The sequence below is a fragment of the Eulemur rufifrons genome, chromosome 8 (genome assembly GCF_041146395.1).
Source record: "Eulemur rufifrons isolate Redbay chromosome 8, OSU_ERuf_1, whole genome shotgun sequence".
NCBI classification, from domain to species: domain Eukaryota; kingdom Metazoa; phylum Chordata; class Mammalia; order Primates; family Lemuridae; genus Eulemur; species Eulemur rufifrons.
Window position 1 is genome coordinate 101652510 of NC_090990.1, and position 60410 is coordinate 101712919.

Here is a 60410-nt window from a genome sequence, read left to right on the forward strand (position 1 = left end):
AGCACTAGCTCTAGCAAAAATTTGCTAAACGATGGAACCATCTTCGTCTTTGAGTATGTGAGACTGACCAATGTCGCTGAAGTCATTGTACTCTCACCCACAATCCAGTGTAGAACGTTCTAAAGTGTTGTGAACGCATTGTACCCTTGAATGCCTGTGAGTGCATTTCTACTTACTGGTTATTCATCTGTGCATCTCAATAGCATTTACCGTTTTTTCAGGAGTACTGAACGATTCTCTTATACAGATCCAAAGACAGATAATATTTCACTATTTTTAATACCTGTCTAAAAAAGAGTTATTACCCAGGCATGGTGGCACGCGCCTGTAGTCCCAACTATTCGGGAGGCTGAGGGAGGAAGGAAGATCACTTGAGCCCAGGAATTTGAGGTTGCTGTGAGCTATGCTAAGGCCAGTGCTTTCTAGCCTGGGCAATAGAGTGAGACCTGGTCTCAAAAAAAAAAAAAAAATACCCCTGTTTGTTTTACTTTCTGTAAAACGGACACAAGGGGACCTACCTGTCAGCTTTGAGAGGATTATGTGAACTAATGGGTATGAAATCACTATAGAGATACTATATAGAGTTACTCTACAGCTACAACCAGTCCTATTTATTTTTATACTTGTAATGACTTTTAACATTTTAACTATATATGCTTTTATTGAAATGCTGTGGATGCTCATTTAAGTTGGCTCACTCATTGATTTCTTTTCTTTTTTTTTTTTTTTTTTGAGACAGAGTCTCACTCTGTTGCCCGGGCTAGAGTGAGTGCCGTGGCGTCAGTCTAGCTCACAGCAACCTCAAACTCCTGGGCTTAAGCGATCCTACTGCCTCAGCCTCCCGAGTAGCTGGGACTACAGGCATGTGCCACCATGCCCGGCTAATTTTTTTTTTTTTTGTATATATATATTTTAGTTGTCCATATACTTTCTTTCTATTTTTAGTAGAGACGGGGTCTCGCTCTTGCTCAGGCTGGTCTCGAACTCCTGAGCTCCAGCGATCCACCCGCCTTGGCCTCCCAGAGTGCTAGGATTACAGGTGTGAGCCATCGAGCCCGGCCTGATTTCTTTATAATCTATATTAGCTGTAATACCTAGGCAAGTAATTTTTGACTTTCTGTATGTTAATTATCGATAAAATAAGAGGTGGACTGGCTGATCTCTAAATAACATTCCAGCACTGGCAGTCTGTAGTTCTATTGAGTATCCTTTGGATTCCTTCTAAGTGAAAAGTACTACATTAGCCACTGAAGAATACAAACTTAAGTCACCATTCCTGCGTCAGTGGAAGCAGGCATATAGCTTGGAAAAAAGAAAAGTAAGGTGTAGAACACTGTGTCTACATTATGCTTCCATTTGTGTATGGGTTTTTAAAAGTGGGAGCTGGGAAATGTGTATAAATGTATTTGTATCCAGAGATACATAGTCTATCTCTGGAAGCATACAAAAAACCCCTGTAATACTGGTTGTCTCTGGGTAGGAGACTGGATGGCTGGGACATGGGGTGGAAGAGAGACTTACATTTTACTGTGTGTGTTTTGACGATTTTTAAATTAAGCACCATGTAAATGTAGTGCTTATTTTTTAAAAATCTGACACAAAAATATTTTGATAGGAAAACTTATTTACCCTTCTCTAGTAGCTTACCTGTTGGTCAGGGTATATACTACAGTTCTTACATACATATTAATAAAGCGACAGCTTACATCTATCAAAGGCTTGCTACATGCCAGGCAACAGTCCAAATACTTTACATGCTGTAATTCATTTATACCTTGAGTTAAGTATTATCATCTTTCCCACTTTCCAGATGAAGAAACTGAGGCACAGGGAAGTTCAATAATTTGTTCAGGTCATATGGCTTAGGAAATGTCAGAGCCAGGATCTGAACCCAAAGGGCCTGGCCTCAGACCATGCACACTTTGCCCCCTTCGTTGTACTGCCTTTTTGTTAATACAAAGTACAAAATGGAGTGGTGATTTGGGAATTTTTTTTTTCTTTTTTCTTTTTTTTTTCAGACAGAGTCTCACTCTGTTGCCCAGGCTAGAGTGCCGTGGCGTCAGCCTAGCTCACAGCAACCTCAAACTCCTGATTCAGCCTCCCGAGTAGCTGGGACCACAAGCATGCACCACCATGCCCGGCTAATTTTTTTCTCTATATATTTTTAGCTGTCCAGATCATTTCTTTCTATTTTTAGTAGAGACTGGGTCTCGAACTCCTAAGCTCAAACAATCCGCCCGCCTTGGCCTCCCAGAGTGCTAGGATTACAGGCGTGAGCCACCGCGCCTGGCCGGGAAATTTTAACTTTTCAAAAATAAAAGCATTTTTGCTGTAATTAACTCCAAAAAGCTGATAACACCTTTCTCTAACTCAGAGCACCTAGCCCTGTAACGTAATATGTGCTAAATCTTAAATAATCTAAGAAATGATAAAGTGAATATGCATTTGGGAGTGGTCGATTCACTGATTCGTTATGAGAAAAGCTTCTGGAAGCTCTGCATTGTCCTCCCATTGCTTCATCTGTGTCAGTGTCAGCATTTGCCCCCAACAACGTAAGAGCAGAAGCTAGGGGTTTTTTTTGTTGTTGTTGTTGTTTTTTGAGACAGAATCTCACTCTGTTGCCTGAGTAGAGTGCCATGGCGTCAGCCTAGCTCACAGCAACCTCAAACTCCTGGGCTCAAGCGATCCTACTGCCTCAGCCTCCCAAGTAGCTGGGACTACAGGCATGCACCACCATGCCCAGCTAATTTTTTCTATGTATATTTTTAGCTGTGCATATAATTTCTTTCTATTTTTAGTAGAGACGGGGTCTTGCTCTTGCTCAGGCTGGTCTCAAACTCCTGAGCTCAAACAGTCTGCCTGCCTCAGCCTCCTAGAGTGCTAGGATTACAGGCGTGAGCCACCGCACCCGGCCAGAAGCTTGTTTTTCACATTCATCCTTTTTTCTCCCAGATTCAATCAGTCAGTAAAGACCTTTTGACTTTTTTGTTAGAAACGTCTCTGGAATTTGTTCCTTCCTTCTGGCCAATGCTATGTATTATATATACACACATGTATATATATATATCTCCTTAGGGAATACATGGATTCCAATCCATTCAAAATCCTGCTACTTGTCTAATTTTCTTGAACTACCCTCTCAGAAACTTTCTGAATTCTCTCTTATCTGATCCACACCTACCTAATCAACATAATCTCCCATGACTTATTTCTTTTAACTTTTGGATTATTCTGTATTTTATTTTATTTTATTTTATTTATTTTTTTTTTTTGGAGACAGAGTCTCACTCTGTTGCCCAGACTAGAGTGAGTGCCGTGGCGTCAGCCTAGCTCACAGCAACCTCAAACTCCTGAGCTCAAGCGATCCTCCTGTCTCAGCCTCCCGAGTAGCTGGGACTACAGGCATGCACCACCATGCCCGGCTAATTTTTTCTATATATATTTTTAGCTGTCCATATAATTTCTTTCTATTTTTAGTAGAGATGGGGTCTCGCTCTTGCTCAGGCTGGTCTCGAACTCCTGAGCTCAAACGATTCGCCCACCTCGGCCTCCCAGAGTGCTAGGATTACAGGCGTGAGCCACCGCGCCCGGCCTATTCTGTATTTTAAAACAAATGGTTTAGGTAATAAAAATTCATTATTACAATTCCAACATTAATGTAGAAATGAACCCTCTTCCCCCACATCCTCCCCATCCAATCTCACTTCTCTTGAGTTATCAGTATTACCAATTTGTTGTATCTCCTTCTCTACTTTTTCAAATATTTATGAATACATATCCACAGTTTTTTGCTTTGGTTCCTTGTTTTGTTTAGTTTTTTTTTTTTTTTAACAAAAATAAGATTATGTCCTACATATTCTGCTTCTTGCTTTTTTTTTTTTTTTTTTTTTTGAGACAGAGTCTCGCTCTGTTGCCCAGGCTAGAGTGCCGTGGCATCAGCCTAGCTCACCGCAACCTCGAGCTCCTAGGCTCAAGCAGTCCTTCTGCCTCAGCCTCCCGAGTAGCTGGGCACTACAGGCATGTGCCACCATGCCCGGCTAATTTTTTCTATATATTTTTAGCTGTCCAGATCATTTCTATTTTTAGTAGAGATGGGGTCTCGCTCTTGCTCAGGCTGGTCCCGAACTCCTGACCTCGAGTGATTCTCCCGCCTCGGCCTCCCAGAGGGCTAGGATTACAGGCGTGAGCCACTGCGCTCGGCCTGCTTCTTGCTTTTTAAAATAAACATATCCTGGCCAAATTTTTTTAAAATTAAAACATGGAGATCTGCTTCATTCTATTTAATAATCTCCTCCTCTCCTCTGGAGAACTTTGGGTCTTCCCTGATCCTGTCCCCATCTAGCTGATCTCCAGAACAAAGGACCTTCTACCTTGCATAGAACTCAATTGGGGTTATAAATTGCAACCCACCCTGCCTAGAAAGCAATTGGGGTTACAAATAGCAAGGTTGGAGGGCATTACAGTTATTAATAAGAATCATAACAATAAGGCCCTAGAATCAAGAAAAACAAAAGGATTCACAATGCTGCAGAAAGTTTCTCCATCAAAGAAAGAACAACCCAATACTGAATGATCCTTAATGGGTTTTGGGTTGTGACAATGAAGGAATTTCCTACTTCAGATAGAACGATGGATTAGTGAAAAGGATTGGGGTGAAGACTAGAAAGGCATGCTTATCATATCTATAGGAAACATAGGCTAAGGCTGCCAGTTAATAGACTGGATTACCAGATTACATCGGAAAAGTTCTTGACAGAATAAAAGAATGAACTAAATATAATAAGAAGATATTTAATAATGATAAATGTGCTCATTTATATACCTAGGCCTTATTCTAGAATGTATTTAAGGCAAATAAGATAAGAAAGGTTCTTGTAATTAATTTTTAAAAATTAGTGAAAGGACTAGGCAAAGATTTCTTTTCTTTTTCTTTTTTTGGAGATGGGATCTCGCCCAGGCTAGAGTACAGTGGTACCACGATAGCTCACCGTACCCTCAAACTTCTGGGCCTCAAGTGATCTGCCTGTCTAAGCCTCTTGAGTAGCTAGGAATACAGGGGTGTACCACCACACCTGGCTAATTTTTAAATAAAATTTTTGTAGCAGTGGGTCTCGCTATGTTGCTCAGTTTGGTCTTCAACTCCTGGCCTCAAGCAATCCTCCTGCATTGGCCTCCCAAAGTGCTGGCATTATTAAAAAATTACTCGGCTATGGTGGTGCACACCTGTAGTCCTAGCCACTCAGGAGGCTGAGGCAGGAGTATTGTTTGAGCCCAGGAGTTCAAGGTTGCAGTGAGCTATGATTGTGCCACTGCACTCCAGCTTGGGTGACAGAGCAAGACCCTGTTTCTAAAAAAAAAAAAAAAAGCAATTCCATTTACAATATCATCGACAAAGCAAAATATCTAGGAATAAATTTTAACGTGGAGGTGAAAGACTTGCATGTATACTGAAAACTACAAAATGTTGCTGAAAGAAATTAAAGAAGTCCTAAATAAATGAAGATATCCTATGTTCATAGGTTGAAGACTTAATATTGTTAATATGTCAGTACTACCGAAAGCAATATACAGATTCAATACAATCTCTATCAAAATTCCAGCAGCCTTTTTTTGCAGAAATGGAAAAGCCAATCCTGAAATTCATATGGAATTGTGAGGGTTCCTAAACATCATAACAATATTGAAAAAGAATAAGGTCAGAGGACTCACACATCCTGATTTCAAAATTTATTATTACAAAGCTACAGTATTGAAAACAGTACAGAAACTCGGGTGTGTTAGGGAAATAAAGAAGAAAATTAAAAAAAAAACAAAACAGTATGGTACTGGCATAAAAATGGACACATGAATCAATGGCATAGAACTGAGAGTCCAGTATTAAACTCATACATCTGTGGTCAGTTGATATTTGACAAGGGTGCCTAGTCACTTCAAGGGGGAAAAGAACAGTCTCTTCAACAAATAGTGCTGGAACGACTGGATTTCCACATGTGAATGAATGCAGTTGAACCCCTCCTACCTCATACCACATACAAAAATCAACTCAAAATGAATCAACAACCTAAATATAAGAACTAAAATCATAAAACTCTTAGAAGAAAACACAAGGGTAAATCTTCATGACCTGGGAATCTGGGAGTTAGCAATAGATTCTTAGAACATAAAAAGCATTAGCAACAAAGTAAAAATCACATTATTTAGACTATCAAAATCAAAAACATTGTGTATCAAAGGACATCGTTAAGAAAATAAAAAGACAAGCCACAGAATGGGAGAAAATATTTGCAACTCATATATCTTTTTTTTTTTTTTTTTTTTTTGAGACAGAGTCTTGCTCTGTTGCCCAGGCTAGAGGGCAGTGGTGTCATCATAGCTCACTGCAACCTCAAACTCCTGGGCTCAAGCGATCCTCCTGCCTCAGCCTTCCAGGTAGCTGGGACTACAGACATGTGCCACCACACCCAGCTAATTTTTCTGTTTGGTAGAGATGGGGTCTTGCTGTTGCTCAGACTGGTCTCAAACTCCTAACCTCAAGAATCCTCCCGGCCGGGCGCGGTGGCTCACGCCTGTAATCCTAGCACTCTGGGAGGCCGAGGCGGGTGGATCGCTCAAGGTCAGGAGTTCGAGACCAGCCTGAGCAAGAGCGAGACCCCGTCTCTACTAAAAATAGAATGAAATTATACGGACAACTAAAAATATATATAGAAAAATTAGCCGGGCATAGTGGCGCATGCCTGTAGTCCCAGCTACTTGGGAGGCTGAGGCAGTAGGATCGCTTAAGCCGAGGAGTCTGAGGTTGCTGTGAGCTAAGCTGACGCCACGGCACTCACTCTAGCCTGGGCAACAAAGTGAGACTCTGTCTCAAAAAAAAAAAAAAAAAAAGAATCCTCCCATCCTGCTTCCCAGAGTACTAGGATTACAGGTGTGAGCCACCGCACCTGGCCACAAATCGTATATCTGATGAGAGTTAATATCCATAATATAGTACTTGATACTAACCAAGCTGTCTATTTCCTAGCCTGTGTCAAAGGCTTGTGATGTGTTGTAATAGCTGGGTTTAAAGAGTGCAATATTAGAACAAAAGCCATGAGTCTTTTAAGGCCAGTGTGTAAAGATACACTCTGACTCTGAGTTATAGCTCAAAGGTTCAACTGGATAGCAAAAAAAAAAAAAAAAAAAAGGAAAGGAAAGAAAAAGACGGAAAACAAAAAAATCCAGAATTTATAAAAAAAATTCCTAAAATTCAACAACATGAAAAATAAACAACCCAATTAAAAAATGGGCAAATGACTTGGAACAGACATTTCTCAAAAACACAAATGGCCAATAAGCACATGAAAACATGCTCACTATTATTACTCATTAAGGAAATGCAAACCAAGTATATGCTACAACATGCATGAACCTTGAAAACATTGTGCTAAATGAAATAAGCCAGGCACAAAGGGACAAATATTGTATGATTCCAATTATGTGAAACCTCTGGAATGGTCAACTTCATAGAAACAGAAAGTAAATTAGACGTTAGCAGGGGTTGGAAGGGAAGTTGTAAGCATAATACGTTCCTTTGCCCAATGCACATGACAAGGTAATACACCAACACACCAGGTTGCAGCAGAGAAAGAGGTGTATATCCACAGGGCAGGTGAATGAGGAAATAGGAGCAAACTTTAAATCCACTTCCCAGAGAATTTGGGGCTAGAATTTAAGGGTTTTCGAGTGGAGATCCTTGATTGGTTGAAGTGTGCAGGGTGAAGTCATGGGATAAGGAGATGAAGAAACTGCATTCTCACACTAATTTGGTTCCTCCATGGTGGCCTTCAAACTATTGGAAACAAAAGCCTTACGATTCCAACTTCAAGAAATTTTAGTCCAGGCATGATGGCTCATGCCTGTAATCCTAGCACTCTGGAAGGCCAAGGCGGGAGGATTGCTTGAGGTCAGGAGTTCAAGACCAGCCTGAGCAAGAGCGAGACTCTGTCTCTACTAAAAATAGAAATAAGTTAGCTGGACAACTAAAAAATATATATATATAGAAAAAATTAGCCGGGGATGGTGGCACATGTCTGTAGTCCCAACTACTCGGGAGGCTGGGCCAGGAGGATTGCTTGACCCCAGGAGTTTGAGGTTGCTGTGAGCTAGGCTGATGCCACAGCACTCTAGTCTGGGCAACAGAGTGAGACTCTGTCTCAAAAAAAATAATAAATAAAAGAAAGAAAAGAAAAGAAATTTTAGGTTGTAATGCAATGGCTCACTTCTATAATCTTAGCACTTTGGGAGGCTAAGGTGGGAGGATCACTTGAGACCAGCAGTTCGAGACCAACCTGAGTAACATAGCCAGACCCCATTTCTAGAAAACAATTAAAAAGTAAATAAGATTCCTTCTCTCTATCTGTCTTTGAGCTAGGATGTTGATCTTCTCTTACATTCTGACTCAGGAGGAACAATAACTATTGTCCCGAGCTTAAGGTTCCTGGGGGAGAGAGCAGTTGCAGAGCAGAACACAAAATAGCAGGACATTGGCAGAGACCAACCCCCAAGAGACTTAGAATCCAGTGAGAAGGGTAGGTAGAGCAGTTTATTTCTCCCATCTCCCAACATCTCTGGCAGGCAGTGGGCTCCCAAGCTACTGGAGTGCTCTTCTACCCTCATAAGCCCCAAAGCTGCTACCACCAGTGAACTGGGAGCTTCCTGAGGATGAAGTACCAGGCTGCCGGCACCCTTGGGGTGACTTCCCCACACTACAGACCCGAGCTGAGACCACAGTTACCATATTGCTTCTCCACCTATTATGCACCTTTGTCCTCCCCAGGGCGCTTCATCTCCCTCAGTTTTTGTCTCCCTCATTCCCACACAAACATTTCCCAACTTCGGCCCAGACCGCAGGAGCCACAGGAAGCCAGTGGGTCCCAGGGGATCTGCGTGATCCCAGAGTCTGGACATTCTGGGTGGGCTGTCTTCTAGAGAGGGGAATAGAGATAACCAGAGTGCTAGCTTTCTTCCATTCAGACCCTTTTCCTCCCCTCCTCCTGCCCCGCCCTTGGCTGCTGAGAGACGGTTGAGCCAGGGCTCACAGGAACTGCTTTTCCTCTCAGTTGGTGCATCCACTATACCAGGGCTCCCACAGAGTGTGGGGCTCAAGCCTTTCCGGACTCTCTTTCTCCCCTTGCCTTCCCCCACCTGCAGCTGCCGAGACAGACAATTGAGCCACCCTGCCGAGGCTTCCACAGAGAGTGGGGTTCAAGCCTTTCCCCTGGGAGGTGTGCAGTGGACTGAGGGGTGCACAGACTGTGAGCTCCCTGCCTGCTGGCCTTCCCTGGTCCGCTTGCCTGGTGACTCCATCAGGACGGGGCATGCCCCGAGGTAGAGGCACATCGAACCTGTGTGGGCACCCCACGGGCAACTCAGGACCAGCATGTTTCTCTCTGGTATGGTGAGGGATTGATCTTGGGGACCCAGAGATAGGCCCAAAGGTCAGAACCTGTACCCCCAGGTCTCAGTCACATTGCTTGGGGGCAAGGAGGGAAGATTTGTGATTGGGTAAGGCCACTATGGCCCCTCCCTGGTGGCTTTGCCGGGAAGCTGGGAGCAGACCTTTGACCCCTGCTGAAACAGATACCTTGACAGCTTTAGTGGAGACTGAGGGCAAGCTGACCCAGCTCAGTCCTGCCAAGTCCCCCCCAACACCCACTGTTGCTATGGCAAAGAATAAGGACTCACCTGAAGTTCCAGGGCCCCACGCAACCCCTGGGGCAATCAAGTGCTTCTCCTGAGGGACTAGGGCTGGTCATAGGACCCAAAAGTAACATTGCAGCTTGTTATTTTTGGCAAGTACCACCTACTGACGGGGGAGCCGGTCAATTCACACACCCTTTACAGCATTTACTGATGCAATCATACATGATGTAGTTGAATTTCACCCACAAGCACCACCCACTGTCCCAGAGATTAAACTGGGAATTCCATTAGCTAAAGAAAATCCAAAAATAAGAAGCAAAAGTTGCTCCAGATGAGAAGAAATCAGCATAAGATCTCTGGATACAAGAAATCAGAGTAAAAGACACCCCCCGAAAAGAAAACAATAATTCCATATCAATGGAAACCAACCTAAATGAGAATATTGAAATGACTGATAAAGCACTTTTTTTTTTTTTTTTTGAGACAGAGTCTCACTCTGGTGCCCGGGCTAGAGTGCCATGGCATCAGCCTAGCTCACAGCAACCTCAAACTCCTGGGCTCAAGCAATCCTACTGCCTCAGCCTCCCGAGTAGCTGGGACTACAGGCATGCGCCACCATGCCCGGCTAATTTTTCTATATATATTTTTAGCTGTCCATATAATTTCTTTCTATTTTTAATAGAGATGGGGTCTCGCTTCTGCTCAGGCTGGTCTCGAACTCCTGAGCTCAAACAATCCACTCGCCTCGGCCTCCCAGAGTGCTAGGATTACAGGCGTGAGCCACCACACTTGGCCTGATAAAGCATTTCAATAAGAATTGTAAGGAAGCTCAATGAAATACAAGAGAAAATAGAAACCCAACAAAAAGAAACCACAAAAACAATGCAGGAAATGAATGAAAAATTCACTAAAGAAATTGAATTATTAAAAAATTGATTCAAGGAAATACAAAACACAGTGGAAACCCTTAAGAATAGGCTAGATCAGGCAGAAGAAAGAATCTCCGAGCTAGAAGACAACACCTTTGAATTAAGCAAGTCAGTCAAAATGAAAAAATAGAGAAATAAGAGGAATGAAAAAAAGCCTACAAGAAATATGGGATTGTGTAAAGAGGCCTCACATTAGAATCATAGGCATCCCTGAGGGTGACAAGAAAATACTAGAAAGGGCTGGAAAAGCTATTTGAGGGAATACCGAAGGAAGATTTTCCAGGTCTTGCTAGAAACCTGGACATCCAAGTACTAGAAGTGCAATGGACTCCTGGGAGATTCATCGCCAAGAGGAAATCACCACAACATATAGTTATCAGACTGGTCAAAGTTAACACAAAAAAGGACCTACTATGAGCCATAAGGCAAAAGCATCAGGTAACTTAAAAAGGAAAACCTGTCAGACTGACTGCAGAGACTTCTCAACTGAGACCTTATAAGCCAGAAGGGACTGAGGCCCTATTCTCAGTCTTCTTAAACAGAATAATGGTCAGCCTAGAATTTTGTATCCTGTAAAACAAAGTTTCTGTATGAGGGAGAAATAAAAGACTTTCTCCAATAAGCAAACACTGAAGGATTTTGTCAAGACCAGACCTGCCCTGCAGGAAGTACTCATATCTGCATTATACCCTGATCAGCACAAGAGACACCCACCAGTGTAAAACCACCCAAATGCTAAAGTTCAGAGCCCAATTACCACCACAATGGCTCAAGAGGTAAAATAAAGCAATAAAGTTCTACTCAACAGGATGAACAGAAATCCACTCTCCTTATCAATGCTTTCAATAAATGTGAATGGCTTAAACTTCCCACTGAACAGACACAGGCTGGCTCAATGGATAAAACAATACAAGCCAAGTATCTGCTGTCTCCAGGAAACACATCTAACCCAAGAGGACTCATTCAGACTTGAGGTGAAGGGATGGAAAACAATATTCCATGCAAATGGAAACCAAAAGAAATTTGGTGTAGCCATTCTCATATCAGATAACATAGACTTCAAATCACCAAAAGCAAAGAAAGACAAAGACAGTCATTATCTAATGGTGAAGGGAAGAACTCAACAAGAATATATAACAATCCCAAATATCTATGCCCCTAACATGGGTGTGCCCAGATTCATAAAGCAAATACTACTTGATCTAAACAAAATAATAAACAACAGCATTGTAATAAATAGCTGAGGACTTCAACACCCCACTGACAGATCCTCCAAGCAGAAAATAAACAAAGAAACAGTAGACTTAAACAGGACTCTAGAACAAATGGGCCTAACAGACATTTACAGAAAACCCAAAACTACTGAATATGTGTTCTTCTCATCAGCTCATGGACCATTCTCTAAGATTGATCACATCCTAGGACACAAAACATGTCTCAACAAATTTTCAAAAATAGAAATTATACCATGTATCTTCTCAGACCACAGTGTAATAAAATTAGAAATCCATTCCAACAGAAACACTCAACTCTACACAAAGTCATGGAAATTAAATAATCTACTATTGAATGATTATTGGGTCAAGGAGGAAATTATGATGGAAATCAAAAGATTCTTCAAACTAAATGACAAAGGGGACACAAATTTATGAAAATCTGTGGACTTCTGCAAAAGCAGTCCTAAGGGGAAAATTCATAGCCTTAAATGCCTATGTCCAAAAGACAGAAAGATCACAAATCAACAATCTTATGAATTGTCTCAAGGAATCGGAAAAGGAAGAGCAAACCAATCCCAAACCCAGCAGAAGAAAAGAAATAACTAAGGTCAGAGCAGAGCTAAATGAAACTGATTCCAAGCTGAGCATGGTGACTCATACCTGTAATCCTAGCACTCTGGGAGGCCAAGGCAGAAGGATCACTTGAGCTCAGGAGTTTTAGAGCAGCCTGAGCAAGAGTGAGACCCTGTCTCTACTAAAAATAGAAAAAGTTAGCTGGGTGTGGTGACACACACCTGTAGTCCCAGCTACTTGGGAGGATGAGGCAGGAGGATCACCTGAGCCCAGGAGTTTGAGGTTGCTGTGAGCTAGGCTGATGCCATGGCAGTCTAGCCTAGGCAACAGAGTGAGACTCTGCCTCAAAAAAAAAAAAAAAAAAAAAAAAAAAATTTGATTCCAAAAGAATTATACAGAAGATCAATGAAACAAAAAGTTGGTTCTTTGAAAAGATAAACAAAATCAATAGGCCTCTCACTAGATTAACCAGAAACAGCAGAAACAGAAAAGAAAGGACACTAATAAGCTCAATCAGAAATGAAAAAGGAGAGGCCGAGGCGGGAGGATTGCTCGAGGTCAGAAGTTTGAGACCAGCCTGAGCAAGAGCGAGACCCTGTCTCTACTAAAAATAGAAAGAAATTAGCCAGACAACTAAAAATACATAGAAAAAATTAGCCGGGCATGGTGGCACAGGCCTGTAGTTCCAGCTACTCAGGAAGCTGAGGCATAAGGATTGCGTGAGCCCAGGAGTTTGAGGTTTCTGTGAGCTAGGCTGACACCACAGTACTCTAGCCCAGGCAACAGAGCAAGACTCTGTCTCAAAAAAAAAAAAAAAAAGAAAAAGAAAAGAAAAAGGAAATATTACAAATGATACCACAGAAATACAAAATATCATCTCTGAATACTATAAAATCTCTATTCACATAAACTTGAAAACATTGAGGAAATGACAAATTATTGGAAACACACAACCTCCCTAGGATAAATCAGGAAGAAACAGAACTCCTGAGCAGACCAATATCAAATAACAAAATTGAAGCCACAATAAAAAGTCTTCCAACAACAAAAGTCCTGGACCAGATGGTTTCACAGCTGAATTTTACCAGACCTACAAGGAACTGGTACTTACACTGCAGAAATTATTTCATAACATTGAGAAGGGAGGAATCTTCCCCAACTTATTCTGCGAAGCCAATGTCACCTTCATACCAAAGCCAGGAAAGGACACAACAAAAAAAGACAACTACAGACCAATATTCCTTAAGAATATAGATGTGAAAATTCTCAGTAAAATCCTATCAAACCAAATTCAGCTGCACATCAAAGAAATAATCTTCCATGACCAGGTGGGCTTCATCCCAGGGATGCAAGGATGGTTCAACATAGACAGATCTATCAATGTGATTGGCCACATAAATAGAAGCAAAAATAAAGACCATATGATCCTCTCAATAGAAGTAGAAAAAGCATTTGACAAAATTCAGCACCCTTTTATGATAAGAACTCGTAACAAAATAGGCATAGGTGGAACATATCTCAAAAATATAAAAGTCATATATGACAGACTCACAGCCAACATCTTACTGAACAGGGAAAAACTGAGAGCATTCCTGCTTAGAACTGGAACCAGACAAGGTTGCCCACTGTCACCACTTCTATTCAATGTACTGCTGGAAGCCCTAGCCAGAGCAATCAGGCAAGAAAAGGAAATCAAGGTATCTAAATGGGTAAAGAAGAGATAAAACTATCACTCTTTGCTGATGATATGATCTTATTTCTAAAAAATCCCAAAGATTCTGCCAAGAGACACCTGGAATTGATAAATAAATTCAGCAAGTCTCAGGTTATAAAATCAATGTACACAAATCAGTAGCATTCCTATATACCAACAACAGTCAAGCTGAGAATCATATCAAAGGCTCAATACCTTTCACAATGGCAATAAAGAAATAAAATTTCTAGCAATATATTTAACCAAGGAGGTAAAAGACCTCTAAAAGGAGAACTATGAAAGACTGAGGAAAGAAATCGTAGAGGATATAAACAAATGGAAAAACATATCTTGCTCATGGATTGGCAGCATCGATATTGTTGAAATGTCTATATTACCTAAAGTGATTTACAGATTCAATGAAATGCTCATTAAAGTACCAACGTCATTTTCTGCAGATCTAGAAAAAATAATTCTATGCTTCATAGGGAACCAAAAAATGCCCCATATGGCCAAAACAACCTTAAGCAAAAAGAACGAATCAGGAGGTATCAATTAACAGACTTCAAGCTATACTACAAGGCTATAGTAACCCAAAACAGCACGGTACTGGCACAAGAAAAGAGACATAGACCAATGGATCAGAACAGAGAACCCAAATATAAAACCATCCTCATATTGCCATCTGATCTTTGACAAAGCAGACAAAAACATACACTGGGGAAAAGAATCCCTATACAATAAATAGTGCTGGGAAAATTGGATAGTCACACGTAGAAGATAGAAACAGTCACAAGAGGTGAAATTAATTCATGATAGATAACAGACTTAAGGCATGAAACTATAAGAATTCTAGAAGAAAATGTTGGAAAAACTCTTATAGACATTGGTCTGGGCAAATAATTTATTAAGAAGACCCCAAAAGCAATCACAGCAACAACAAAAATAAATAGATGGGACCTGATCAAATTAAAAAGGTTCCACACAGCCAAGGAAACAATCAATAGGTCAAACAGACAACCTACAGAATGGGAGAAAATATTTGCATGCTATACATCCGATAAAGTGCTGATAACCAGAATTGACAAAAAACTTAAGCAATTCAGCAAGAAAAAAAATCAAACAATCCCATTAAAAAGTGGGCAAAAGACATCAAAAGGAACTTTTCAAAAGAAGATAGACTAATGGCCAACAAATGTATGAAAAAGTGCTCAACATCTCTAATCATCAGGGAAATGCAAATCAAAACCACAATGAGATATCACCTAACTCCAGTGAGAATGGCTTTTATCAAAAAGTCCCAAAACAATGAATGCTGATGTGGATGTAGAGAGATAGGAACACTTACACACTTTTGGTGGGACTGCAAACTAGTACAACCTCTGTGGAAAGTAGTATGCAGATACCTCAAAGAACTAAAACTAGACCTACCATCTGATCCAGCAATCCCACTACTGGGTATTTATCCAAAGGAAAAAAAAGGCATTTTACAAAAAAGTCACCCACACCCAAATGTTTATAGCAGCACAATTCACAATTGCAAAGATGTGGAAACAACCCAAGTGCTCATCAATACATGAGTGGATTAATAAAATGTGGTATATGTATACCATGGAATACTATTCAGCCATAAAAAGTGGTGAACTAATACCTTTTGTATTAACCTGGATGGAACTGGAGACCACTCTCCTAAGTGAAGTATCACAAGAATGGAAAAACAAACACATTCTAAGTGAAGTATCACAAGAATGGAAAAATAAATGGAAAAAAAAACCACACATGTAGTCACCATTAAATTGGAACTACTAGATCAACACTTACGTGCACATACAGAAATAACACTCATCAGAAATCAAGCAGGTGGGGTGGGGGGGAAGAGGGAGTGGGTAAATTCACACCTAATGGGTACAATAACTTTGTTTGTTTTTTTCTTTTTTTGAGACAGAGTCTCACTCGGTTGCCCGGGCTAGAGTGCTGTGGTGTCAGCCTAGCTCACAGCATCCTCAGACTCCTGGGCTCAAGCGATCCTCCTGCCTCAGCCTCCCGAGTAGCTGAGACTACAGGCATGTGCCACCATGCCCGGATAATTTTTCTATATATATTTTAGCTGTCCGTATAATTTCTATTTTTAGTAGAGATGGGGTCTCGCTTTTGCTCAGGCTGGTCTCAAACTCCTGAGCTCAAACGATCCTCCTGCCTTGGCCTCCCAGAGTGCTAGGATTACAGGTGTGAGCCACTGCGCCCGGCCCATAAATTGCTTTTGTACAGTTTGAGTCAAAGTGCCTGGCCTGAGTACAATAACTTTGCACCTGGCCTGGGTACAATAACTTTGCGCCTGGCCTGGGTACAATAACTTTGACTCAAACTGTACAAAAGCAATTTATGGGCTGGGCGCAGTGGCTCACACCTGTAATCCTAGCACTCTGGGAGGCCGAGGCAGGAGGATCGTTTGAGCTCAGGAGTTTGAGACCAGCCTGAGCAAGAGCGAGACCCCATCTCTACTAAAAATACAAATTATACGGACAGCTAAAATATATATAGAAAAATTAGCCGGGCATGGTGGCACATGCCTGTAGTCTCAGCTACTCGGGAGGCTGAGGCAGGAGGATCGCTTGAGCCCAGGAGTCTGAGGATGCTGTGAGCTAGGCTGACACCATAGCACTCTAGCCCGGGCAACCGAGTGAGACTGCAATTTATGTAACCAAAATGTTTGTACCCCCATAATATTCTGAAATAAATAAATAAATAAATAAGAGGTAAATATAAGTAAGGTGTTTTCCTGAGTTCTGTGAGCCACTCTGGCAAATTAATTAAATTTGAAGAAAGGGTCCTAAGAGCCCCAATTTATAGCTGGGCAGTCAGAAGCACAGGCCACAATCTGGAGCTTGCCATTGGCATTTAAAGTGGGGGACAGTCTTGAACTGAGCCCTGAATCTTCAAAATCTCATGTTATTTCCAGGTTTGTAGTGTTAGAATCAAATTGAATTGAGAGTACACACAGCTGGTGTCCACTGGAGACTCTGCTGGAGAATTGCTTGGTTTGTAAGAAGTGTGTTGGTTGTGTCAGAGTAGAAAGTAGGAAAAACAATTTGATTTTTCCTGTATCTACAGCTCTTCTTGAAATATTTCTGTATGCTTGAAGTGACTTCAAACTTTTAAAATTTCAAAAACAAACCTATGAGATATCACTAAGCACTTTCTAGAGTAGCTGCAGTTTACAAGACTGGCAATATCAAGTGTAGGTGAAAATGTGCTCTCATGTATTGCTGGACACAAAGAAAATTAGGTAAAGTACTGTAGGGTCCAAGGGAAAACTTCCCTTTCACCCTCTGAAGGCTTGCTGAAAATCAACTGACAACAAGACGAATTAATAGGAGAAAAAGCATGCAGATTTTATCCATAGCATGGGGAATTGCAGGAGAATTACTACCCAATAACCCAATGACGTACAAAAGCTTATATACCCTTCTTCATAGGGGAGGGGAGAGATGGGCATGTAGATAATTCATTTGAGGGGCAGTAAATGATTATTAGGGAGAAGGAATGGACCTGAGAGATAGAAATTAATTTGTAAATTATTCTCTGTGAAAGTTGAATGGTCTCAGAGGCAGACGCTACCTTGTGGAAAAAGTCCCTCCAGGTGTAGTTGCATGCCTCATTCTTCAGTCTTCTTTTTTTGTTTTAAGGGACAGGTTCTTCTTCTGTCACCAAGGCTGGAGTGCAGTGTTCAGATCATATGCCACTGTAACCTTGACTTCCTGGGCTCAAAGGATCCTCCCACCTCAGCTTCCCAAGTAGCTGGGACTACAGGCACACGTGGCCACGCCTGGCTAATTTTTCTTTTTTTAGACATGGAGATCTTGCTATTTTGCCCAGGCTGCTCTTGAACTTCTGGCCCCAAGCTATCCTCCTGCCTCAGCCTCTGAAAGTGCTGGGATTACAGGCATGAGCCACTGTGCCTGGCCTCCTCAGCATTCTTTTCTGCAATAGATAATGAGATTTTTGGGGAGGACATAGGAAGGCAATTCTGTCTCTTTTGGAAAGAATCTGTCAGATAAGGAAATTCCAGAGATAATCCCTCCCTGAGTTTGGGGGGAAAGGAACAAGAGAGAGTTAGAGTGACCTTGATTCTGAGGCATCTTATAAGGCCTCAGTAAGTTACAGTGCCAGTCTTTAGGGTTTTGCTTTCTGAGTGTAGGGGCCGCCCCTGGGCAAAAACCAATTTCCTGCCCAGGGGCGGCCCCTAGAGACGCCTTGGCTTGCGTGCAAGACCACAGGCCCTTGACTATCAGTCACAGGGAACAGGTTATATGATCAGCAGGCCGCGTGCGGACCTATCGATCATCAATAGACCGTGTGCAAGACCTATTGATCTCTGGCCTCAAGAAGCACGTCCAGTTTCACTGACTCTGGGCAAAAACCAATTTCCTGCCCAGGGGCGGCCCCTACACTGAGCCCCAGCAGTACTTTGGTAAATCGTTGAGCAGTACCTACCAAAGATAAACAATTGTCTATCCAATGACACAGCAATTCCACTCTTAAGTGTATAGCCAAGAGAATAAGTACATATGTCCATTAAAAGGCTGGTATAAGATGTTCATAGCAGCATTATTTATTATAATCAACAACTAAATACAATCTAAAATACCATCAACAGTAGAAAGGATAAATAAATTGTAGCTCTATTCATATAATGGAATACTATATAGCAGTAAAAAATACAAACTCCATTACTCCCAGAACATTGGATTTATCTCGCAGACATAATGTTCATTGAAAGAATCCAGGCCGGGCGCGGTGGCTCACGCCTGTAATCCTAGCACTCTGGGAGGCCGAGGCGGGTGGATTGCTCAAGGTCAGGAGTTCGAGACCAGCCTGAGCGAGACCCCGTCTCTACTAAAAATAGAAAGACATTATATGGACAACTAAAAATCTATATAGAAAAAAAAAATTAGCCGGGCATAGTGGCGCATGCCTGTAGTCCCAGCTACTCGGGAGGCTGAGGCAGTAGGATCGCTTAACCCAAGGAGTCTGAGGTTGCTGTGAGCTAAGCTGACGCCACGGCACTCACTCTAGCCTGGGCAACAAAGTGAGACTCTGTCTCAACAAAAAAAAAAAAAAAAAAAAAAAAAGAAAGAATCCAGATACACTAAGTACATATTATGTGATTTTATGTATATGGATTTCAAGAATACTAAACCTTATCTATGCTGGCAAGTGCCTTGAGTTCTAAGGATTTCAGGGCCAGCCTGGGCAATATAGTGAGATCCCATCTCTTAAAAGAAAACTCAAAATTCATCTATGCCAATAAAAGAAAGAATAATGATTACTTCTGAGGGGTTGAGGGTTGGGGAGATAGTGACTGGGAAGGGATATGAAAAAGCCTCTGAGGTGCTGGGAACAATCCTATCTTTTTTTGGGTGATGGTTATATGAGTGTATACATATGCAGAACTTTATTAAGCTGTACACTTCATTATATGTATATTTTACCTTGATTTTTTAAAATGGAGTAAATAAAACTAAACTGAGATACTACTTTTCATTTGTAAGGTTTACAAAAATCCCAAAGTTTGAAAACACTGTTGTCGAAATTTAGGGGAATTAGTCACACTCATGCATTGCTGGTATGCAAGTTGTTAAACGCCATATGGGGGTAATTTGGAATAAATATAAAAAGTACAGATGCATATTATATCCTTTGACTCACAAATCCCACATCTAGGAGTTTATCTTGCAGATATACTGCATGGAACATGATACAGACATGAGATTACACATTAGGCATGAGATTAAACCTTATGGCTTTGTATATAATAGGGTAAGACTGAAAATATGTAAATGTCCATCAACTAGGTTAATAGATTATGGTATAGCCACAAAATTAATACTATGCATCTGCAAAAATAAAAAAATAAGGAAGTGAAGGAAATAAAAATATTTTACCCCAAAATATACTTCTTTGACATAATTTGAGATGGCTGTTTATAGGACCTACAAACAAGTAGTCCTGCAAAGTTCTTTTATGGGGGAGATTTGCATCTGTAGAGAAAATCTGCATTGATGCAGCCAGGTTTTCTCTGAAAACTGCCCTAGTACAGATCTAGGAAAGAGTAACTGAGAGTCTGACACCTTTAAAGGTCTGAAAGAAACATTTGCCATCTGTTTTCTCTGAGGGCTGCCACCTGTGAGATTTCATCTCTATCAACCACCTTTGCTAGCCAGGTTTCCTCTTCTCTCTGCTTCCCATAACCTGTTTTGCCATGATCCAAGCCCCATTCTTTCTGCAACCTCAAGATGGTATATAAGCTTCTGAACCCCATTGAGAGGTTGGGGTAATCACTCTGTTGTTCTCCCGACTTTTGCAAGTTAATAAGTTTGTATGCCTTTTCTCCCATTAATCTCTTTTTGTGAGTTGATTTTTCAGCTAACCTTCAGAGGACACATGAAAAGCTTTCCTTTGGTCCCTACAGAAGCTCTTTCCAAACTGATGAGAAAAGAAAATAACTTTTATCTGAGAAATGAAAGTCCTTTAAATTATCAAGTCAAGAGAGACATTAAAATGAGACCTCAATCATGTCCTACTCCCTCGCCCTTTGAGCTATGTATTCATCTCTTGAAACTGCTTGCCATTGCCACAAGTAGCTATAAATTAACCTAGTAATACCACACTGGACACTGTAGCCCATACCTTATAGCTTAACAATGTATAGCCAATCGCTAATCAGTTTTATTTCTGTAAACCAGTGGGAGTTCCTAACAAACAACTTTGTATCAGCCCACCCTCATCCCGCTATTTTGCCTTTAAAAATCCACTTGTGGCCAGGCGCGGTGGCTCACGCCTGTAATCCTAGCACTCTGGGAGGCCGAGGCAGGAGGATCGCTCGAGGTCAGGAGTTCGAGACCAGCCTGAGCAAGAGAGAGACCCTGTCTCTACTAAAAATAGAAAGAAATAATCTGGACAGCTAAAAATACATGGAAAAAAATTAGCCGGGCATGGTGGCACATACCTGTAGTCCCAGATACTCGGGAGGCTGAGGCAGAAGGATTGCTTGAGCCCAGGAGTTTGAGGTTGCTGTGAGCTAGGCTGATGCCACGGCACTCTAGCCTGGGCAACAGAGCGAGACTCTGTTTCAAAAAAAAAAAAAAAAAAAAAATCCACTTGTAACTGCTGCTAATAGAAGTGTACATTCAGGACAACTTGTATCTATGCTCCTGGGTTGCAATCCTCAAGCTTAGCCCAGACAAACTTTGCTTACAATAATCTTGCCTCAACTTCTTCCTTTTAGGTCAACACTAATATGGAAAAAGTTCCAAGATATATTATTAAATAAGCTAAGCAAGGTGCTACCTTTCATGAAAGAAAAGGGGAAACATAATATATATGTATGTTTCTTCTCACATAAAAAAAGTTATTAATAGGAAGAACCAAAAATAAGTTAATTAAAGGACTTCTATGTATGTGGATATAGATGAGAAAGGGGTAGATGTAAGAGAAACTTTTATTGTGTAGCTTTTTATACTTTTAAATTTTTATTTATTTTTAATTTTTTTCAGAGATGGGGTCTTGCTTTGTTGCCCAGGCTGGAGTACAGTGATCACTCACTGCAGCCTGGAACCCCTCCTGCCTCAGCCTCCCAAGTAGCTGGAATTGTAGGCTCACACTACTACACCAGGCTAATTTTTCTATTTTTTTGTAGAGACAGGGTCTTGCTCTTGCTCAGGCTGGTCTCGAACTCCTGGGCTCAAGGGATCCTCCGGCCTCAGGCTCCCAAAGTGCTAGGATTACAGGCATGAGCCACCACACCTGGCTCACAGCCACTTTTATATACAGCTATTGCTAGCCATTCCCATGTAGGAATAGGTTAAAGGAATGTTCTCCCACTGACTCAGCTGACTCATCCAGCATTGTGACAGGGACAGTTCAGTGTTTGTAACAATATGAACATATCCTACCTATATGCTGAGCACTGGAAGCACATGGTTAGTAGAGGAAAAACAAGGTTTGAAGTATACAGAGCCAGAGACTAGGAAAATTCTTCCATTTTCTAATCATTGGTGCCTAGTCAAAGCAGAAGTTCTCTTCTATCAGGAATACACTTGGTTATATAATGTATATCATTATAAACATATTTTTTCTTTTATGATTAAAATTGTGCAAAATGTAACTTATCAGAACTCTTATGTTTGTAGGGCATATACCTGTACCAGTATTACGAATGGCAAGTTTGTGCATGGAGTTGCATGCTGTATGCATCCCACTTATTGATAAAAAAATAAACTTCATTTAACTTGACTCAAGGAAAGACTGAATTATCTTTCTTTTCCCTCCATAGAAAATATTATAAAATCATTGTCCTATGAAATGGACAATGCAACAAGAAAAGTAGCAAGTAATATTATAGACATGTGTCAGACAGTTAATAAAGATACTGTTATTTTTTTCTAGATTTTGAGATGTTTGGTTATTTGTCAGTTTTTTGAAATTTGTAATTTGGACTGGTGTAGTGGTGTGTGCCTGTAGCCCCACCTATTTGGGAGGCTGAGGAGGGAGGATCCCAGGAGTTTGAGACCAGCCTGGGCAACATAGTGAAACCTCCCATCTCTAATTAAAAAAAAAAAGGAAGAAATTTGGGCCAGGTGCAGTGGCTCACGCCTGTAATCCTAGCACTCTGGAAGGTTGAGGCAGGAGGATTACTTGAGCTCAGGAGTTGGAGATCAGCCTGAGCAAGAGTGAGACCCTGTCTTTTCAAAAAATAAGAAAAAAAAGCCGGGCATCATGGGTGTGCCTGTAGTCCCAGCTGCTCGGGAGGCTGAGGCAGGAGGGTCGCTTGAGCCCAGCAGTTTGAGGTTGCTGTGAGCTACCATGACTCCACTGCACTCTACCCAGGGCAACAGAGTGAGAGTCTCAAAAAAGAAAAAAAAAAGAAGAGAAATTTGTAATTTCTTTTCACATTGTAATTAAATATTTCATAAGTAATTCCGTATTCTTTTTCCTAAAAAAGACACACCAAACTGTGTAAGCTCCAGGTCCCACAAAACCTGGATCCACCCTGGCTCAGAGCCAGCTGCAGAGGGACTTTGAGGAGACAGTAAACCTGCTTAGCGGAGTTTGTAGATAGAAATACCGTGTTCCATGTGATATAATCCTCCTCCTCCCCATATCCTGTATGGAATCTTTAGTAAAATCGGTATTTTTCACTTTAAAATTTAACAGAGAACAAGGTGGAAAAGGCTTGGATTAACAGCAGCAATGTGAGAAGAACTGTGTGGGTGCCATACACATGCTGCCATACACAGGTGTGGCAGCAAGTAGAGTAACAGCCAGTTGTGTGACAGGCGTGGGGAGGTGACAGTCCTGCTCTCTGCACTCCTCAGTCTGTGCCTGGAAGCTTCTGCTGCAGGTAGGGAGGCAAGTTGTCCAAGGGAGGCAGACAAACCTGCAGGCGCTCATCCAGAATGATAAAGAGAAATCAGATCTTGGAGAATCTCTAAAGATATTACTTACAGATGGTCTTTGAGTTATGATTTTTCAACTTTACGATAGTACTTACATAAGCCATTGTTTTTCAAACAGTATTCAGTAAATTATGTGAAATGTTTAACACTCTATTATAAAATAGGCTTTGTGTAAGATGATTTTGTCTGACTATAGGCTAATGTAAGTGTTCTGAGCACATTTCAGGTAGGTTAAGCTGAGCTATGACGTTTGGTAGGTTGGGTGTATTAAATGCATTTTTGACTTAAACAAATATTTTCAACTTACTTAGGATGGGTTTCTTGAGACGTAACTGCATTGTAGTTCAAGGAACATCGGTAGTGATGTTATAGTGCTGAGACTCCAATATAGGGGGTGGAGAGGCAGGCATCATTGTTGGAAGAGAGAGGAGACATCTGCACAGTTAGAAAGGCGGGTGCTAGGACCAGCCCAAGAGGTGGGAGGACCAATTGGCTTTTCTATAAATGTAAAGGGAATTTATATTAAATATCCAATGTCAAACAATTGATAATTCACATTAGAATGATGTTCATCAAATGTTAGCAATGACTATTTTGATATCAGAATTTTAGGAGATTTAAAATTTGATCTGTATACTTTTTTTGTCTAAGTGTGTGTTATTTCTAAGAAATGATAATGTCATTAGTCTTTTTTAAAAGCCTCTATTAGATATACTTGGTCTCCAAAGTCCTGATTCAGCTACTGAAATACCTCTACCCTTGCTTCTTCTCCCAACTATCACACGAGTGGATTTAGGTCATCCCAAGTTTCACAGTGTGTATAAAAACTCATCTCCAAGCTTAACAAAACAAAGGATCCAACAAGATGCACCTTCCAGCCAGGTATGCATCTGTAGTCCTGGCTCAGGAGGCTGAGGTGGGAGGATCATTTGAGCCCCGGGAGTTTGAGGCCAGCCTAGAAAACAGTGAGACCCCTGTCTCTAAAATAAAAACAAACAAAAAAGGATGCACCTTTCTTAGATGGCAGTTTTAGGGGCAAGCCCCCTTTTCCATAAATAAAATTATTCCCTCAAAAGGAATTCTGATGGTTGAAATATCTCCATCTTCTTATATTAGGAAGAATATTCTAATTACAGTAGTTTAAAAATAGAATGGTCTTAGTTCCAAGTCCCTAAAAGTTTTCCAATAGAAAATGGAAGATCCCAGATATTTTAAAAAGAATTTCAGCCCTGGTAGGCAGTTGGATGGCATAGCCTCTGCTCTTTCTCCCAACACAAAGATTTTTATTTACTTATTTCATTTTTATTGTTTTTGTTTGTTTTTTGAGACAGCATCTCGCTCTGTTGCCCCAGGTAGAGTGCAGTGGCATCACCATAGCTCACTGCAACCTCAAACTCCTGGGCTCAAGTGACATTCTTGCTTCAGCCTCCTGAGTAGCTGGAACTACAGGTGCCCACCATGATACCTGGCTAATTTTTCTGTTTTTAGTAGAGACGGGGTCTTGCTCTTGCTCAGGCTGGTCTTGAACTCCTGAGCTGAAACAATCTTCCCACCTTGGCCTTCCAGAGTGCTAGGATTACAGGTGTGAGCCACCATGCCCAGCCTCACAAAGATTTTTAGATCTTACTACTATCTCTCTTTGAAAGTTCCAATCATATGCTGCATTGCACGTCCAACTGTTCTCTGGACATCAGCACCTCCTTGTATCTAGCATTATGGTTTGTATAACTCATACTCTTAATAATACAAACACCTAGTTCTTACTACCTGCCAGTCAGTGTTCTAAGCATGTAACAGAAAGAATTAAGTCACGTAATCCTCAAAATGAGCCTATGAGGTAGGTCTTATTATGACCATTCTCAACTTACAGACAGACAACTGAGGGCAGAGAGAAGTTGAGTAGTTGCCCCAGGTTCCATGAATTATGAGTGGCAGAGCTGGCATTTGAATCCAGGAAGGCTGTCTCCACAGTCCAGCCTCTTAACCAACACTGCCTCTCACTTGATAGAGGTGTGTAATTGTGCCAGTTCTGAACACTGAGATCTACACGGTATTTTGGCCAAGTTTTTGCTTGCTGGGAGTTTGGTAGGCTGAGACAAAACAAGCTGACCTGATCATAGGACACATAACAGCCAAGGTATACTATATGCAGTCCATATTTGGAAACCAAAGGCAGTCAGTACTACTGGGGTAGTTGCATCAAGTCCAGAAGGGGTGCCACAGTGATTAACAGATGTGCTTGATTAAATATGGAATCGTTACTTTTGGAAACTTCTTAAAGGGCAACCAGCCCAACCACTTGCTCACTGGTGCCCGTGTATGTGGTATGGAAGTGGGTGGCTGGGGTCTTTTCCTATCTGGAACCGCTCACTGCTTCTCTAACCTTGGCTTTGACCTACAGTCAAGCAGGTTCTTCCCCACTCCCACCCCCAAATTTCCCCTTCTCCTGGTAGAATTTGGTCTGGGAGCAGGTATGGGGTGTGGTCTTACCTTCCTCGAGAGCCCCCTTGCCTCTGCTTTGTGCAACACCAAATTCGTCAGCATCCAGACCCTTTGCCCTGGTGGTAAACACCTCACATGGAATCTGACTTGTGTTCCAACCCAAAGAGATTAAATCTCCCTGGACAGCATTATTTTTCTATGGTTAATTTATTTATTTTTATAGCTCATGCAACTTAATTAAAAAATGACTTTCAGACTACTAAACTGGCTTCTGCTGCTAAATTAGATTCCATGCATCTGTCCTGAAAGGTATAAATCTTTCAAAAAAAATAATGATTACTAAATGTAGTGCTATGATAAATAAATTACCCAAGGCCTTTGACGCAGGGAAAAGAGCGGGTGGGGGAGGAGGTTATTTGTCTGTTTCAGCTCTGTTTTTTCCAGGCCCTGGCCTCGTGCTGGCTGGTTAGGCTGGGGAGCCCTCTGCACACCGGCCTCCCCTCGCCCAAGGTGCCTTCCTAGCCTGCCCCCTCCAGGGGTGTCACGTGGGCTGGTGAGATAATGTACGTGCAAGCGTTTATCAACTCCAAGGCACAACTGAGTGCCAATTATTGTGATTATTCTTATACTCCAGGGAAACCCTCTTGCCCCCACCCCTCCCAAACCTACCAGGCGGGACAGCCCGCGACACTCGGAGAGGCCAGACCGCCCCTCCCATATGGGCGGGGGTTCCTGGCACAGACCAGTCTCCCTGGCCTGGGGGGAGGGGCTTTATTGCCACCCTCCCGCCCCCAGTAATGGCTTTCCCAGTCCTTCCTGGCTTCTGGGGCCTTCCTCCGGAAGGAAATCTCCTCAGTTCCAGTGAAAGTTCTCGAGCTGCTGAAATCTGCTCCTTGGGCCTCTCCTCGCCCCCGCCCCCGGCCCCCTCCCCTGCTAGTGCCGGCGCTGGAGCCAGGCTGCCCCGGAAGGATCTGACCGGCAATTTCCTAGAATTGTCTTGCTGGGGCTCCTCGGTCGTCCCGCTCCCCACCTCATCTCAGTTTCCCCTCCCCAGAGCCCAAGTCCCTCTAGATGTCCCAGCCCCCACCCAGATCTACCTTCTTAAGTCCCCCAGTTCTCTTTGTCATAGCCAGTCTCTTCTGGGGCTGTCTGCTACCGGGGAGGAGGAGTTGGGGCATGGGCGTCAATGTGGACACCTGGGCCCACCAGGAAGTTGAGTAGCTGTGGTTGCCAGGGCAACCATCTTTGGTCAGGCCCTCCGGGTGCTATTCACCCCGGCTTGGCCGGTGAAAAGGACTTGACCACGTAAGCTCCCTCTCCCAATAAATCAAGTCTGCCTGGGGCCAAAAAGGGTGGGTAGGAAGCACAAAACAAGAGGAGTCACTGGACAGGAGGGGGAACAATTTATCCTTTCTTCATCCCCAACCGCCACTCGTGTACCAGGCAGCACTGTCACGTAGGCAGACCTCCAAGCTCCCCGTGCTCCTCTACCTCCAGGTCCCACAGGGCGGGCTCCAGGAAGGGCTCCGGGAGGTCGGGGGAGGGGCCTGTCTGCACTTGATGGATGGTCCTGAAGAAATGTCTGGCACTTTCCTTCCCCGTGGGGGAGGTGAAGCTGCAGCCACCTCTCCCCCGCATTCCTGCCTGCCTGCCTAGGGCGGGGTGTGAGGGGGTGGCTGGAGCAGGGAAAGGAGGGCCTTTAGCCCAGAGAAGAAGCATTTTGCAAACTATCACTCCCATTTGTCTACACTGACGTGGGGAATGGAGGAGCAGGTGGACAATCCCCAAATCTCAAAAAGGACTACACATGGCTGGGCATGGTGGCTGGGCACGGTGTGCCTGTAGTCCCAGTCACTTGGGAGGCTGAGTGGGCAGCATTGGTTGAGCCCAAGAGTTTGAGGCTGTAGTACACTATGATCACTCCTTTGAATGACCACTGAACTCCAGCCTGGGCAACACAGGACGACCTTGTCTCTAAAATTATAAATTTAAGTAAAGAAGAAAAAGGAATCCATATGTTCTCACCCCACTCCAACCCCCTTCCTAGCTCCCAGTCCTCTCCATTCAGTCCACACTAATTATATTATTCCTACTGTATGCCAACCATTGGGTAATATAGCAGTTCTCTGAGTGTGGTACACAGATCTTGGGAATCCCCAAGATTCTTTCAGGGGCTAGATGAGGTCAAACGATTGTCATAATAATACCAAAACATTATTTACCTTTTTGACTATTGACATTTGCATCAGAAGTGCAAAAGCAATGGGGATAGAACTGCTGTGGCCTGACCTATTAATAAATCAAGGCAAATTAGGCATCAAATTCGTCGTATTCTTCACTACCACACAACGAAAAGGTCAGTTTCTCTTAATAAAGCAGTAAAAAATTATCAACATAAAAGGGGTTTATTATCATTCTCTTAAATGAGTTAATAAATAAGAATTTGTTTTAATTTCTAATATGCAAAAATCGATAGATATAACCACATAAACAAAGCTCTTTGGGGCCCTCAATAATTTTCAAGGGTGTAAATGGGTCTTCGGACCAAAAGTGTCAGCACTGCTGGGTCATCCATAGGCTGTAACATGGTCTCCTCAAAGTTGAAGGTGAACTGCAGCCTTTTTCAGACCCTGCATTCCTAGCTTGAGAAGCAAGAGTCTTATTTGAAGTAGAGGGTGGAGAACATGACTGTTTTCTGGCAACCCTCTCTCCCTCAAGAAGAGACACTGTAACTGGAATAAAGATTTTAATGGTCTCTGCCCACAGTGGAAACAAGGCACGCAGGCCTGCGGCCCCTCTGTGCCAGCCGCTCCTCCCCTGTGTGCTGTGTCCACTGTTGGGTGGGTGTGGGGTGGGGTATTGTGGCCCACGTGGGTTAGGCTCAGACATGGACTCCCCACTCCTAGATTCGCCTAGTCTCTTTTCATATTCCCCCTCAGATGGTTCTTTCCCCTCCCAGTGGAAGTCACAGTGTAGCAAGGTTGAGGGAGGAGGACACAGGCCTGGGGAGGAGGATCAGGAATCCACAGTGCAGCTTGGCCTGAGTCGGGGTGGAGAGCGGGGCAGTGCCTATGTGCGTGTGCCTTGGTCCAGCGCTGTGAGCTCAGAGTTCTTGCCCATACCAGTCCTCTCTCAGAGGTTGTATCTGTTGTCTGCACTGGGGTCAGCACACCTGAGCTATTCAACCCACTTCTCCAATCCTTTGGCAATGATGGGGCTGCTGTGGGTGAGGCTGAGGCCTGGCACCTCTCTGTCACCTCTGGCACAGGGTAGGGAGGTGTGGCAGAAACACAGGGACACGAGGGAAGGCAGGTCAGCCTCGGGTGCCACTGCCCTGCTCTCCCAGGAGCCAGTAGGTCCGAACCTTGCCTTTGCCCTGGAGGGAAAAAGAAGAGGAGGTTGGGGTGGAGAGTGGCATACCCACTTTCCCAAATCAGATGAGAGGCCTAGGATGGGCGTGGGATTGGCTACTTGAGAAGGGTGACCCCTCTGGGACCCCAAGGGCTGGTGAGGGCAGAGGCTTCCCTCTCTACCTTCATCTCTACATCCCCTCGAAGCTCCAGCTCAAAACCACCAAACTCCTCCAGGACAGCCTTGGTCTCAGAAGACAAGTGGATCTTCAGGGCTGGGGAGGATAGGGGAGAAAGGAAGGTGAGGATTGCAAGAGATACAGGTTGGAAAGTGGAGGCAGAAGAGATCGGGGACCGTGAGCACAGACAGATGCTCTCCTTCCTTTTAGCCAGGAAGCCTAGTTCAGAGAGGTCCCAGCCCCTCCAAGTAGTGTGAGACCATATTAGCTTCTCCTTTAGAACTCTAGAGCTGTGTTGTCCAATATGGTAGCCACCAATCACATGTACCCTGTTTAAATATAAATTAATTAAAACTAAAAACAGTTAAAAATTCAGAGCCTCAGTTGCACTAGTCATATGTCAAGGAATCAATAGCCACATGTGCCTCTAGGGCTACCATATTGGACAGCGCAGATTATAGAATGTTTTTGTGACTGCAGAAAGTACCATTGGACAGCACTGCCCTGGAGTGTCACCAGGCTCTAGAGAGACAGGACAGCAGAGTGGTTAGGAGCTCACACTTTGGATCCTGCTCTGCTTCAGGATGAATCTCAGCTAGGACACTTGCTTGGGTAAGAAATATAAACTCTCTGTGCCTCATTTCTCTAATCTGTGAAATGTCGATAGTGACAGTACTCATTTCAAAGCCTTGTGGAGGTTAGGTTGGGCAAGGTGGCTCACGCCTATAATGTCAGGACTTTGGAAGGCCGAGTACAGGTGGATTGCTTGAGGCCAGGAGTTCAAGACCAGGGTGGAAAATATAGTGAGATCTCATCTCAAAAAAATAAAAATAAAAATAAAATTTTAAAAGGGAAAGCCTTGTTGTGAGGGTTAAATTTAACATTCATAAAGTATTTGAATAAAATGTGGCACATAGTAAGTACGATACAAGTTGTTGCGATCACTATTTGACTCTGTACCCTCATTTTATGGCTAAGGAAGTGAGGCCTAGGGTAGATCTGCCCAGGCTGCTGAGGAGGCCAGTGATGGAGTGGGGCCCAGTATTCCTGCACCCTTTAACTGCTCCCTGAATCATGTCCCTACTTCCTCTGGGGTCTGCTTCACAGCAAGCTAGTTTTATTGAATAATTTCTTTCTTTTTTTTTTTTTTTTTCTGAGACAAGAGTCTCACTCCGTTGCTCCAGCTAGAGTACCTTGGCATCAGCCTAGCTCACAGCAACCTCAAATTCCTGGGCTCAAGTGATCCTCCTGCCTCAGCCTCCCAAGTAGCTGGAGCTACAGGTGTATGCCACTGCGCCTGGCTAATTTTTTCTATTTTTAGTAGAGACAGGGTCTCACTCTTGCTGAGGCTGGTCTTGAACTCCTGACTTCAAGTGATCCTCCTGCCTCAGTCTCCCAGAGTGCTAGGATTACAGGTGTGAGCCACCGTGCCCTGCTAACAATTTCTGAGAATGTGCTCCTTGAGGACTAGACCTTAGCAAGGGGCTCTACCCTGACAGCCCCAAACACAGTACCCAGTAATATTTGCTGGACCAGATCCCTCTGGGCTGCCGGCACAGGCTCCCACGTGGCCTTTCTTGTACCATGAGGTGTGGAGGGGTCCACATGGACTCCCCAGCTAACTCTGGGTCTGAGTCACCTTTGTATCCCAGGGCCTGGCACTCAGTAGTTGCTCAGTAATGTTTACTGAATTGAATTGTGTTGAATACATCAGGAGGCTAGAAGATAAACAGGAAGTAAGACCAAGGGAAGGGTGGGAGCAAGCGTTTATTAAGTACCTACTGGGTGCCAGGTATTGTGCGAGGTTTTTTACACCCTGAGATAGGCATCATTTTACAGATAAACAGTTGAGGCTCAAAAAAGCTGAATGACAATTTTGTGCTAGGCATTTTATTTGGTTTTTCTCACATAACTCCTATGGGGTAGACATTTTATTCTTATTTTATAGATGAGGAAAACCAAGGCCCAGACAGGTACAGCAAACTAACACACAACTAGCTGTGAAGCTGAGATTCACGCCCAAGTGGGCTGGCTCTGAAGCCCTTTATACTACCCTGAAAAGGGAGCAGAGGGACTTAAAGGAGGACTCCTGCTGGGAACTGTTGAACATTGGCCTGGAAGTACTCGTACGTCACTTGGCAAGAGGGTGGTCACTTGGCAAGAGGGTGCAGCTGGAGTCCGGGTCTCTTGATTAGAGTCAAGGCGATGAGCCCAGACTGAACTAGTATGAGAAGGGGACTTGGGAGGAGAGAGGTCTAGGAGCTGAAACAGGGATGGTGTAGGCAGGAGCTGCCTACAGGGTGGCATTGTCCCTGGCCACCCTGCCCTCCCCACTCCCTACAGGAGGGCACTGTACCTTCCCCGTTGGACTCCATCCTTGAGGCCGTGTTGACTGTGTCCCCAAAGAGGCAATAACGGGGCATCTTCAGCCCTACCACTCCGGCACACACAGGTCCTGGGAGGGGCGAGGGAGAAAGCGGAGCCCATCAGCGAGGGGGCAGGGAGGGGTGTTAAGGGAGATAGGTAGGTGCTCCAGGAGAGTCAGGAGGTGGGATCTGAGGTCCCAGCTGTGAGTGCGAGCCTGCGTGTTATGAGGCGGTGCGGAGTGAGAAGTCTCCCTTCTGAAGCTCCAGGCCTTTGGGGTGCCGCCTCACCTGTGTGGATGCCAATGCGCAAGCGCAGCTGCTCCTGGGGCCGGTGGCGGATGCGGAAGGAGCGCACAGCATCCAGCAGCGCCAGGGCCATGCGGGCCACCTCCCGGGCATGGAGCCGCCCGTTCCGCACTGGGAGCCCCGACACCACCATGTAGGCGTCGCCAATGGTCTCTACCTGTGTTGTGGGGAGGGTTGGGGGCAGAGGGTGCAGGACATGAGGACAGGAACTTTCTCTTCCCTGTGCCGCTGGTCACACCGTGTGCACTGTCACTCTGTCCCCCAATCCGCCTGCCGCTGTCTTTGCTCATCCCCCATTCTGCACGATTTCTCTGTTTCTGGGTCTCCCTGTGTCACTGTCTCTGCCCATGTCCCTTGGTCTCCTCTCTTAAGACTCCACATCATTCTGTCTGCCTCTCACTTTTTTCTGACTCTGTCCACGTCTGTCTGTCTGTCCCTTGCCATCCACTCCCACCCTCACCTTGTACACATCAAAGTTGTCTATGACAGCATCAAAGCAAGTGTACAGGTCATTGAGCAGGGTCACCACCTGGAAGGGAAGAGAAGCTAAGAGGGACAGGGAGTAAGGGACCCCACTTGGGGTTGGGGGAAAAGTGGAAGCAGGAGGAGGGCCCCATGGAATGGAGATGCTAAGCCAAGCCACCGGCCTGCCGGTCTGACACCTGTGGCTGACCCCGGCTTACCTGCATGGGTGTGCTCTCTGCTGACAGGGCTGTGAAACCCACAATGTCACTGAAGTAGATGGTGACACTGTCAAAGGCTTCGGCCTGGACCGTCTCCCCACGCTTCAGCTGCTCAGCCACTGAGCTGAGGGGTCAGAGCAGGTGCAGGATCAGAGGGTGGGTGGGGCCCGGCCAGGGGCTGTGTTTGTGGGAGAGGGGGGTCCCCAGATACAGGCACTCACTGAGGCAGAATCTGGTAGAGCAGGGCCTCGGCCTTGCGCTTCTCCTCCAGGTACGCCTGGGTCCGCTCCTCCACCAGTTCCTCCAGGTTGTTGGCGTACTGCTCCATGCGCGACAGCAGGTTGTCCAGGATGTTGCTGCTGTTCTCCCTGGGGTGGGGGTGGGGGTGGGGCAATGAGAGAGGAGCATGCGGTCCTACCCTGAGTGCCCACCCTGGGCACTCACCCTGCCCAGGCTGTAGCGGCGGCTCTGAAGAGTCAGGGCCGGGGCACAGCAGCATAGAGGAGCAGGGGAAAAGGGCAGGAGGAAAGTTTAATTCATCTCTGAGACCCCAGTGTCAAGCATGAAGCTTCAGACATGGATATTTTGTTCATCTTTGTGCTATTAACACTAGGAGGTAGAGCAGGTGGAGAAGGACTAGTGTCAGCTGTGGACAGAGAGGTGGCACACAGGCCGCAGAGGGCTGTGTCTGGAGGAAGCGGGCTCCAGTGGGCACACTGGGAAAGGACTACCATGGGCTGGGTCAGGGGCTCCTGTGGGTGGCCGAGAGCCCACAGGGGAGGAGACGGGAAGGTGGGAGGCCAGGGTGTGTGGCTGATTTACTCTGCACACTGCTGAAAGTCTAGGGGCCAGTGGGGGCAGTGGGCAGGAAGGGTGTGGGGTATCAATAGTGGAGGGAAAGGTAGGAAAGGTGGGAGATGGTGGGGACAGTGGAGTCGTACAGTGTTTGCAAAGGCAGCCGTGTATGGGAAGTCCTCTGCTGCTGCAGGGACAAGACAGAAGTGTTGGGTATATGGGAGCCGTGGTAGGGGAGCCTGGGGGACTCACGACTAACACCAGAGACCTGTTAAACTTGCGCAGTGTCAGGCGGATCTGCTGGAATGGTGGCCTCTCCTGTGGGTCCTCGGCCCAGCACCGCTGCATCAGCTGCCCCAGCTCCTCCAGGTGGCTCTGCAGGGCCAGGGAGGGCCGGAAGGGGGGCTGCTCACCCCGAATCACACGCTCGATGATCTCTGTATTGTTGGGGGGAGAGGGGCTGAGGGGCGGGGTTAGCCAAGGGCCTAGTGAGAGACTGGGGGCAACCAGCTTGGCTGGGTTGGGGCAGTCCAGGACCAATGTGTGGAACAGGGGAGCTGGGCGGGCAACTGGTCACCGGCAGCAGTGGGTCAAGCATGGCCCAAGCCCCATTCCAGAAGGAAGGTGTGGTGGTGCCTCCAGGGTCCTCATCCTTGGGCCTGGGGTTAGTTGAGGCTGTGGCAGGGATATGGGGAAGTATGGTCCTCTCACCTTTGGGACTGAGGTCCAGACCTTCCACGTGGAAGACCCCACTCCTCAGGGCAATCTCCTGAAGGATGATCCCAAAGCTGTACACATCACCAGCCTGGGAGCCCCGGGCATGGGGCGAAGCCATTCGCAGGAGCTCAGGGGCTGTCCACAGCTTTTCTGTGGGTCAGAGGTCAGGAGTCACAGGGTGAGGAAGCCCAAAGCTAAGGGTCGAGGGGGAAATAAGGATGTAGCCAAGATTGATCCAGACATATTGGACCAAGTGTTAGAGCCAAAAGAGGCCTTAGAGACCACTTAGTCTGACCTCCCCCCTTTCACTGATGAATGAATTGAGGCTGGAGTCAGCAAACTCATGCCCAAGGCCATCAGAGGCCAGGCATCGGTCCCCTACTGGGTGGTGCTCAGGGTGGGTGTTAGGGGTTGAGAGTCGGGGCTCACTGGCATAAAGGGTGTGTCCTTGCTCTGGCTCCGGGTCCCTGAAGCTCTCCAGCCCATAGTCAGTGATCTTGAGCACAAAGCGCCCATCTACCACGCAGTTGGATGACTTGAGGTTCCCATGGGAGCAAATGGCCCCATTGTGTAGAAACAGCATACCCTGGGAAATTTGGGGAGGCAGAGGTCTTGGGCATGAGTGGGACCTCCAACCATGGCCAGGAGAAGCATGCCTGGACCCTCCCCACATGTCCAGTGGACCCTGCGGGGCCTACCTTGACGATGTCATTGGTGAGAGAGTATCGGAACATCCAGTCCAGGGTGATGCTCTCATTCTCTAGAATGTCCTGCTGGGGCAGGGAGGGTCAGACCAGTCCCCTGCAGACTCCCCCTGGGAGTGGGAGGAGGGTGCAGGGTCCTACTGACATAAACCACGGAAAAGGACAAAGCCTTGGATTTACTGCAGTGCCGTTGCCCTTCCCCCACTCCCACCTTCCAGGTGGAGCCAAAAAGGTCAGAAAGAGGAGGCGGCTTGCCTGGGGTCATGTGGCCAGTCAGGGGCAGAGCCAGGGCTAAGACCCAGGTTTCCTGACACCCACTTGTCCCCTCACCTGCAGGCTCCCACGGGGACAGTACTCTGTGAGGATACAGATGTTGGGGGGGTCGGTGCAGGCCCCCACAAACCTGGTCAGGTGTTCATTCTGCACATCCCGCATCTGCAGGTGGGAGCCAGCATCAGGAGCCTGACAGACACCTTGCTTCTCACCAAGTTGCCACTAGCCCTGGGGACCCTCACTCTCCTCAAGACACTATTCATTTTCTGCAGACATTGCGAGGACCTTCGCTGGTGATTCCCACCGTGTTCTTTACCCACCCCGCTCTAGAATCTGCTCCCTACTCCCTCTGCCTCCCAAGCCCTCTACCCCCTGGGGCATCTGTGTACGGCCCCTTAAGGACCTTCCTCCAGGGTATCCCCAGTGATCCCATCTCCCATCTTACACTCCCCCCTCTCCTAGCCACAAGATGCAAGGGTCCATCCCAGGGCCACAGTCCCTACCCTTTCCTGGGATACCCTGAGGCCCCTCCACAGCCAGTTGTGTTGGCCAGAGTGTTGGCCAACCTCCCTTGTGTCCCCACGGGACCCTTCTCCAGGCCTCACTCCCCCACATTACATGCTTCAGTTCAAACAGGACTTTTCGTGTCAGCTCAATGCGTTTCCGGTTCACACGTTTCACAGCCACAAGGTTGCCCTGGGCCAGGAATGGAGACTGTCACTGTGAGGAGCATGGCCCTGTGCCCTGGGAACTCCAACTGCTCCGACAGCCCACCCCTCCCCCAGGACCCTCAACTGCTCCCAAGAACCCACCCCAAGGGCTCCCAGCTTCTTCCTGCAAGCCCAGTCCTGCCCTGGGCCCCTCCCCCAGGCCTCTGTCAGAGCACACCCCTGTCCCAGTCCCCAGGACAGTGACCATTCCCCAGCCCACCTTATAATATGCTGTTTTGGCAAAGACCTGGAACTGGCCCTCTGTGGTCAGCAGGGAGCCATAATTGGAGCCTCTCTGCAGGGGTGGAGGGCGGGAGGGGTGGTCAGCCATGGGCCTAGCCTGCATCCTGGTTGCTTGAGCTCTGGTCTTTCTTTACCACCCTGCCTTGTCTTTGTGTCACCCTCCTTTATATTCCATGTCTTGAAGTCCTCTCCTTATTTACTTGTCTTTTTTTTTAAGAGGTGAGGTCTTGCTGTGTTGCCAGGTTGCAGTGCAGTGGCTTTCACAGGTTTGATCCCACTACCTATCAGCAAGGGAATTTTGACCTGTTCCATTTCCAACCCGGGCCAGTTCACCCCTCCTTAGGCAATCTGGTGGTCCCTCGTTCCCTCCAGGAGGTCATAATATTGATGCCAGACTTAGTGTTGACACCCCACTGGCATAGTGCACTGTGCAGCCCAGAACTTCTGCGCTCAAGCAATCCTCCCACTTCAGCCTCCCGTGTAGCTGGGACTTCAGGCACACGCCACCATGCCTAGCATTTTATGTTTTTCAAAAAATGTGTTTTCACATATACTATCTTCTTTGACCTTTGAAAGAGCCCTGTAAGGGCCACTCTATAGCTGTAATCATCATGTGAAACAGTCTCAGAGAGGGAATGTGATTCGTTCAAGGTCACACAGCAAGTGAAGGCAGAGCTGAGACTAGAACCTGCTCTCTACCGTCCCATCAGACACTGCCCTGGTGCTCAGCTCTCCTTTACTACCCTCCCCAACTCACACATCCACCCAGACACACACAAGCCCCTCTGTTCTCACCCCGCTCAGGGTCAGCCTGCTGCCCGCGTTCCGCAGGTGCCTCTCAAGGCTGCTGGGCTGTACGTCCTCCCAGCGGATCCGCCACAGCTCCGAAGCCAGCTCCTTCTCCAGCTGCATCTTCCTGGGGCGTGAAGCCTGCATCTGAGCCCATGTCTGAGGGCCTGACCCGGGGCGGGAGTGCTCAGCAGCCCCTCCTCACACCCCTGGGACCACTCCATGTGCTAAGAGATGGCTGGGGGAATTCTGTCCTCAGGGCTGAGAGCCAGGAGGCCAGCCTGGGTGAAATTCTGCCTCACCAGGGACTTTGGCATGGACACCTCAATGTCCTCCTTTGGAAATTGGGGGCCTTAATAACTATTTCCGTCTTAACTATTGTAAAAATGAAAAAAAAAAAAATGCTGTGTGTGGAAGTGCCTGGCACATAGTGTATGCTCAACCCACATCAATTTTCTCCCCTGCCTCCTTGCTCTCCTGTGTCATTTTCTTTTTTTTTGAGACAGAGTCTCACTCTGTTGCCCAGGCTAGAGTGCCGTGGCGTCAGCCTAGCTCACAGCAACCTCAAACTCCTGAGCTCAAGCGATCCTCCTGTCTCAGCCTCCCGAGTAGCTGGGACTACAGGAATGTGCCACCATGCCCGGCTAATTTTTTTCTATATATATTTTTAGCTGTCCATATAATTTCTTTCTATTTTTAGTAGAGGTGGGGTCTCGCTCTTGCTCAGGCTGGTCTCGAACTCCTGAGCTCAAACGATCCGCCCACCTCGGCCTCCCAGAGTGCTAGGATTACAGGCGTGAGCCACCGCGCCCGGCCATCCTGTGTCATTTTCTGTCCTTGCATTTTAGTCTCCACTGGGAGGCGGGAACGGGGCTCATCCGGCTCTGTTCTCCACTCTAGCTTTGGCACCTGGCACACAGCAGGATTCACCACCCCTGCTCAACTAATAAGGGCCTAATCCCGAAGGTTCTGAACCAGTGCTTCCCTTCTGGCCTGTAGGAGTGGCAAGGGAGACCAGTCTACAGGCAGAGTCCACATCCCCATGATGTCACTCCCAACTTTGCTGCTCCTCCTTAGACCTCTCAGATGCTCCCAGGCCTCTGCTATCCCTGTCCCTTCTCTCCCCCATCCCATTCCCTCCTCCCTTTCTCTTCTCTGGGTCTTAAGGCCCTCATCTCCCTTGGCCTTCCCCTGCTGCCCCTTCACCCCTTCCCTCTTCCCTCAGGGTCCTTGCCACCTCCTCTGCTGTTGGTTCTCCAGGCTGCCCCTCCGCCCCCTGCCCACCTGCCTCACTCACCATGCCCATGCCACAGCTCACCTGTATATGAAGAAGGAGACAATCAGAATGCTGAGCAGGGAGAGGCTGCCCACCAAAGCCAGCACCTCCAGCATGGAAAAGTGGTCTGCAAGAGAGTCCGAGTTGCAGCAAGAGAGATTTGGGTTCGACAGCAGAAGGAAGAGCCTTCTAATAGTCAATCAGTGAACTGGGAGGATGAATGAAGGGAAGAAAAGGGCAGGAGGAGTCTTTCTCCAGAGAACCCGCAGCGTGAGAGAGGAGCACCTATTTGACTCCACTTAGGGGCAGGGAGGCAGCATCTCCAGAATGGAGGCCTGGAAGGCCAGGGCCAGTCACCTTGGTTGCAGGCTGGGTCCTCATTGTCAAAGCCACATTTGGGGATGTCAGGAGGAGGGTATCCCAGTGGCCAGTTCAGTTTGCGCCCTGACACGGCCACCAGCTCTTGGGAAGTCCCATTGTAGTTCAGTACAACCTATGGGAGAGCAGGAGTGGTGGGTGGGCGAGAGCCTGGGGGGAGGTCTCCTGCCTAGTGGGGCAGTCCTGCCTCTCACCTGCCTCAGCTCTGCTTCAGGGCCTTTATCTGGGCTGTCAACTCTTCACTAAGACCCTGCTGTGACTGGATACAGAGACCTCATGCCCATGCACGTTACCAAGGTGTAAACACTTGAAAACTATTCAAGGGCTTTAAAAAGAAAATGCCACATAGAACCCTACTCCTACACTCAGAGTTTATAATCTTGGTTGAGGCACATAGAAAACAGGAAAAGGTAGTGCCTCAGTCTACATGCCCAGGCCTAATTCACGTCTCCCTCTTCTAGGAAGCCTCCTCTGGATGATCTGTTCCTTGATGCCTTTGGCCTCAATCCCTTCCTGTCCCCTCTGCACTTAGAGAGCTGTGTATTGTACTCCTCTAGGCCCTCAGTTGGCCTGTCTCTGCTGGGAAGCAGTCCCACTTGCCTACCCTAGGAGCTCCCTGAGGTTCCAGGAGGTTCCCCAAGTGTGATGCCTGAGAGTCCTTATCATTCTGGTTGCTCCCCCAGACTGGAGATGGGTCTGTTTTATCCAGGGCTCTCATAAGTGTGCAGGCATGGTGGAGTGACCACAGAATAAACAAGTGCCCTGGCAGGGCTGTTGGGGGAAGCAGGAGGATGAGATGTCACTCTGAGTTGGTACTTTCTTCTGGGTGCACAAACTTACCCTGAAGGCACCAGTTTCAGGATCCATATCCCAGAGGGAGAAGTCAGTCTCCCGATCTCCATTGCTGTCAATTTTCAGGTATCCTGTCACACCTGGGGGTATGGGGGCAGATGGCTGTGTTCTGAGAGAATGGAAGTTCAGGGATGCCCTACTTCGTCTCTCCATGCCCTGATCTCTGCCTTGCCCTCCAAACATATATATGTACAGAACAATAGTAACTAGTAAAAGGGACAGATGTTTCAGCAGCAGGGATGATTGAAGCTGGACATTTAGGAGGACTTCTGGAGGGAAAAAGGGCCTGAAGGAAGCTGTGGAGGTAAAGAAGGGAGGAAAAGACTGACATGGCGAGTGACTACCTGTGCTGGGGGGCTGCAGGCTTCTCATGGCCTCCCGTGGGACCCCTGCAAACCCCCGTCCCCCATCAGCCCATTCCAGCCACTTCTAGGCCTTGACCTTGGAAGCTTCGGTTCCACATCCGCTGAGTGATGTCCTCCCCATCAGTGACTGTTCCCCCATGTGCCAGAGTCTCTGTCACTGCTTGGACATAGAGCAGAAGCCCATCGTGGAAGGATGCTGGGATGATGTTCACCTGTAGAGGCAGGCAGAGCTCAGCTGTGGTGGGAGGTAGGAAGGGCACAGAGTGGGGTGCTGCAGGGGAGGGAACAGGAGGCACTGGGGGCTCGGAAGAGGATGGGAGGAAATGACACCCCCACATTACAAAGAGATTTTACTACTTAAAAGATGCCTTCGCATATACCACTGCTTTCTGAATCCTGCTAGGCAGATAGGGTAGGATGTATTGTCTCGATTTGCCTGATGAGGACCTGAGTTTCAGAGCTTGAACTTGCTGTGTCCCCATCCATTATCAAGAAAGATAAGAGAACAATGGGAAGAGAGAGAAGGAGAGAACTGGGAATACATGGATGGCTGAGAGGACAGGATGGAGACTGGCAGGGGGTCATGGAGTGAGGGCTGGAGGTCCACTCTGGGGGGTCCCAGGACCCCCTCCTACCAGGCCATCCTCCATGGTGAAGTTGAACTGCTCATGGGCCAACTGTTTTAGCTGCTTCAGGAATTCCAAGTACTCAGGATTATCCGGCTCTTTATATGTAATGATTTTGGCAGCCTGAGGAGGGGGTCAATGGAGAGGGGAGTTGGAAGCTGACTCCAGTTCTCCCAGTACTATGGGGCCCCAGTTGTCGGGGGGCTACCTCCTATAGCTGCATCTCTGCTTAGCTCAAGGTCAAACTGGACCCTATGTCCTACATGAGGTGATGCCTGCTCCAAAGCAGAGGATCCAATGGGATGGCTTCTCCAAGTCCTGCCCAGTCTATGGGACTTTAATGTCCTCCCACCTCGGCCCATTCTTTTATCTTTTGAGCTCCCTGGCTCTGAACCTCCCTGGCCAGACCCCTACCCTTCATTGCCTAACTCCCTGTGAATATTGACAACCTCTTTTCTGGAATCCATTCAGACACTGAGGGACATAGTGTCCCAAAATGATGTGCCACCACCTCAGAGTCCCACAGCCTGGCTCTCACCTGAAAGGCCTGGCGGGCACTGACATCCTGCCCATCCCCTCTCTCCCAGGGCCTGCGGGGAGCAGGGCCCTGAGCACCTTGAAGACTTTGCCCAAAGACATCTAGGTGGAAGAAAACGTAGTCTTCTCCACTCAAGCCAGCTTCCAAGGCCAGGAGCATGAGGGTTCTGAAGGCATCTGGGGAGCTGCAGATGTAGATAACTGGAGGGGAAAAGGGAGTTAGTGAGAAAGCCTAGGTACTAGGGGAGACAGAAGGGGAAGGGAAGCTGGGGCACCCAGGGGAGGAAGTTTAGAGATGGGGGCATGAGAAACCAGTAAGAGTTAAGTGGCAATTCTTGGCTGAGTCTAGAACATGGCAGGAGAAAGATGAAGAAGGGCGGGAGGAGGAGGTGTGAGGGGGCAGAGGAGAGGGAGCAGAGATAGGGAGAGGGGGATAGTGGAGCTGAAGGTGGGGAAGGTGGGGCCAGGAGGAAGGAGAGGGAGAGGGAGAGGTGGGGCCAGCGAGAGAAGGGATGGGGAGAGGAGAGAGAGTGTGGGAGCAATGGGAGGAGAGGGTGGAGGAGGGGATAAGGCTGTAGGGAAGAGAGAAAACGGGGAGAAAGAAAGGGAACTAAGGGGTGCTGGGATGGCACAGGCATGTTCTCACTCCTGTTATCTATGGAAGAACTAGTGGGACGGAGTGGGGCGGGGGGGGGGCGGTGAGGGTGTGGGAAGGTGAAGAGACTGGGGCAGGGGCGGGGTGGGGGGTGTGGAAGAGAGGGGGATAGAAACTCAGAGGTGGAGGAGGCTGGGGCGGGGGTGCTGAGACAAGAATGAAGAGCAGCGAGAAAGGAGAAAACTGGCCCAGAGAAGAGAGGAAATCCCGGTGCCTTTGGCGGGTCAAAGGGAGGCCAAGCGGCGGGACCCAGTGTGCCCGCCTCTCACCTCGGCCTTTGCGCCGCATGGTCCGCAGCAGCATGGTGTAGTGGTCGTGGTCGCCCTCGGCGAACTCCAGGTGGTCCACTGTGATGTTGAGGCGGTCGCTGACCCGTATATACAGCCCCTCCACTAGGAAGAAGCAGCGCTGGTCGTCGCCGGGCCGGTAGGCGTAGAGCACAAGCGCCTGGCGCTCCCAGCCCAGCCGTCGGTGCAGCGCCGCCACGAAGTCGCCCAGCTTGGCGTAGCTGGGCCCGGCGCGGGTGGTCAGCGCATACTCGTCTTTGGCCCCGAAGCCCAGCGCGGGGGCGCCCGCCGTGAGCAGCGGCACCCGCCAGTGCGCGGTGAAGCGCCCCACGGGGGCTGCGGCGTACACGCAGCCGGGGCCCAGGAACACCGCGGGGTTGTGCTCCCACTTGAGGTCCACCGCAGCCAGGGGCGCGGCGGTGTCGGAGCAGACGCCCAGCGCGTTCTCGCTGCTGCCCAGCACCGTGCGGACCGTCCAGCCCCGCAGTAAGTCGGGCTGCGCCTTCACCCGGGCCAGGGCCAGCTCCACGGCGGGTCCCACGCGCGCCCAGGACCACGGGTACGAGGTGTTGGCCAGCGGCAGCACCACGGCCACCGTCAGGTAGCCCGCGTGGCTGCCTCGGAGCAGCAGCAGCGGCGGCAGGAGCAGGAGCAGGCGCAGGCGGGCGCCCGCTGGGCGCAGGGGGCCTGGCATGGCCTCAGCGGGCACCGTGGCGGGCGAGCGCTCCCACCATGGCCTCCTCGGTCCCCTCCGGCTCAGCGGCCCGTCCCAGGCATCGGGCGCGCCCCTAAGGGAAGGAGCGGGGCGGGGGCGCTCACCCCGGGGCTCGCTGCCCCCAGTATCTGCGACAGTCAGGGCTAAGAGCGCGAGGGGCGCGAACCCGGGCGGGCGTGCCACGGAGGGGTGCGTGGAGCAGGTGGGCGCTAGGAGAGCGTCGGCCAGAGAGGACCAGAGTGTGAGCGACGGTGTGTGTGTGAGAGAGAGAGAGAGAGAGAGAGAAAGAGAAAAAAAGCGAGCGAGCGAGCGAGCGCTCCGGGGAGAAGGATGGGAGAGGGCGCGCGAGGGAGGGATGGGGAGTGAGTGTTCGTAGGCGTGCGTGAGCGCCTGCCCCAGGGCGTGTGCCAGAAGGGGCGTCCCGCTGGCCCGAGTCTCCCGCTGTCCGGGGGGAACCGTGGAGGACCCGAGCCAAGCTCCGAACCCTGCCTCCCGGCCGCTTCCCCTCCCAGACTCGGTGACAGAAGAGCCAATCCTGGATCTTTAACTCCTTCCTGCCCCGAAGTCTCCGGCTCGCCCCCGCCCCCCGGCCGGCGCGCTTTCCCTGCAGACCCTCTTCCCGCTTCCGCGCTGCCCTGGGTCTTCCAGCTCCGCGGAGCAGCGCCTTGCGAAGGGGCGCCCCCGCGGGACTGGGAGGAGGGCTGAATAGAGATGTATGTGGGAGCAGCCAGGGGCCGCTTGCGCCTCACCTTTTCCCTCCCCTCCTACCTGATTTCCTCTGCGGATGAGGGAAAGATGTGCTGTTTTGGATCTTGGCAGCAAACAGTGTGAGTGTGTGGATGTGTGTGTCTGGGGGGCGGGCGGCGGGCGGGAGACGGGTGTCTGGAGGCGTAAAAGTGAAGGCGTTAAAGTAGGAGCGCCCAGAGTGCTCATTACCTAGTCCGTCTAGGATTCTCCTCCCCTTTCGTCCCCTCCGCCTTCCAGGTTGTGCGGGTTAGCCTTGGGATAAGGACCAGGTGGGAGAGCTTAATTAACTCTTTAGTTCCCAAATGATTGTAGGAAGAGGGGGAGAGCTGGTGGGTGGCTGGGGGTGGGGAAGAAGTGGACCTCAGAGCTGTTCCTGGAATGTGAGTGTGTGTTTGTTTTGTGTTGAGGAAGATTGTCAAAATGGAGTCTGGTGGTGGCCGTGGGAGATGGTCTGGGAAATGACCATAGGAGGCGTAAATTGGGCAGAGGGTTTTGGGGCACTTGACAGCGAGGCCCCTGGTCCAAACCACTGTGGAATCAGTCTGCCCTCTAATGGTCAGCAGGAGTCATTGACGGTATTGCGCCGCAACTTCTCCAAGCTTCGCCTGAGCAGGACCTAATATAGGAAACTTCTGTTAAACATTTCCAGCGGAACTTCTGTGCGTCAAGCACCCGCTAGGTGCTAGGGACATAAAGACGAATATATATAGTCCGTGACCTTGAGGAGCTCTATTTGAGACAAATAGCCATAATGCAATATGCATTAAGCACTACAACAGAGACATGGATAAATTGCTAAGGGGCTCAAAGGAGGGCAATTAATTCTGCCTGGATTGGGGCCAGGAAAATTTCCAAAGAGAAATAATTCAACAAGGGTAGAAGGATGAAAAAGGTATTCTGTGTAGAGAGAGCAGAATATTGAAGTAAATTTCCTATACATGGAATTTTAGGGGATTTCTGAATATTAGAGAGCAAATGATGGCCCATGGGCCAATTTCAGATGGCAGGCATGCTTTGTTTGGCTTTAATTCTCTCTATATATATTTTACTTAATTGCCTACACTTAAAAATCAGGAGATGGTACATGAATATCTGGATTTCTGACTTTTGTTGAAATATTGGAAGAGCTGGCAATATAGGTCCTGCATCCCTCCATGAGCAATCAGCTGGGACACGTATCCATTACCTGCGGGTTCCTTGGCACCCTGCTTCACTCAAGTGCACTACCTGCCTGGCTGCAGAAGGAGTCTGTGGTTTCAACGCTGATCTAGGATGTAAGGTGTGTGCATGTAGGAATGACTGAGGAGGGAGGCAGGAAAGAGTGTGGCAGTTTGAGCCAGATCTTGAAAACTTTTGTATGACAGGCATAATGTTTTTGTTATGTAATGGAGAGGAGGGATCTAGAGGTTGCAGAGGTAGATGAAAGATAAGGAGATGTTTTGTAAATAGGATCAATTGGACTTTGGGAAGTGAAGACATTATACAAATAACAGAGGTCTAGGAGACATTGACCCTATTAGTTGAGAAGCTGAAGAAGGAGGTTTGGGGAGGGTGATAATTTTAGTTTATTGAGTTTGAGGTGGCTATAGACACCCAAGTGGAGGGGTGCAATAGGCCTCTGGATTAGTGGAGCTGGAGGTCAGAAGAAATGACTTGACTAGAAATATATAATAGTTTAGTAATTGAGCTCCTCTCAGTAACAGTGGATTACCAATAATGGTAGACAACTAAAAGTGTTGGATGAAATACTTTTAAAAAAATCAAATTACTGATAAGATAATGAGGAATTATTGGTGTGAGAGCATGAAAGGCTAGGAAAGCAAGAGAGGTGAGCCCAGCAGTAGGGCTGCTTTTACCCTGAGGTCATTGGCTGATTTGGAATTGGTGGCAGACAATAGGCTGTGTTGGGGTAACGAGACAAAAATTGGAGTCCAAATGTCCCCAAAGGTAAAAGCCCTGGTAAACCACCTTCCTGTAATGGGCTGGGATCTTGAAAGGCTGCACTCCTAGGGGAAGTTTGGAGGTAGGGTAAATAGATGTAAATAGAAAATCCAGACCCCAAACATTCAAAAACCAAAATTAAGAACCAATTGATAGATTTAACAGCAGGTTAGACTCAACTAAGGATCAAGTAATAAACTGGAAGAAAGAACAGAAGATACTACCCAGAATGAAGCATGGATAAGAAGGAATGGAAAACATAAAAGACAGGGTAACAGACAAAGAGGACACTGGAAGAAAGTCTAATGCATCTTTATTTGGAATCCAGGAAGGAGGGAGATAATAGGTTAAAACTAGTTCTTTTTTTTTATTTTTTGTTTTTTGAGACAGAATCTCGCTCTGTTGCCCAGGCTAGAGTGCCGTGGCATCAGCCTAGCTCTCAGCGAGCTCAAACTCCTGGGCTCAAGCAATCCTCCTGCTCAGCCTCCCGAGTACCTGGGACTACAGGCATGTGCTACCATGCCTGGCTAATTTTTTCTCTCTATATTTTTAGTTGTCCATATAATTTCTTTCTATTTTTAGTAGAGACTGGGTCTCGCTCTTGCTCAGGCTGGTCTCGAATTCCTGAGCTCAAGTGTTCCTCCAGCCTAGGCCTCCCAGTGTGCTAGGATTACAGGCGTGAGCCACTGTACCCGGCCTCAAATAAGATTTTTTAAAAATCCGTATCTGGACCCCTCAGAGTGAAAGTGTAGGAAATTTAAATCAAAGATAAAATCTTTAAAATAGTCAGAAAGAAGAGGTTTGATTAACTTCAAAGGAGCAACAAACTAGATTTGACAACTGTTTCTTTTACAGCAAAAATGCGAGCCATAGACAATAGAATAACAAGTATTAAATAAGAGTACTGAAAGACAATAACTTGCAACCTAAAATTGCAGATCCAGAGACAATGTTTTTTAAAAACAAAGGTGAAATGAAGACATATTCAGACAAACCCAAACCAGGAGAGTTAGCTAACAGCAGAAGGGCACTAAATTCTCAAGCAGAAGGAATATTATTCCAGATGGAAGGTTGAGATGCAGGAAAAAAAATAAAGAGCCTTAAAAATGGTAAATCTAGCATAGTGGTGCATGCCTGTAGTCCCAGCTATTTGAGAGGCTGAGGCAAGAGGATCCCTTGACCCCAGGAGTCCAAAGCCAGCCTGGGTAACATATAGAGACCTCTCCACTTCTCTAAAAAAAAAAAGAAAAGGAAAGGAAAAGAAAGAAAAAAATGGTAAATCTAGATGGTTAATCTAGATGACAATTGACTTAATTAGTAAGTATTAATATTCTGTGGGATTTAAAATATATAGTGAATTTAAGTTCTATGTACGTATACACCTACCCTTACCCAAGAGAAATGAATGCATCTCACCACAAGACATCTTGTACAAAAATGTTCATAGTATCTTTATTCATAGTGGCCCCAAACTGGAAAGAACCCAAATGTATTCACCAGCCTCTCAGCCAGTTGGAGTTCCTGAATTCATCGACAGAAGAATGGATAAACCAGCTGTGGTATAGTTATACAACGGAATACTTCTCATTTAGAAAAAAAGAACAGATTGCTGATAAATGCAAAAGCATGAAAGAATCTTGAAAAATGCAAAAACATAAAAGAATCTTGAAAGGTGTTAAGCAAAAGAAGCCAGACCTCCCAGTCCCCAGAGAGAGTACATACAGTATGAGTCCATTTATGTGAAGTTAGAAAATAAACAAAACTAATCCATGATAAGAGAAATGAGAATAGTAATTGCCTCTTGGGGCAGGACAAAGGGGTATGAGTGAACTTTCTGAGGTGTTAAAAATGTTCTTTATTTTAATCTGGGTGGTGATCACATGAACAGAGTACATTTCCACTTCAGATCTGTGCATTCTGCTGTAGTAAATTATGCATCAATAAAGCTCTTAAAAGAATTACACAACAGATTAGAAAAAGAGTTCCTAACTTTCAATTAAGGGTAGGGGTGGGGTGGGGAGGAGGAATAATAAACATTAATCAATGCAAAAGAAGCAGGAAGGGGGAGGAAAGGATTACAGGAGGGACAAAAAGCACATAGTAATATGATTGATTTAAAGGCAAATACTCCAGTGTATCTGTATGTGTGGCCAGTGATGGTGTAAGGTGCAAGGGTGAAATCCGGAGAGTTTGTGAGGAAGGAGAGAAGAGGACTGGAGGGAAACTGGTCAACAGAGATGTCAGATCCTTCTCTCCTTGACACTTCCCTTGTTCCCCTTATTTATTATTTTTTTACTTTTTATTTTATCTAATTTTTTTTTTTTTTAGTCAGACCTATGGCTGGTCTTGCTCCCTTTTTCTGAGTTCTCTTTCTAAGGGCCGTCTCAATTTCTCTTCTATTCTCTCTCCAACCCGCGTTTTTCCGCACTGATTCAATGAATACACTCCCTCCCTAACTGAAAGCTGTTTCTCCTGCCTCAAGTTTCTGGACGTGTAGTGTTCACTTCTGCTTAAAGTCTCTTCCTATTTCCTTCCACTTTACCTGCCAGTGGCAAGGCGGTTATCAAAACGGTTGCATTTTTGAGGGAGGAAGAATTAGAAAGATGGCATTTCCATCTACAGAAGTGTAAATTACTCTCATTGCCCTGGATTGGGAAGATTTGCAAAAAAAAAAAAACAAAAAAAAAAACAGGAAAAACCTTCCTGATAGCAGAGGATGGTTTCGATCCATCGACCTCTGGGTTATGGGCCCAGCACGCTTCCGCTGCGCCACTCTGCTATCTTATAGAGCAGTGTCTCATGATTTCTATAAAAGGTATTCTGAGTATTCCCCATCCTGACCTACTTATCAGCGCCACCTAGTGTCTGCTCATAAAAGTGTCGCCATTACTGTCAAGCCTGTTCTTATTGGCTTGTTCTAGGCGTTTTTCATTGGTTCATAAACCCGGTTTGCCAAAGTAAACCAATAGGCACAAGAGGCAGAGCAAGGCCGGAGCCAATCGCGCCCGGTTTTGTTGGGACACGCCGGCAAGACACGCTCCACTTGTCTGCTCCTCAGAGGAAAGCGGCGGTTGGTGCGGCCTCCATTGTTCGGGATTTAAGGCGCCATGAGGTAAGGGCATCAAGGTGGTCGAAAGGTTCCAGGTATTCAACCGAAAATTTTGGGAAGGTGGGCCGAAAGAAGTCGGAGGACCTAAGGCGCCCTGTATCTGGGGGCTCGCCAAAACCTGACGACTGGCCTGGGAGAGTGGGGGAGTCAGAGGCAGGCAGAGGCGGGGAAACTTGGCCCTGGGTTGGGGTTGGGGCCCAGGAGTGGAGAGGCGGGTTTGGCACCTCGGTCTCTGAGGGCTGAGACGAGGGGGTGTCCTCAGTTCCCAGGAGCAGCACCCCGTCGCCCCATCTAGACTGAAAAGGCTGGAACGTGCAGCATTCATCCTCAGTGCCAACTGTTTGACATAGAGGATATGTTCCATAAATGCACTACGTTAATGAATAAATGAACAATCACTTTAGCTGCTGAAGTGTTATTAATAGGGTTGGCGTGGCCCAGGATTACGGATTATTTCTTGTAGGGGCTCAGTGTCTGAGCCCCCTTATTGCTTGACTTGCGGTTGTGATGAACTTACTCAGAATAAGGAGGTCATGGGGGTGTAGCTGGGTACCATTTGGCATGCGGAAAAGCATAAGCGGCGGGTGGGGGGCTCTTGGCTTGCGTGGGAAGTTCAGAGCGATGGAGGTAGCCAACTTGATATGGCCAGTATGGTGGATGTTCCTTCAATGAGGTCAAAATAAAATCTATGCATTTCTAGGGGTGACAGAGGCCGTGGTCGTGGTGGGCGCTTTGGTTCCAGAGGTGGCCCAGGAGGAGGGTGAGTGCTGGTTTTTTGTATCTCTGCAGTTAGTTTCTGTTTCAGACATCTAAATAGGAGTTTGGAGTGGACTAATGTTACTTGCTGTTCAGAGAGCCAGCTATGGTCTTTTCCTGCTCTCTTGCTAAGTGAGTTTGGCCCCATTATGCTAAGCTTCGTGAAACCCTACGCTCCTCCCACCCCCTAGCCTCCTTTGTAGGACAGACATGTTTTCAGAATTGCTGGTGTGTTATGTACATCTCGGTTGATTTTATGTGGCGAATAATTTGGACTGTTTTTCTTGTTTTAGGTTCAGGCCCTTTGTGCCACATATCCCATTTGATTTCTATTTGGTGAGTACCTTGGGTTAATATACGTTTCCTGGCCACTGTTCACCTATAGATGTAGAAATGGAACCCAGTGTTTCCTTGTTAATGAAATCAAATGGTGGCTGGATTAGGAAAAGGGATTTCTGAATAGAGTTGGGAGGTTTTGAGTCAATGGTGTTGCTTTACATACAGAAACAGTGTAAGCAGAGTGGGGATGATAATTCCTTTGCTACTGTTGGCAGTAATATGATTGTAATCTTTGTTCTGAACAATTAATTGTATCTCTGGTTTATCTCTTAACATAAAGGTAGTGAGAGCTTAAATTATGGCTGTTCCTTCTAGCTTGTATCCTTGTTTGAACATCTTAAGGAGTAAAAACAAGTGTAGAATTTCCTGTTTTCAATTTTTTGTTGTTGTATGTTGTAGCAACAGAAAAAACAATCTCTCCTGTATATTATTTTTGGTAAATAATATGTAGTTGTTTATTTCTGGTTTAGTGTGAAATGGCCTTCCCCCGGGTGAAGCCAGCGCCTGATGAAACTTCTTTCAGTGAAGCCTTGCTGAAGAGGAATCAGGACCTTGCTCCCAATTCTGCTGAACAGGTATGTTCTTTTGGCTCCCTTCCTGAGATTTTTCTAAGAAAGTTAGAAAAGTGAACAACTATTGATAAGGTTAAGAATAGTGTTATTAGGTTCCCATAGTAAAGATTAAAAAAAGAAGAAGAAAAAAAAAAGAATAGTGTTACTAGAGCCTAAACTCCACAGAAGGTTTAATTGTTCTTCTTGTTTCTCATTGTGGAAGGAGATAGACAGCTAGGTGAATATATAAACAGATTACATATGCATTCATATTTTTATTGGGGAATCTATCCATGGGGTCAAAAAGCTGTTCTCTTCTGATATATTGAAGGCCAGAGGGTTGAAGTGTTTTCAGAATCCTATGTCAGTATTGGGTCAGCTTGTGTGTAAGGGATTAGGGGAAAATATTCAAACTCTGAGAAGTTGCTTGTAATTTTTCATAGGGTATTTTTGTTTCATGCTGTTTTCCAGGCCTCTATCCTTTCTCTGGTTACAAAAATAAACAACGTGATTGACAATTTGATTGTGGCTCCAGGAACATTTGAAGTGGTAAGTTTTTGATGACTTAGTCCTAGGAAAGGGCAGTCTTGGTAGTGTGGAAGTTTCCTTGGCTCTTGTTTCTTCATTTTTCAGTTGCCTATTATATAAATTCAACCCTGAAATGAGAAAATACAGTGGGATTCCTTTGTAGTGCTGATCTTGGGGACAAGACTTTTATCATTGTTATTGGCTAGCCATGATGTATCAGGCTTTCATGTGATGGTTTTGGGGATATGATTTCACCTCTGCTACTTTCAGATCTGGGTAATAAGAAGCTGTGTTGTAACAGAGTTCTGAGAGGAACTAGGCATCTTTTTTCCTTCTAAATTTTTTTCCTTTTCCAATAGCAAATTGAAGAAGTCCGACAGGTAGGATCATATAAAAAGGGAACAATGACAACAGGACACAATGTGGCTGACCTGGTAGTAATACTAAAGATTCTGCCAACATGTGAGTATGCCTCTTTCTGGCCATGGGAACAGAACATAGCAGTTGGGTTTAGGGACTAGGGATCTTTAAAGCCTAAACTTATTTTGAGAAAGGATGTGTGGAAGATAAATGGGAAATGTATTTTTTTTTTTTGGACAGAATCTCACTTTGTTGCCCAGGCTAGAGTGCCGTGGCGTCAGCCTAGCTCACAGCAACCTCAAACTCCTGGGCTCAAGCAATCCTGCCTCAGCCTCCTGAATAGCTGGGACTACAGGCATGCACCACCATGCCCGGCTAATTTTTTCTATATATTTTTAATTGTCTTGCTAATTTCTTTCTATTTTTTTAGTAGAGACGGGTTCTCGCTCTTGCTCAGGCTGGTCTCAAACTCCTGACCTTGAGCGATCTGCCCACCTCGGCCTCCCAGAGTGCTAGGATTACAGGCGTGATCCCACCGTGCCGGGCTGGGAAATGTATTTTTTTAATGTGTGTTGGGGTGAAGGGACAAACTCTGGAGTGTATGTCTGAAAGAGTGTATGGCAGTCTGGGCGAGGTGGCGCATGCCTGTAGTCCCAGCTACATGGGAGGCTGAGGCAGGAGGATCGCCACGGCAACAGAATGAGACTCTGTCTCAAAAAAAAAAAAATGAGAGTGTATGGCAGTTTACTGTAGGGCAGTGTTTCAACTGGGGGTGATTTTGTCCCCCAGGGGACATCTGATAGTATCTGGGTAGATTATTGGTTATTATAACTAAGGGGGTACACTAGCATCAAATGAGGGTAGAGGCTAGGGATGTTGCTAAATAAGCTATAGTGCACAGGACAGACCCTCCCCCTACCACTCTAAACAAAGAATTATTTAGCCCAAAATGTCACTGTGCCACTGACCTGAAAAACCCTACCATAGAGAAAGAATGTGGATATAGGTGGTGTCCTCTTCCCTGAGCCTTCCAATTTTTCTCTCCAGGCCTTAGCTTCCCCTTATAAGTGTTTATTCTGTTGTTTACCCTTGCTCCAGCCTTGAACATGGGGCAGAAATGAGAGCGCAGAGTAGCTTAGAGATGTATAGAAAGTCTACATAAATAGATTATTATAACATTCATTATCTCCTTTTCTCTGACTCTAGTGGAAGCTGTTGCTGCCCTGGGGAACAAAGTCGTGGAAAGCCTAAGAGCACAGGATCCTTCTGAAGGTTTGTGTTTGTTGCTGAATGTGTATTTTGTGGTGATAGGAACCAGGTTCTATAATTATAAGTACATTTGCAAAAAAGTCAGGTCAATGGAAGAGTACTCAATGGAAGAGTAAATGCAGGGCTTTGTGTTGTGGAAATTTTTTTGGCAGGGGCCTCAGGTGTACAAAAGCCATATGATCTGCCTTACTTCTAGAGCTCTGTATTCTAAATTCTCATTTTGGACTCTTATTGTTGCCTTTTTTTTTCAAAAACACTTATTAGAGACAGAGGACAGAAAGTATATACACTCTCGAAGATGGTAGAGAGCGGACTGATTCAAGAAGGAACTGTCTCTTGTTGCTGTTTTTAAAAACCTATCTGTTCCCCCCACCCCCATGCTGGATTTAACTTTGGTTATCTAATAGAAGTGTGTTATAGCTTTCAATTATTCTGTTATTTCAGTTTTGACCATGCTGACCAATGAAACTGGCTTTGAAATCAGTTCTTCTGATGCTACAGTGAAGATTCTCATTACAACAGTGCCGCCCAATCTCCGAAAACTGGACCCAGAACTCCACTGTTAGTTCTTTTTTTTCCCATTGCTGGGAAATTCAAAACATGGTATTTTGAGTATACCACATGAAGCTTTCTGGGAGTTGAAGGACCTAAGTTTATTCTGAACTTTGTTCTCTCTTTCTATGTAATTTGGAAATGGTTTTTACCGGCTTGCTAGTGAAATGTTCAGAAAGGATGGCCAGGAAAGCAGTGGAAGGACTTAAAAGAGGACTGAGAAAATATTTATGTGGGGGGATAGGCTTTTGGAGAAAATCATGAATCCTGCATACTTTTAGATTTGGTTTGGGTTAGGGATAGTGAGTTTTTGGGATAAGTGATTTGCTAATCTCAGGAACATAGGATGATTTAAAGAATTGCTAAGTTATCCTGCTCTCCTTCCCAAGTTTTTGGACAGTAGGATTAGGACTGAATCGCTTGCTTAATAATGTTTGGACTTGGCCTCTCATGTTTGTCTTCTAGTGGATATAAAGGTATTACAGAGTGCCTTAGCAGCCATCCGACATGCTCGCTGGTTTGAGGAAAATGCTTCTCAGTCCACGTGAGTCCCTCCCTGACTTTGGATTAAGGTAACCTTTCTAACTGCAATGACTAGCAGGATACCCCCACACTTCCTCTGATAGAACTGTTTTGGCTATGATCTTTTGTCTGGATTGTGATTGTTTACCTTTAGTAAGCAAATTAAGATTGGAAGGAAGAAGGAAAAAACCGTAGTTCTGGAAATAGTGTAGTCAGCTTCACTCTACCTCAGGTGTGGAGTGTGGAAATACATGATATTATTACTTTTTTTTTTGAGAGAGGGTCTCACTCTGTTGTCCAGGCTGGAATACAGTGTGTGATCACAGCTCACTATAACCTCGAACTCCTGGGCTCAAGTGATCCTCCTGCCTCAGCTTCCTGAGTAACTAGGAGTACAGGTGCACCACCATGCCTGCCTAATTTTTTTGTAGAGATAGGGTCTTGCTGTGTTGCCCAGGCTGGTCTTGAACTCTTGGTCTTAAGCAATCCTCCCATCTCGGTCTTCCAAAGCACTAGGATTACAGGCATGAGCCACCTCACCTGGCCAACAACATTAATTACTTTTAAACCTTGGGTCATTCTTGCTTTCAGAGTTAAAGTTCTCATCAGACTGCTGAAGGACTTGAGGATTCGTTTTCCTGGCTTTGAGCCCCTTACACCTTGGATTCTTGACCTACTGGTAAGTAAAGAAGGGTAATTGTAGTTCCAGATTATCTCTGTTTAGCAGTACTCTAAAACCTACCAGAATCTGAAATTCAGTGAAGCTTAAAAGAACTTTCATTGGTAGACAAGTAATCCAATAAAGATTCAATGTTTATTTGCTGGGTTTTTTTGAGTATTCAATTTAATGAGTAGTTATTGAGTTATAGTATCTGACTTTTCATTACTATTAATCATTTCATTATTGTGATAATGGAGAGAAATAGCCATTTCAGAATTTTTGGCTGGACTTTAATGACCAGATTTCCTCAGGATGATTTAAAGTTTTATTAATAGTGTGTTTGAAGACAGAATTGCCAATTTGGTGGCATATCTACCAGATTTATTATTTTCTAGGGTCATTATGCTGTGATGAACAACCCCACGAGACAGCCTTTGGCCCTAAACGTGGCATACAGGTACAGCATGCTTCTTTGGGTTTAGGGCTGGTTGTAAGCCGTCTTGTGCGTTCTTTTAACACTTCTCTCTGTTTCAGGCGTTGCTTGCAGATTCTGGCTGCAGGACTGTTCCTGCCAGGTTCAGTCGGTATCACTGACCCCTGTGAGAGCGGCAACTTCCGAGTACACACAGTAATGACCCTGGAACAGCAGGTACTGGCACAGCTATGAAATGGTCTGTTCCTCCCCTCTATTGAATACTTCTGGTAGAAGGCAAAGGGAATGTGGTCTTTAGTGGTCAGGGATCTGGGGGTTCTCAAAGACTTTGGTCCTGAGATTTCAAATTCTCCTCATCTCTATTTTCACAAGAATGTCATAAGATAGTACTTTGATTCTCCTTGCTAACTTACCCTCACTTTGCTCTCCTTCAGGACATGGTCTGCTACACGGCTCAGACTCTGGTCCGAATCCTCTCACATGGCGGCTTTAGGAAGATCCTTGGCCAGGAGGGTGATGCCAGCTGTGAGTGTCCACTGTGGGTCAGGGGTTTCTTACTGTACTCTGTGGTCTACAAAGAAGCTGAACACTGCTCAAATGTCTTAATATTTCCACTGTATAAATCATAACTGGGCTACTTATCTAAAATCACCTTTTTTCCCTAGATCTTGCTTCTGAAATATCTACTTGGGATGGAGTGATAGTGACACCCTCAGAAAAGGCTTATGAGAAGCCACCAGAGAAGAAGGAAGGAGAAGAAGAGGAGGAGAATACAGAAGAACCACCTCAAGGAGAGGAAGAGGAAAGCATGGAAACTCAAGAGTGACCTTCACTCCCTTTCCTACCCAAGGGGAAGACTGGAGCCTAAGCTAGCTGCTACTGGCTTTATATGGTGGCATTTCCGTGGGATAGAGAAGACAACAGGAAGGAAAATAAACTCTAGAAGGAAGTGTCATTCCACTGGGTTTTGACACTGGCTTAGCAGCCAGAAGTCTTGCATTTATGGCCTATGCCATCCATCTATAATGAAGCAGGATACCAACATTTCTTCCTAATATTTTAGAATCCCCAAATCCTGAAAACCCCTCAACCAGTACTTTATTGTTGAAATGTTGTGAACTGTTAGTGTCTGGAAATTTTTTTTCTAAGAAAAACAATTAAAGTACTTCCTAGTAGGGCTCTTGGTCTTGTTTTTCCTTGGCATGTGGCAACCTTTTTTTGCTTCCTTTTGCTTTTTATCCTCTTCATTGAAAGCGATACTTGAGTCTTTTAATTATAAACAGTTAACATACAATTTGAAACTAGAATTAAAGCAGACTCCTGGAACCTTTCTGTATACCAGAGTAAATCAGAATACTGTTGGAAGTATTTATTGAATTAAATGGTTCTAGCAACACTGCTATTTACTATATTCAAGCCAGTGCAAAAAAGAAAAAAAAGACAGAGGTCATTCGCCTTGACTTTGCCTGCCCTCTCCTCCAAATCCTCAGTGTAAACAAAGGAAAATGAGAAGTCACAGGTAGAGGACATGCTGTCCAGGCCCATGTAACCCAGGCACATAACAAAGGAAGCCCCGCTGTGGTTAACTAGGCTTGAAGAAGGTTGGGTTCTAATATGTAGCTTGTAAAAAATGCAGAGGTCTCAGCTTATTCATGGAAGGAAGCAAGAGCTGCAATTAATTTTAAGTCCTTTGGGTACCTCAGTCCAGCTGCACACAGGGCCCCTTTTCTTCAGGCCCATGCATAAATGGGTAAGACTAAGTGCTTCAAACAAACCATAGGGCTGCCTTTTTAATGTCCCAAGGTCTACAGGGATTGTCTCCTGGAAGCTTTGCATGTCTGTTGAAGCAAGGCAGGTGGGGAACAGTACTTGTGCTATCCTGAGGCCATGGACTCATCTGTCCTGTTATTTACTTGGAGAACCAGGGGGGTAAACTCCTGAATCCAGCATTGCCCTCCTGCGGGCTGTTTCCTTGGCAACACTGTGGTTTAGCCGCCTCAGCCGTTCCTATAAAGCAAGGAAGATCAGGAATCTAATAACTGCTGTGAAAGGCTTTAAGAGTTTAAGTCAACTAGGTGCTGCAAAGTATCTTAGGCTCCACCTCAAAGCCATTCTTAAGGTATATATAAAAACGTAAATGACAGCAACTGGATATTGAGAATGAGAATAGTGAGTTTCTCTTCCCCCAAAGATTTTAAAAATCACACCAGCTTTAATTGTGTTGAAGACTTATAAAAGGGCAAAGAATCACTGCTGGTAGGAAATTCTTTTACCTGAGCATTTTGTAGAATGTTGTTGACCAGGACAACTCGTCGCCGGGCATTAAGTAGCTTTTTAACATAGGGGTCGAGATCCAGGGCCACCTTCTGATCCTCATTGATACGGCACAATTCTGGGGATGGAAGTAGGTGCAACTAACATTTAATGGCTCATTTCTCGTTCTTAGGGGAAAAAGGCCGGTAAGGGGATGGGAAACTCTCTTGCACCCACATGGGCCACAGCACTATAGACTTAAGACATCTCTGAAAGGAGGAGACCTTTGGCAGCCCTGATGTCCCTGACAGAAACCCAGCCCAGAGGTTGGCAAAACATAAGGTCCTCAAAGTGAGCTGGAGGATTCCGGGTACACGGGGATGCTCGCTTACCTGTAGCTAGGTTGTCAATTTGTTCCCGGAGCTCCACCTGGCTCTCTCTGCAAAGAGGTACAAGGCCTACACGGTCAGGCACTTAACGGAGCTCACGAAACTAATTCCCTTACGTATTTCCCAAGTACTGAGAGAAGCCAGCCTCAACTTAACCCTCCAACCCGCAGTCTTCCGCGGGTTCTTCCTCGCCTCAATCAGGTTCGTGAATTTATTAGTCCCAGCTAGAACCTCTCTTGGTCCCGCCCCCAACTTCCCTCTCGGTCACCTGACGGCGTGGACGTGAGAGTCGAGCTGCAGCACAGCCGGTCGCAGGAACTCCAGGAGCCCTTCGGCGAAGAGGTCGCGGCCTGTGGGCCCCGCCACCGGGGTCCCTGCCCCGGACACAGCGGCGGAACCAGCCCTGGCCATCACGAACTGTCCTGACGCCCGGAATCTGCCGCGAGGGCCGCCGGGAACTGGAGCCGCGCCGATGTGCGCCGCGAGGGGGCGCCCGGGAAAAGCCGTCTCCGAGCCGGCGCTGGGGCTTCTGGGAAATGGAGTCTTTGGCGCAAGCAGGGCGGGGAGAAGGGCGGCATCCTGGACCCCTCTGGAAGTTGTATTAATAGTTCTTTGTAGGTCTCGTGGCAGGTTTTGAAAATCTCCAGACTTCGGGAGTTGGGGGAAGGAACCGCTTTTCGGAGTGGATACTTTTTATCTTCTCCAAAGGTGAAAGTAAATGCTAATATCCCCAGTTGTCCGTAGCCTTCCTATGTTAACTTTATGAGAAAACCAGATTGTATTCATGGTATAGTTTTAGATTTCTAAAGAGTATATTTTTAATGGCATTAAATATGTACAAAATTACACACGAATATTATTCAGCCTTAAAAAGGAATGAAATTCTGGTACATGCTGCAACACGGATGAACCTTGAGGACATTATGCTGTGTGAAATAAGCCAGCCACAAAAGGGCAAATATTGATTGTATGAGTCTACTTACATGAGTTACCTAGAGTAGTCAAATTCATGGAGATAAAATATAGAACAGTGGTTACCAGGGGTTGCAGAGGCAGGAGGAATGGGGAATTATTGTTCAATGGGTACAGAGTTTCAGTTTGGGAAGATGAAACAGCTTTGGAGATGGATGGTGGTGATGGTTGTATACAATGTGAATGTCCTTAATGCCACTGAACTGGGCGCTTAAAGATGATTAAAGTGGTAAATTTTATGTATATTTTACTACAATAAAAAACTTAAAAAAAAAAACTGTGTTTCCATATTTTCTTCCCTCAAAAAAGTTTCCTTAGTTTAGTTCAGTTTTGTTTTTCATGGTTTTCCAGGAAGTTTACTTATGTCCCTTATGCTCTAATGTGTTCCAGTGGCTCACAATTCCCTAAGCCGTGGGGGAGGATGTGTATGCAGAAATGCTCTTGGAGGACAGGCAAGGGGATCCACAGAGATAAATGGGCTTGAGCTTCATCTTCAGGATTAAAGGAGGATAAGGCATTTGAGTCATTGTGGGAAAATGGTAATCAGCGGCTATAAACCTGAGACCCCAACTATGATAACTTTTAAAGCCTTGTACACTTCTTGTTGTTGATTGTATTTGTGTCCCTGAATCTCTCTCCCTGGTGATTAGAGGTAAAACTCTCGTGAGAGCCTGGGGGCTTATTTTGGGAGTAAGAGGCAAGGAAGGGAGCAGCTAGAGCAATTACAACCTGCTTCACAGGCCTTGGGAAGAGGAAGCCCAGGGGATAGAGTAGTGACAGTGTTGAAGAGAAAAGGAAAAGGGTCCAGGTCCCTGAGGCCTGTACTTGAAAGAAAGAACAGCATGTTGGCCTGGGCTGGAAAAAGGCTTTGGAGGTTGATGGCCCAGTATCTGGACAATAAGCCCCTGAGTTAGGCCACAGTCTTTTCAGGTACCTCTTCAAAGAAGGGTTGCTAGATTTGGAAAACAGAACAAACAAAACACCTGAGATACCAGGTAAATTTGAATTTCAGATAAACAACAAATAATTTTTTAGTATAAGTATTTTATCTGGTAATCCTACTTCAAAGGCTGGTTCTCTGAGGAAAATCACTATGTGTTTTTGTTTTGTTTTTATACTTTCCTTTTTACTCCTTATCATCTTGAGTTAGACTTTATCTCTCACGAAGGCTCCTTACTGATCTTCTTGCCACTGGTCTCTCATCCCGCCAGGTCAGTCTGCACTGAAATACCAGTCAGATTACATAATACCCTTGCTTAGAGAAAATGAGTGCTGGAAGGGATTTTAGAACACATCTGTCCTTGGTTTCTGGGACACTTGTGAGGAAGACTGGGCAAGGGTCTTGCAGAAACCCTAAAGTTTGATAACAGGTTGAAGGCCAGTGTTGACTCAATTATTCATTCTTTAAACACTTATGAAACTCCAGGCACAAGGTATTCAGCACAAAGCCCCCTTCTTCCCTGCCTGCACCTATATCGTATAGCAGTGGCCCCCCTGCTGTCTTTGCTTTTCCACAGAGACTAAAGGAGATGTAGGTCATAAGACCTCCAAAACTAGCCCATCCCATCCAACTACTACACACAGCACCATGCGGTTGGGATCAGTCAGGGTCCAATCGGGAGAGAGAAAAGACACAGTAATATCAACGGGGAGAGTTTAATATTACGAGTTATCCCATAATGGGATTGGAGTAATGAGGAATTGGTTAATAAGCAGAGAGAACTCCAAACCACATAGGAAGAGCAGATGCTAGCAGCAGCTCTTACCCCTAGAAATAGAGCACATAAAGAAGAGCCCTATTCCCCAGGTCTGAGATACAGACTGTTGAAAAGGGCATGGTTATGGCTCAGTGAATGACAGAGAAGTTGCTGTGATGCCATGCTGGTGGAATGTGCCAGAAATCTGCCTTCTAGAACTTACAGGAATTCCACCCTCTAGAGTGCCTGGGAAAGCTGTTTATGGGAGATGCTCACCAGAGGCATTCTGCTGTGAAACAGCCTGAAGCTACTCGCCACGGGGTGCTGCTGGCTGCCAGGCACAGCAAGAGCCGAGTCCTTCAGTAGCCATGTTCCGAACCCACTAGAACTGGGGAGCAATTGTTTCTCCTGAAATATTCCTCCAGTATCCTCTACTGACAAACTAACATTGTACCAGCTGGCAAAGGAAAAATATTTGGAGTCTACAACCATTTTCATAGAGCAGGCAAAAAGGATTAATTTAGAGCTTTGAGGC

At 46.1% G+C, this 60410-nt stretch overlaps 3 protein-coding genes and 2 non-coding genes across 6 annotated transcripts; 2 read left to right on the forward strand and 3 right to left on the reverse strand.

Annotated features, from left to right (window-relative positions):
* Positions 1–6982: 6982 nt before the first annotated feature.
* Positions 6983–7153, forward strand: LOC138391190 (small Cajal body-specific RNA 1). Its single transcript, XR_011234803.1, has one exon. It is a non-coding gene; the product is annotated as a small Cajal body-specific RNA 1 (non-coding RNA).
* Positions 7154–28414: 21261 nt separating this feature from the next.
* NPR1 (natriuretic peptide receptor 1) lies at positions 28415–43300 on the reverse strand. Its single transcript, XM_069480575.1, has 22 exons — positions 42064–43300; positions 41141–41340; positions 40612–40725; positions 40053–40188; positions 39600–39691; positions 38739–38874; positions 38424–38508; positions 37112–37232; positions 36294–36368; positions 35982–36059; positions 35421–35525; positions 35085–35156; positions 34816–34972; positions 34381–34536; positions 33938–34106; positions 33096–33242; positions 32875–32998; positions 32652–32720; positions 32174–32348; positions 31876–31974; positions 29524–29615; positions 28415–29366 (listed from the first exon to the last, which is right to left on the reverse strand). The coding sequence occupies exons 1-22, from the start codon at positions 42773–42775 to the stop codon at positions 29304–29306; spliced, it is 3177 nt and encodes a 1058-aa protein (XP_069336676.1). The 5' UTR covers positions 42776–43300; the 3' UTR covers positions 28415–29303.
* Positions 43301–48191: 4891 nt separating this feature from the next.
* On the reverse strand, positions 48192–48263 carry TRNAM-CAU (transfer RNA methionine (anticodon CAU)). The gene has a single exon. It is a non-coding gene; the product is annotated as a tRNA-Met (tRNA).
* A 255-nt stretch (positions 48264–48518) lies between these two features.
* ILF2 (interleukin enhancer binding factor 2) lies at positions 48519–55392 on the forward strand. 2 transcript variants are annotated; one of them, XM_069478709.1, is made up of 14 exons: positions 48519–48596; positions 49294–49353; positions 49643–49685; positions 50140–50263; positions 50711–50788; positions 51127–51229; positions 52334–52399; positions 52841–52957; positions 53414–53492; positions 54062–54149; positions 54527–54588; positions 54666–54780; positions 54999–55089; positions 55230–55392. In XM_069478709.1, the coding sequence occupies exons 4-14, from the start codon at positions 50165–50167 to the stop codon at positions 55388–55390; spliced, it is 1059 nt and encodes a 352-aa protein (XP_069334810.1). In that variant the 5' UTR covers positions 48519–48596; positions 49294–49353; positions 49643–49685; positions 50140–50164; the 3' UTR covers positions 55391–55392. The 2 variants fall into 2 exon arrangements, with proteins under 2 accessions (XP_069334810.1, XP_069334809.1); XM_069478708.1 differs by having other exon boundaries at positions 50159–50263.
* Positions 55393–56458: 1066 nt separating this feature from the next.
* Positions 56459–57658, reverse strand: SNAPIN (SNAP associated protein). Its single transcript, XM_069478710.1, has 4 exons — positions 57475–57658; positions 57210–57256; positions 56838–56956; positions 56459–56571 (listed from the first exon to the last, which is right to left on the reverse strand). Exons 1-4 carry the CDS (start codon positions 57615–57617, stop codon positions 56470–56472), a joined length of 411 nt encoding a protein of 136 aa, XP_069334811.1. The 5' UTR covers positions 57618–57658; the 3' UTR covers positions 56459–56469.
* Between the last annotated feature and the right edge of the window lie 2752 nt (positions 57659–60410).

Bases quoted from the DNA above. Each gene is read 5' to 3' on its own strand.
- NPR1 (XM_069480575.1), bottom strand. From the start codon at position 42,775: ATGCCAGGCCCCCTGCGCCCAGCGGGCGCCCGCCTGCGCCTGCTCCTG. The intron at 40,189-40,611 runs GTAGGAGGGGGT...CTGCCTCTACAG, and splicing joins TCACCATGGAGGATGGCCTG to GTGAACATCATCCCAGCATC. The intron at 34,537-34,815 runs GTGAGCCCCGAC...TCTGACCCACAG, and splicing joins AGGACACACCCTTTATGCCA to AAAAGCTGTGGACAGCCCCT.
- ILF2 (XM_069478708.1), top strand. The intron at 50,789-51,126 runs GTAAGTTTTTGA...CTTTTCCAATAG, and splicing joins CTCCAGGAACATTTGAAGTG to CAAATTGAAGAAGTCCGACA. The intron at 54,589-54,665 runs GTACAGCATGCT...TCTCTGTTTCAG, and splicing joins GCCCTAAACGTGGCATACAG to GCGTTGCTTGCAGATTCTGG.
- SNAPIN (XM_069478710.1), bottom strand. From the start codon at position 57,617: ATGGCCAGGGCTGGTTCCGCCGCTGTGTCCGGGGCAGGGACCCCGGTG. The intron at 56,957-57,209 runs GTAAGCGAGCAT...TTCCATCCCCAG, and splicing joins AATTGACAACCTAGCTACAG to AATTGTGCCGTATCAATGAG. The intron at 56,572-56,837 runs GTAAAAGAATTT...CTTGCTTTATAG, and splicing joins ACATTCTACAAAATGCTCAG to GAACGGCTGAGGCGGCTAAA.